This window comes from Eucalyptus grandis, chromosome 1 (assembly GCF_016545825.1).
Source record: "Eucalyptus grandis isolate ANBG69807.140 chromosome 1, ASM1654582v1, whole genome shotgun sequence".
In the NCBI taxonomy this organism is placed as follows: domain Eukaryota; kingdom Viridiplantae; phylum Streptophyta; class Magnoliopsida; order Myrtales; family Myrtaceae; genus Eucalyptus; species Eucalyptus grandis.
Window position 1 is genome coordinate 27717987 of NC_052612.1, and position 72089 is coordinate 27790075.

Below are 72089 nucleotides of genomic sequence, written 5' to 3' on the forward strand. Positions count from 1 at the left end.
GCCGGTGGTGCGGCTCAGCGGTGAGACGCTGACGATAGCGCAGGTGGCAGCAGTCGCAGCTGCCGGGGACGCAAGGGTGGTGCTGGATGAGTCTGCCCGGGCCGGCATGGAGGCAAGCTGCGACTGGCTGACGGAGGGCATGGGGAAAGGAATGGACACCTACGGTATCACGACCGGGTTCGGCGCGAACTCGCAATGGAGGACCAACGAGGGTGCGGCCCTCCAGAAGGAGCTCATTAGGTAATTTTCCTTCGACGTGATTTTTTTGTCGTTCTTCTATTCAGTTATGGTTCTTTCGGGGTGAACTCAAGCGAGTTGACGTGAATTGGATCGGTGCTCGTGCACGCATGGCAGTTTGGGACGTAATGATGATTCAGATGTGTTGTAGACAATAAATCACGTAAACTTATTATGTGTTCTTGAATCATGATCCAGTGAAATGAGCATGCATACGGCATATAATTGTTTAAATCATGAGAAAAGAACCCTCTCTTAATGAAATAGGAAGAATAAGAGCAGATGACATTCACGTGAAATTCATATAGTTTGACGATTCACATGTATTTGCCTAAAGGAAATGGGTAAAAGAAACTGTCCTGTATGTATAAATTCCAAACGTGCGTCTTCAAATCTTATCTGTTCAATTACCTAAATTGCCTTGAAACATCATAGCTTTTAATTAGTCAAATAAAAATAACCAGACAAGTTTGGTAATTTCATTTAATTGTTCACCCCCACAATGCTATTTTTCAAAAGTAGAACTATGTGAAAAAGGAAGAAAATATGGATAGCCATCATTTTTAGACGGAGTGGTCACTAAAATGAGTTCACACCCGTTTAGTAGACTAGCTTCATTACATGAGGAAGACATTTATTAGAAGTGTCGAGGGCAAACCTCATTGTTCAAGGCTAATATATGTCCGACAGTAATAGTTTTCTTATTGTTCAAGCTCATGATCTAAGAATTATTTTCCTCTCGTATAACATTCTGCCTTTTCCAACCAGATTTTTGAATGCCGGCATCTTCGGCAAGGGGGCTGAAACATGCCATATGCTGCCTCGCTCGACCACGAGGGCTGCCATGGTGGTGAGGATCAACACCCTTCTCCAGGGCTACTCTGGCATTCGGTTTGACATCCCCGAAGCAATCGCCAAGCTCCTCAATGCGAACGTCACTCCCTGCGTGCCACTGCGTGGGTCCATCACGGCCTCGGGAGATCTTGTCCCGCTCTCCTACATCGCAGGGATCCTGACCGGGAGACCCAATGCCAAGGCCGTGGGACCCGACAGAGAGCCACTCAATGCGAAGGAGGCCTTCTGCCTCGCCGGCATAACATCGGGCTTCTTTCAGCTGCGGCCAAAGGAGGGCCTCGCACTTGTCAACAGCACTGCAGTTGGGTCAGGGCTGGCTGCGATGGTTCTCTTCGAGACCAACATTCTTGCCGTTCTCTCAGAGATCTTATCGGCAATCTTTGCGGAGCTGATGCAAGGCAAGCCCGAATTCACCGACCATTTGACGCATAAATTGAGGCACCATCCTGGTCAGATTGAATCTGCGGCTATCATGGAACACATTCTGGATGGAAGCGCCTATGTCAAAGCAGCAAAGAAGCTGCCCGAGTTTGATCCCTTGCAAAAGCCGAAGCAAGACCGGTACGCTCTGAGGACCTCACCGCAGTGGCTTGGCCCACTGATCGAAGTGATTCGGTACTCAACCAAATCCATAGAAAGAGAGATCAACTCAGTCAATGACAACCCCCTGATCGATGTCTCGAGGAACAAGGTCTTGCACGGTGGCAACTTCCAGGGGACACCGATTACCGTCGCCATGGACAGCACCCGCTTGGCCATCGCGTCAATAGGGAAGCTCATGTTCGCACAGTTCTCTGAGCTTGTCAACCACTTCTACAACAATGGCTTGCCTTCCAATCTGACTGCTGCTAGGAACCCAAGCCTAGACTACGGCTTCAAGGGAGCCGAGATAGCCATGGCATCCTACTGCTCTGAGTTGCAATTCCTGGCAAATCCAGTCATCAACCATGTGCAGAGTGCGGAGCAACACAACCAGGACGTGAACTCCCTTGGCCTGATCTCCTCAAGGAAGACGGCCGAGGCAGTCGAGATCCTGCAGTTCATGTCGACTACCTTCTTGGTGGCGCTCTGCCAGGCGGTCGACCTGAGGCATCTCGAGGAAAATCTGAAGAGCGCAGTGAAGAGCGCGGTGAGCCAAGTGGCCAAGAGGACCCTTACCACCGCCTCCGATGGGGAGCTGCACCCATCGACGTTCTGCGAGAAGGATCTGCTCAAAGTGGTGGATCGGGAGCATGTCTTCACTTATGTGGATGACCCCTGCCGCGCGGCCTCCCCACTGATGGAGAGGCTCAGACAGGTCCTGGTGGAACATGCATTGTCGAACGGAGAGAGCCAGAAGAACTCGAGCACCTCGATCTTCCACAAGATTGGAGTGTTCGAGGCCGAGCTGAAGGCCGTGTTGCCGAAAGAGGTCGAGAGCAGCCGGCTCACGTTTGAGAGCGGTAACCCCACAATTCCTAACAAGATCAAGGATTGCGGGTCGTATCCTCTCTACAAGTTCGTGAGAGAGGATCTAAGGACAAGTTTGCTGACCGGAGAAAGGGTGGTCTCACCGGGGGAGGAGTTTGACAAGGTCTTCAAGGCAATGTATGAGCACAAGATCATCGATTCCATGTTTGAGTGCCTCAGCAGTTGGAATGGAGTTCCTACTCCGATTCGTTAATTAGCCATGTGTCCTTGTTTAATCTATTGCGTACTTCTTATTGCTCTTTGTCTTGTTTCTCCATTTCTTTTTCCTGATTCTAGTCCTTGTCCGGGTCCGGTGATGGGTTTGCAGATCAGGCGGATTATGTAGGTAAATTATGCAAAGTCTTGCCATCGGAGAAAATGGCGATGGTGATAACTATTGAGAAAACATTCACTAAGTAATTTTGATGATTGACAAAACTTAGAGACTTTGATTCTGATGTGAACATTTTTAGGTGAGTCTGATGGAACATGGTCAGATGATGTTAACCAGAATCAAAATCGTGGTTTATTTTCCTTCCTTACATATCCTGACAAACAACTAGGAATGAGTCAAAATACTTATGCAACGACTAATGGCGATTGGTTGAATTCCATACCATATTTTTAAGGAGTTCCAAAAGTAAAGTCTCACTAATATCTATCGAAGATTCAACTTTCCTGTAACAACTTATTTGAGGCGAAACATACTTTCCAACTTAAAGCACTTGACTTAGCAGTTGGGGTGGTAGAAATTTTGGAAAGCATCAACCTCAGCGATCATGAAGCAATCAGATCTCCTCAACGAGATTCAAGCCAATGGGTAGATTGGCTTAATAACCTTCCTGAAGATATGTCCAACGGTCAACCTGGACTAGGAGGAGTATAAGAGGAGGTTTATAGGCTAAAGGAACCGAATTCGCATTCACGAGAATTGAAACTTTTTATTCCAAAGTCTCAAAGTGTTTGTGATCTCATACTTTCGCCTTTATGAGCATTATTGTGTAACCATTTAGAGGTTGAAAAAGTGTGAGGAGTTATACACACGAGCTTGAGTATTCAAAGTTCAGATCTTGTAACCTCTAATTAGTTCTTATTAGTGGATTCTAGCCAATAAACCGTAGCGCAGGAGAGTGGATGTAGACTTGCAAAAGCCAGACCACTATAAACTTTTGTGTGCAATTCTCTATCATCTACTTCTTTTTATTTATTGAGGTAGAATTACAAATTGGTAAAATATGACTACTTCATCAGAAGTTGTCTCACTGCAATATTTATTTAATTATCTTTATTTCTACTCAATCACATATTCACCCCCTTTAGGTGATAGATCTAACCATAACAATTGGTATCAGAGCCCAGCTATTCTTAATTGAAGTGCTTTATTACTTCTGAGTTAACGATCTTTTAATGGCTGATAACATTGCACTAGGTCTGATGGAAGGTCAGAGTGATACAAGGCCTCCTTACTTTGACAGAAAAGATTACAACATCTAAACAAACAAGATGAAAGCATTCATCAGATCCAAAGATCCCTTGGAGTGGAATGTTATTCTAAGAGGCGTAAAACCTTAACCTCCCTCAACCAAAGAAGAAGGCAAAACCAAAAACTTCAGTCCTATCTAATGTGGACATTGTCAAGAGAGAAGCACTAGATGCTAAAGCTGTTTATTTGTTATATTACGCATTATCTCCATCTAAATATAATCAAATTTCCTCTTTTGAATTAGCAAAAGATATTTGGGATAGATTGTAGGTAACATACAAAGTAACTGAACGTATCAAGGAAATGAAGATAAACATTCTTCTCTAACAGTACGAAGCTTTCAAGATGAAACCTGAAGAATCCATAATAGACATGTTTAGTCAATTTATTGGCATTGTCAATGGATTGACATATCAAGGGCAATCTGTATCAGATCTAATGAAGGTGAACAAGATTCTTCCGGGACTATCAAAAGAGTGGAACAACATCAAGATGTCCATCCAAGAGACTCAAAGGATGAACTAGTAGGAACACTCCAATCCTATGAAGAAGAATGTCTGAATGAGGAAGATACCAGAGGTAAGAAAGCAATAGCTTTAAAGTCTAATTTTGATTATGATGATTTAGATTTAGTTGAAGATGACAAGGACGATGAGAAGATTACACTCATGGTAAAAAAGCTTTAAAGAATGGCTAGAAAAGAAAGGAAATTTAAAGAAAATGAATCCTTCAAAACATCTTAGCAAAAGAAAACTTTCAACGACAAAGAGGAAAGCAAGGATATGGTATGTTTCGAGTGCAAGAAGCAAGTAGGGGGCAGCAACCAAAGAGGTAGCGAGATTGACCGCAATTGCAAGAATAGCGTTTAGCTACTTTCTCCTTTTGTGCCGCTAGTGCTGCTACTCCTAGTGATAGAAAGAACATCCTCTTTTTTGCAAATTGTCCTCTCCTGATGAAAAGAAAGAATAAGTATGAGAAGACAAAGAAAGCACTGAAGGCTGAAACGTCGAGCGACACTAAGTGCGAAGAAAGCGATGAAGATTATGCTAATATTTCTCTTATGGAAAAATCTAATTTGGAAGAAGAATTCAAGGTAAGTAACTTTGATATACCATTTGAAGTATCTAATTATATAGAATAATTACTTATCAATTACAAGGCTATGCTTAGAAAATACTCATAATTGAAGAAAGAAAACTCAAGATTGAGACAACAGGATTCTTTTCAAAAAGAAATAATTGAGTATCTTGAAAAGGATCTTCTTTAAACAAAATAAAATCATGATTATGTTCTAAAAGAAAACGATTCTTTGAAAAAGGAAGTTTCAAATGTAACAAAAAGATTTTCAGTTGGCTCAAGAACTTTAGAAAATGATTTTCCAACTTACAAAGAAAGGAAGAAGTAACGGGCTCAAAGAGTTTTCTATGAAAATCATTTTAGAAAACAGTTTGTAAAACATGTTGGTCAAAGTCTTCTTAAATGCTCAATCCGTGGCTGTCGTGATCATTATGAAAATAACTATTCCAAAGGTTGGAAGCCAATTCAAAAGAACGTTCTAAGCATGGTCGATCCTTCTAGCCAAAGAGGACCCAAATAAATATGGGTAACAAAGAAGACTTGAACTTGCTTTAATCTTTGCAAGTACCAAAGAAAAAGAGAAACAAGTGGTAGCTTGATAGTGGTTGCTCAAGACATACAACCGGTGATGCAAGCAAGTTTGTTGAACTTACAAAGTTCAATGGCGGAAGTGTTTCCTTTGGAGGGAACAACAAAGGAAAGATCATTGGCAAAGGAACAGTTGAGATTGGTAACCTGACTTTAAGAAAAGTATCTCTTGTCAAATGTCTAAACTATAATCTCATTAGCATTAGCTAATTATGCGACGTAGGTACAAGTTCTACTTTCAAGAAAACAAATGCTCAGGCACAAGTAAAGATTTGAAGCGGTCATTTACCAAAAAAGACATGTAAATATCTATCTACTGGATATAACAACTGATGATGTTCAGTGTCTAATCTCTATCAAGGATGAATCAGACCTCTAGCACAAGAAGCTTGGACACATAAGCACCAGGCAAATTTCAAAGCTCTCCTCAAAGAAATTAGTATGAGGATTGCCAGATCTAAAGTTTGAAAGATTTGAATTATGATCAGTTTGTGCCCTAGGTAAATAGGTAAGGAGTTCTTTCAAACCCATCAATGTAAGTACTAATAGAGCTTTGCATCTTCTTCACATGGACATCTTTGGACCGACAAGAATGCAAAGTTTGAGAGGTAAAAGGTAGTACTTGGTAATAGTAGATGATTATACAAGGTACAATAGGTTTTCTTTCTTACTCACAAGCATGAAACATTTTCTCATTTTTCAAAATTTGCCAAAAAGATTCAAAATGAAAAAGGTTACACCATTTCCTTCGTTAAAACTGATCATGGGGGTGAGTTCAAAAATCAAAATTTTCAAAACTTTTATGAAGAAAGTGGTTTTGAGCATTAGTTTTCAACTCCCTATACACCTAAACAAAACGGTGTAGTAGAGAGGAAAAACAAGTCCTTGCAAGAAATGGCAAAAACTCTTCTTATAGAAAGTAAGATTGGATCACACTTTTGGGCTAAAATAGTTTCAACAGCATGTTACATCATAAATCGAATTTTCCTTAGACCGTCTTTAGAAAAGACCCCCTATGAGCTTTTCAAAGGTAGGAAACCAATCATCTCATATTTCCAAATTTTTTGCTGTAAATGCTTTATTTTAAGAAATGCTAATGACCAATCTGATAAGTTTAATGAAAGATCAGATGAAGGTATATTTCTAGGTTATTGATCTACCAACAAGGCCTTCAAAGTTTATAATAAGAGATCTCGCATAATGGAGGAGTCTATCAACGTGAAGTTCAATGAAAATTCTCAAATCCATGAAGACTCTGATCAACCGAAGCAATCTTCTAACCCAATTAAAGCACAAGAGGAAATCAAGGATTCAAAACCAGATGAACAGACTCAACAATAAGAAAAGATTGAGAAAGATGACAGCGAGAAACCCCACAACATCATATGACAGATTTAACAGAAATTGGAAACACAAGTCAAGCTATCCAAAGGATCTTATCATCGACGACATTGACGTCAAGATTAGAACAAGATCGTCTCTAAAAGATGCCATCAATAATTTGGCGCTATTTCAAAAATTGAACCACAAAGTACTAAGAAAGCCCTTTTAGATGAAAACTGGATCCAAGTAATGCAAGAGGAACTACAACAATTCTAGACAAATGAAGCATGGGATTTAGTTCTCAGACCCAAAGACCATCCCATGATAAGAACAAAATGAGTGTACAGGAACAAGCTCAATGATTAATGAAAAGTCACAGCAAGCAAAGCAAGATTAGTCACCAAGTAGGAAGAGGAATCGACTATGACAAAACTTATGCGCCAGTAACAAGGTTAGAGGCAATCAGACTTTTACTCGCTTACACGTGTTTTCATAGTTTCAAACTTTTTCGGATGGACGTGAAGAGTGTCTTTTTGAATGGATACATCAAAAAAGAAAAAGTGTTTGTAGAACAATCTCCGGGCTTTGAGGAACTATGTTAACACCTAAATTTTGGTAACTCAATCACATATTTATTGCATAAAAAATTAGGGATTAACTTTTTAACCCCTAAACAAAAATATTAGAATTAAATTACTTAACATATAGTTTTGGGAGCATTTTATTTTATTCGCATTTGCATTAGATCGACTGATGATAGATGAGCGTTAATTTTTTCAATATTCAATGATATGACGGGAGATTTTCATATATTTGACAATATATACTGAGGGATTTTTTTTTTTTGGCAGAAAGGAAGGTTTCGGATGGAATATTAAAAAAATATAAAAGAGAATATTGCGTGTGAGTGCATATATCTCGACCATATATTCAGGAAGTTATGTGTGAGCAAAAGTTGATTGAAAAAGGAAATAAAATATGCTACAAAAACCTAATTCCTCCCCTATAAAAAAGTTGTTCGCGTACCGAGGGAGGGGGGCTTTTTCTCTTCGGTTTTTGGGCAAAAATTAACACAACAAGGGGTTTTTCTATTTTGGTTTTTTTGGGGGTGAGGGGGTTCTTTGGTTTTTGGGTCAAAGTCAACACAAAGTGGGGTTTGGTTTCTGAAAAAAGGGTAAGAGACAAAGAGAAGAGACGTGTGAGGAGACGTGGGAGAGAGAAAGAAAAAAAAACAAAAAGAAAAAGAAAAATAGAAATAAATAAAAGAAACCACTGAGACGCCTACAGCCCGAAGCTCCACCCTGCCTCCACCCAGCTCTGCCGACACCAACAGCCGAGCTCCTCGCCGCGAGACCTGCAGCACCTGCTCGTCGCCACGCCACCCATCGCCTGTCGCCCATCGCCATGCCTCCACCCGCCCACTGTTGCGCTCCGCCCGCCCGCTCGTCGATGACTGCTCTGCCATGCCTCCACCCCTGCTTTGCCACCCCTTCGTCCATCACCGGCGAGTTCCAAACGCCGCCGCCACAGAAACCCGTGCCTCAACCCGCTCATCACCGCGCCTGTTGCCCGTCGCCGCGCCTTCGCTCGCCCCTTACTACTCCGCCGACGTCCTATAGCCAGCCCCAAACACAACGCCAGCAACCGTGAGCACCCGTGCCAATCACCACTGCTCTTACAGCTAACACCAAACCCATCGCCAGCAGCTAAGCCTCCGCCGCGTCTCCACCTGCCGTCCTCCACACCAACCGTTGTTGCTTCTACTCCACCCACCTTCCATCTGTGACCCAACGCCCGATGCCCACACCTCAGCTCGTCGTCAATGCTATAGAAACTTGCCATCGCGCCTAAGCGCCGCCTGCCTTCCGCCTGCTGTCTACGCCCCCTCTACCCGAGCACCACTCGCCTGTCTGCAACGCTTGTAGCGCCTCCGCCCATCGCTTGCAACGCCTCCAAGCGACACTCGCAGCAGCTCGCCTCCGCCTGCGACCCACGAGCACCACCGCATCTCACCCGTTGCCAACGCCTAAGTCTCGCGCCCCTGCTCGCTTGTCGCTGCAGCTGGTCTACCCTGCTACCCCTTTCCGGAGCTCCGAACACCGACGCCCCCGTCAGCCATCGCTGCCCTCCGCCCACAGTTGCCTATCTCCGTAGCTAACCAAGCACTACCACACACCGCTGTCACCCATTAAGCGATTTTGAGTTCAAATTTGGTAATATTATTCGCGGAATTAGGTAATTATCTTATCTAAATTTGATTTGGATATTTTATTGCCTAAAACATGGTTTTGAATATCTTACATGCATATTTGAATGATAAGTGTATTCTCAATTAGGATTTATGGCCTAATCCGCAACCGCACATCAATTTTTTATTCCATCTGTAAGGCTTTAGATGGAATAATTAATCACACGGGAAGAAAATTGATATCTTAATCTTTAAGACTTAAGATTAATTTATCAATTTTATTAGCAAAATAATCGAGCTTGATTTAGATATTATTTCCTAATTCAGTGGTGTATGATATCTTTGATGATTTTGAATGACTTGGTGCTCGTCTCGCTTTAATTGCTCTATTTATCCCAAAGAAAATATATTTGAGTTAGATTAGGTTCATGCTAGAACATTACCTAGTAAATTTATTTATTTCGAATTTTTGAAATAAAAATTCAAAAAAAAATTAATTTAGGATGTTAGTTTATCCTATCATTAGCATAAATTGCATGTGTAATTATTGGGTAATTTTAATTTCGAAATTTAATTAAAAATAAAATAAAACATAAAAATTATCATGTACATGTCATGTAGAATTAGGCCATTCATTGCACGTCATCTAAATATGTATATGTTAGAATAGCTACATTAAGCTTTTCCTATCATTAGATTAGGTCATTTAATAAACGTTGCGTGACATATAGTTTGCATGTTAGTTTGCATGTTGCCTGTCATTTTAGGTAAAAATTTGGTACGTCATTGCATTGCATTGCACGTAGTTTTCTAGACTTCATTTAAATAAGAGAAAATCTTGAAAAAAAAATTAAATAATTGCGTGTCAATTAGAAATCATATCTAAGATTGTTGATATAAATTATGATGTAACATTGCATATGCTTGCGTTGCTATGAGGTAAGTCTCATAATTTATTTATTTTCTTGGGTGTTAAATTGATGGTTTGCGCACTCGTGGTCACTTCATATGTTAGAGAAGTAAATTAAAATCAATTCAAAATGCTTACGAAACATTTTTTTCGAAATAAAAGAGAAAGATACGAAATGACGTTAGAAAAATCTAGCGTAACTAAGTCCCCGAACTCACAATCTCCAGTTCGTAGGAGTAAAGTAAATCTCCCGTTACTTTACTTGAGTTTCTAATTGACTCACCAAAAATAAATTAGTGGTGACTCCTAATTGAAAAAATCATTTGCATGTTAAGAACTTGAACTTAAGTCGTGAATTGGATGGGCTTGGGAGAGCCCGAGCTAAGTCTAAACTTAGTAATCAATTAGCCAAACCCTAGGTGGTCACCCGAGGTTAGGTTGTCACGCCACAATCCTCCGAGTGAGTGCCCATCCCTCGGTGGCCGATTAATTTTGCGACGTCTCAAGACATGTCGCTGACCCATTCATTTTAATGCACATAGGAAAGTGAATAATTAAATTCCTAGACAACACAAAGATAAGATAGAAAAGCAAGGCCATAATTTTGAAAACCATGACACACTTTATACACAACAGACAAAGTCATATACAATATTAGCCGATATATACAAAGTCTACAAAAGGGGGTAGAGGGCTACAGATCCTCTAAGCATTAGAGTCTTCAACTGAATACTCCGAGGACTTTGGATCCGAAAGATTCAGGTCTACCACCGAACCACCTGGAGGGTCAGTCATACCCTCGCCAAAAGTGATCTCTAGCACCGATCTAGAAATCTCAGACTCTGATAGGGGGCCTTCTCTAGGTCCATTTCGCCCGTAACGATACCACAATCTTAATTTATGGGGTACCTTAAAGGGTAAACCCGCATCAACCCAAATAATGGATCTCACGAGTTCGTAGACCCAAGCTCCTTGACTCCTAGGGAGTGGAATCGGAGAGTGTTGTTCGGTAACCTTCTTCGATTGGCCAAAACGTTCAAGAGGTACCCACAACGGGATAAGTCGATGTCTCAGCAAGTTCATCCCCTAAACTCCAACTAGGAAGGAAATATGACTAAAGGCTACCTATGCACACAAGAGATAGGTGACTTACATTTGCCTCAATTCTATCCTGCAAGTCAGTACGATTCATATATTCCACGAATCACTTCAATTCGAATCAAATCAAATTGAGTCATCGATCAATCAATCCAATCGATTCCATACCATCAACACCACCATCGGTCATCCCATTCAATACTATCTATAAAGTCCAATCACATCAAAGACTACTCACTCTAAGCTGAAGATAGATAGTATAGCTAATTAATATAGCTCACCAAAAGCTGTTAAAGTATACTGCTCACTCTAAGCTAACATATTAAGGCCCGCATGCTGATATAATATACTTATAATGCTCACCATAACTGTGTAGTACTTAATTTGCTCACCAAAACTGCTAAAGTATACTGCTCACCCTAAACTGATATATCAAGGCTCGCAAGCTGATATAGTATACTTATAATGCTCACCAAAGCTGTGCGATACTTAATTTGCTCACCAAAGCTACTAAAGTATACTGCTTACCCTAAGCTAATATATCAAGACCCACAGACCGATATAGTATATTGTTCCCAACAACTAACTTTTCACCATTTTCGTGATAAACAATAAAAATAATCATGTATGGGTACACGGTCGACTTTAGCCAAAATACCATATTTTTCTTTTTTTAAAATCCCACCATTTAAAATAGTCCACAAAGATATTTTTGGCATTATAAACTGATGCCCAGTGAGTCCCAATTAAATACTTAAATTACTCAATTTTGGGATAAATTCCCAAAATTACAAATATCACTCAATTATGACAAATTAGCATCCAATTGAATAAACCAACAACACCATTACAATCAGCATGAAATTTCAGTCACTGGCTATCCCAGTATAAATTTCGAAAAATAATAAATAATTAAATAAATACCAAAAACAATTAAAAAATTCAAACTTAGGCCGGAAAAGCCTAATTAAATATCGAAACGGGCTCGGAAAAATTCGGAGCCTATCTAGATAAATAATTTGACTTATCTACTTGCTAATTACACTACTCTAATCACCTAACATGCATTTACGGGTAATTAAATTGCTAATATGTTCTAACTAACCATCTAATCCCTAATTAATCTAAACTAATCAACCCTTAAGCATAATTAACTCCCTAAGCAGAGATTAGTGAGTAAACTCACCGGTTTTGAAATCTAATAAGTTCACAGCAACGGCAAGGTGGAGATGAGCGACAAACTCCAAAGCGGTGACATCAAGCAAAGCCGAGAAAGGCTTGGAAACGGGCCTCAAAGCCCATGGGACTTGTTGGGTTTGGATTATGGACGGTGGGCCGAGAGACAAAACTAAGCGGCTGGTTCGACAAGACAAGATCGGCGAAGCTGCTGTGGCCTAGGCGGGTGACTCTGATGGCTGAACGACAGTGGCACGGCTTCGACGGTGGCTTGAGGAGGCTCAGGATGGCAGGGGACGCAAACAGGAGGCTCAAACATAGGCGGGACAGTGGAAGGACGTGCGACGAGTAGGCGGGCTCGCGACTGGGCGCGACAGGCAGAAACGGCAGTCCGGCGACTTGGCGGATGGTTGCAACAACAAGGGGGTTTTGGTCGGTTCTCTGCAAATTTCAGAGCTCCAAGGTGACTAAAATGAAGAAAGTAAGAGCAAAGAAGAAGAAGATGGGCCGTTGGCTTTGGAGGGGGCCACTTTTGGTCTCACTTCTATCCTTTTATCCCCTTGATCATGCCTCACCGATTTGCTGGCTTCCTCAACACACTTGCAAACCACAAAGCTTCCTTGGGAAGTCTTGGAAGTGGTCCAAAGGTTGAGAGACCAAGGAGCTACGAATTTTGCACATTTACACATCAATTTCATTCAATTCTCCTTCAATTCACATCCAATTGAGCTCAATTTGTTGTCCAAAAGTCCAATCAAGGTGTCCATGATCAAATTAACATTTTTCCTCACCAATAGGACCAACTTGTATCTCAAAAATGTGTTAAAAAACAGTCCCTCGAATTTTCCATTTGAAAACAGCCCTATCTTGAAATTCCGCCAAAAATCTCGGTTTGTAGAAAAATCTTCAGAGAACGAGTCGACGTTCCTAAAATGACTCGTGACATGACAGAACTTTTAATTTCTAAAATCGGATTCAAATTCATGGTTAATTTCAATCTGGCGCGATTTTAGCGTGACCTAGCCCACCAGGTAGCTTTTAGAAATTTTTAGTACAATTGACCTGTGATCGATTTGTTTTGAGTCACATTGTACATCTTTGACACATTGGTGACCATCGGTTGTCGTGCAAATCTCGAGGTTTCAAATACGGACACAGGGTACCAAAACGATAGAAAAATCGGTCTAGTGCCGATCGACAAGAATTTTGCGATCTGGTGGCATCACCCACACTTTGATCACCTATCTCAGTCGAAACGACCTATCTCTGATTTCTAATCGATTTTTAACTGTGCCGTAATGATCTCTACAAATTAGCATAGTCGAGTAGTCGAGTAGTCGATTCCAGGTCGAATTCTTAAGTCTAGTGCTTTAAAATCCTTTAATGGCTTCCCCAGATAATCTAGTTATTTCATGAGTGATCAGCTCAAAGAATAACACTATAGGCGCGTCGATGAAAGGTCCGATTCATTTAATTGAAAACAAGACTGAAATTCTAGGATGTCACATAAGTCGCAACAAACCAAGAAAACTTGATCACGTCTACAAACTAAAAAAGGCCCTATAAGTCTGAAGCAAACTCCTCGTGCTTGATATGAAAGGTTAACAACTTTCCTCACTTAGAAGATTTTGAGAAAGTTACTATTGATACTACTTTATTTATAAGGAATGAAGGTAAGGAAATTTTAATATTACAAATTTAAGTTGATGATATTATATTTGGATCTCCTAATGAAAATCTTTGCAAGAATTTTGCTAAGTTAATTCAAGACAAGTTTGAGATGAGCATGATGGGAGAATTAAATTTTTTCCTCGGTTGCAAATCAAGCAAACAGAAAGTGGAACATTCATTTTTCAAGAAAAATATGCCAAACAGCTTGTGAAGAAATTTCACATGGAAAACTCGAAGAAAATGGAAACTCCCATGTCTTCCACTTCAAAGTTCGACAAAGATGAAAATAGCAAGAAAGTTGATCCGAAGCTGGATAGGAGTATGATTGGCTCCCTACTTTATCTCACCGCATTAAGACTTGATATCCTTTTTAATGTATGCATGTGCACAAGATTTCAATCACACCCTAGGAAGTTTCGTCTTTCTGTGGTTAAAAGGATTATTAAGTATATTAATACTTACCCTTTTTTAGGACTCTTGTATCCTAAGATATCAGAGTTTGTGTTATCTAGGCATTACGATGCCGATTTTGCAGGATGTAAATTGACAGGAAAAGCACATCTGGAACTTGTCAGTTGCTGGGCAATAGGCTTGTGTCTCGATTTTCCAATTAACTATTGAAGTTGAGTACATTGCCTTGCATAGTTGCTGCACCCAAATTCTTTGGATGAAGTAACAACTGAAGGATTACGGAGTAGAAGACTCGAATATCACAATTAAGTGCGACAACACCAGTGCTATCAACCTAACAAAGAATTCAATCTTAAATTCCTAAGCCAAGCACATAGAAATCAAGCACTATTTCATACTAGATCATGTCAATAACGCTGAAGTAAACATTCAGTTTATTGATTCTGTAAATCAATTAGCTGATATTTTTACAAAACCTCTTGACAAAAAGGCTTTTGATTTTATTCAAGAAAAACATGGTATTATTAATCAATTTGCTTCAAGTGTCTTAAGACAAGGTACACTAGATGATGCTAAGCAGATCTACTATTATGTTGTCAAATTTTGGCGGTAAGAATATTTCTGGAAGCATACCAGTTTTTCTCTATTTCTCTTAAAAATCGAATCTTCTTTGAAACCCCTCAGTCACGTCGATTCATATTCTTTAAAAAGAAAAACACTTCTCTTCTCTTCTTCCGCGTTCCTCTTTAAACATCTAAAGACCATCCCTGCGAAAAACCCTTCCCGCAGCCTCTCCTTTGCAAAAAGTTCAAATCTTTTCCTCTTTTTTGGAACCATGGCACCAAAAACTGCTCTGAAGTCGAAACCCAAACTTTCTGGTTCACAACGATCAAATCGCATTTTGGGATTACAGTCCAAAGTTAGAGGAAGCCCTGAATTATTCGATTTGTCTGATTCTTTTGACAGCACTAGAAATACATAGACTTCTTCGGACTTTTCTCAGTTAAGATCGATGATTGGCACTTTCAAGGCATTAGGAGACAGTGAGGATGTAATTTCTCGGCGGTTGGCTAAGTATGGTTTTGATAGTGAAGCAGCATTAGAGTTAATGTTCGTTAATCCCATCAGAAGCCTACCTCCCACTAGTGTTGGTGATTCTAGTGCTACTAGATCAAGGAAAAGGAAGGAGGAAGTGTTTGAAACATTTGTTAGTAAGAAAAGGATTGAGGATGATAGGCGAAGGGGCGATAATGATGAAAAATTGTATGCCAGTTTTAGAAGGAAAGTTACTAGATATGTGACTAATGCAAATCATGCAGAGAAATTATAAATTGAAGAGCATTAGCAACACTTCAATTCTCTTATGAATAGGGGAGCAATTAAAAAGAGGACTGTGGATTTCAATTTTTTCGAGTACACCGGTATTCATCTTAAGCAATTTTTTTATGATCGACTTTTGACTTATCTATGTGTTATTGAATATCCTACATTCACTGCTCTGACTGCATATTTCTATTCAACATTGTCATTTTACTTAGTTGATACTATTGAGTTTATAGTGTTTGATAAGCCATATCTGATTCAAGTATGGGATTTCGCAAAAATTCTAGGAGTTAGGTATTCAGAATTTGAAGTTATAGATGTTGATCATGATGTTGCCTACAGAAAACTCTTTGGAATTCCTAATTTTATCAAAGATGATAAGTCTCATGTGTCCTATCAATTGTTTCCTTTGAGACCAATTGTTCTTCACAAGATTATTATCAACTACTTGAGATCGAAAGGATCCTCCACAACTAATATTTCCCACTATGAAGCCAAAATGATGTAGGCAATCTTGAATGGTCACTCATTCTCTATTAATCATCTTGTTCTACTACATACGTATAGAACTGTTCTAAAGAACAAGGTGCAATTACCCTACAGATTTCTAATCAGGAAGATTTATCGTGAATTGAACATTGAGATTCCAAGGAAATTGAGTAAGATTCAAATGCCTCCACTGAAGATAGATGAACAAATGATGCGAAAAATGAGTTTCAAGCACACTGCTAAAGGTTGGAAAAACACAAAAGGTAAACTTCTAAAAGTGGATGCAAATGAAATGGTGTCAACCCAGTTGATTGACCCACCAAGAGAAGACAAATTGATGAACAGAGACAAAGCTCCTAAGCTTTCTTACAAAAGCTCGGTGAAGAAATGTTGGAGGAATCTAAAGAGGTACAGTTGATTTGAATGACATCATTGATGCCTGTCAGCCTGACACTGATGAAGATATTGATGACAAGAATGAAGCCGAAGAAGTGACAAGAACAGAGATAGTTGCTGATCAAACAAAGGAAGTCATTGTTGAGGAACAACAACAACAAAAGGATGTTGAAGATCAACTCAAAGCAATAGATGATCGGGCAAGTATGGTAGAAGTTGATCTAACTAATTATCAAGAGAGTGCTGATATCAATGCTAAGCATCAAGAGCATACTAGGGATCAAGACGTCACTAAGCATCAAGAACCTACTCAGGATCAAATCATTACTGGTGAGCAAAGTTCAGTCTCAAATGTAGGCGATGCTGAAGCTGAATCTTCTCAAGTTTAAGCACTTATTCATGAGGAGCCTGATCATACAAAAGATCCTATGGAACCATTGCCTGAAAAAAAATTCCCATGGAATCTGATCATGTTGAAGATCCTAATGATGCTGACAAAAAAACTAATGTCAATAGGGGAGCCACTGATGGTAATGGCACTATTCAAGAAGGTCAAGAAGTACCTGATATAATGGATGGAGCTCTTTCTAATACTAAGGCAACTCATGAAGACATTCCTATGGCCCGGAATCTATTTTTACAGATGTTCCTACTGCTAACTTTGCTTTTATTCCTATTGAAACTACTGGCATAAGAGGTGAGCCAATTGCTGATCCTACTCACTTTTATGACCCAGTTGTGCAGGATAAAGGGAAAAGAGTTGCACATGTTGAGGGGGAGTCTGAAGCTGATAAACAAAGGCATGAAGAAATCAGTATGGTGATGAAACTTAGGGTAGAAGTTGACCTTTCAAGAGTTCCCGTGATTAATAGTACTAAGGATAGATTATTTCTGTAGACTTTACTCAACATGAAAGAACACAAGGACAACATGAAAAAAGAGCTGAATAACTTAAATGTCTTCCTTGGAACTCAAGTTGAAGCACTGGACAGCCGAACGACAAACATGGACCGAACTCTAGAAAATATGTAATATTATGTCCTTGTCCAACTACCTCCAAAACACGAAGTTCCATCTCCCATCCTAGTTCTATCTCTAGATCCTACTCCATACCCCGACCAAAATCAACCATTCTCCTCCAAAGAATTTTCTTTATTTCTCAAAGTTTGGATTATTTTGACATTTGATTTGTAATGTTTGTGGATTGCTTTAGTTGTTGAACTTGTTGGACTAACCTTCGTACTTTGGTCTGCTTACAATATTATGCTTTATCTAGTGTCTTTTGGATTATTGACAAAAAAGGGGAGAAAGGTGGACTAGCAGAACTAAAGTTTGACTTTATTGTACTAACATTATTTTTGCAAGTTTTCTAAGACTCAGAGCATCGCAAAAGCCTAAAGGATTTTCCTTATCTTTTAATTTTAGAGCATTAAATATAAGAATCTTGCTAAATTTTCATTTAAATATTTTTATAGTATGATCGTGCCTCATTTTCAAATTTGGCTTTAATCAAGAGCTATTTGAATCTCAAATTATCTTATATCTTTAAGAAGTTTTGTTTGAAAAAATTTTGTCATCATAAAAAATGAGGAGATTGTTGAGAAAACATTCTCTAAGTAATTTTGATGACTGACAAAACTTAGAGACTTTAATTCTTATGTAAATATTTTCAGGTGAAAAGTCTAATGGAACATGGTCAGATGATGTTAATTAGAATCAAAATTGTGGTTTATTTTCCTTCCTTACATATCCTAACAAACGACTAGGAAGGAATCAAAATATTCGTGCAATGGCTAGTGGCGATTGATTGGATTCCATACCAATAAGGAGTTCCAAAAGAAAAATCTTCCTAATATCGGAGATTCAACTTTCCTTTAATATTTTATTTGAGGCGAAACATACTTTCCACTTGAAGCACTCAACTTATGGAAACCCAAACTGCTATATGGGCGGCAGAAATAATGGAAAGCATCAACCTCAACAATCTTGAAACAATCAAATCTTCTCGATGAGATTCAGGCCAACAAGTAGATTGGATGGATAATCCTCCTAGAGATATGTCCAACGGTCAACTTAGACTAGGAGGAGTATAAGAGAAGGTTTCGAAGCTGAAGGAATTGAATTCACATTCACAAGAATTAAAACTTTTGATTCCAAAGTCTGAAGAGTGTTTTGTGATCTTATACTTTCATCTCTATAAGCATCATTGTGTAACCATTTAGAGATTGAGAGTGTGTGAGAAGTTATAGACACGAGCTTGAGTGTTCAAAACTTAGATCTTGTAACCTCTAATCGGTTCTTATCAATGAATTCTAACCAATAGGTTATAACATGAGAGAGTGGACGTAGGCTTGCAAAAGCCAAAGCACTATAAACTTTTGTGTGCAATTCTCTATCCTTTACTTCTTTTTATTTATTGAGATAGAATTGCGTACCGGTAAGATCTAACTACTTCATCGGAAGTTGTCTCACTGCAATATTTGTTTAATTATTTGTATTTCCATACATTCACCTATATACCCCCCTTTAGATGATAGATCTAGCCATAACAATAACTCATTGCCAATGCAGTCCATGCAGAGAAGTGCCCTTTTTAAATTCATTAATATACCGACCTCTAATTAATTGCAATGACAAGATACTAAGTCCTCGCAAAGGAATTTCTCCAAGATAGAGAAATAAGAAATGAAATGATCCACATAGATAAATAGCCACCCTTAAATAATGAAGCCCCAAGCTAATGACATGAAGACTCATTGCATGAAAAACTGGCAGGATCAAGTCAACTAAATTATACACCACTGTTGTCAATTCATGGATCTAATGAAATGAACAGCCGTGATGGAGACAACCCAATGGACTTAGGTCCTTAGTTAATGATTTGGATAGTAAGTACACTCAAACTTCAAATCTAGCACACACGTGAAGGATGTAACTTTATTGTGATCTGACTTAGAGAACCAACCCGTATAAAATTGAACCAAAAACATATTTTGAATCAGATCTATTTTCTTCTTCTTCTTCTTCTTTTGTCTCACAGGGTAGTGGGTGGTAAATCAATCCCCATTTATCTATCCCAACACTTTTCCAACACAAATTTTGGAAAAGTTGCCAAGAAGCAAGAAATTTGAGTGTGATGATTGCTCTTGTTGATATGGCTCCTCTAACTAACTAATCTAACCAATTAAAGGAGTAAATAATCAATCCAAAAGAGTCAAGTAAAGGGTGCTAAGTACATTAATGGTCCGTTCAAAGAAGAATATGCCCAATTTTAGGATTATATTTAGGAATGTAGGCTTCAAAACTCACCAACTAGAGTATATATATAAAGGATGTAGAAAGGCATAGCTTGACCATAAGACTAAGTTTGATAAATTTTACGTTTGCTTTGATGCATGCAAATGGGATTTTAGGCTAGTCATAGAAGAGTTGTAGGATTGCATAGATGTTTTTTGAAGAGTTTATGTAATGGAGAGTCGTTGGTTGTCATTGGGTGAGATTTCAATAATCAAATATTTCCAATAGCCTAGACTATTGTCAAGATAGAGAGCAATGACACTTGGTCCTGATTTCTAAAAATGTAATGACTAACCTTAAGAGAACTAATGGAGGAGTTTAGGCATTTATGAACGACCAACAAAAGATAATTACATTGTCAATTGGTGGCTTTGTAATATTAATCACATATTTTTAATGACAAGTATTTGTTGATTTGAATTATTATAGGAATTTATTCCTACATTACCTAAGTTAATGCCATATACTGAACATCAAATGTATGCGAGGCACATATACGCAAACTGGGCAAATAACTATAAAGAGAGTAAGCTACATAAGCAATTTTGGCAAATAACAAGTAGCACGAACATGGTTGAAGAATTATCAAACAATGTTTGTTTTAGTTGACAAAAGCACCATTATAAACTGAATTTAAGCATTGGTGTAGGGCCTTCTTAAGCACAAAATTCAAGTGCGATGTCATTGACGATAACTTCACCAGAACTTTAAGTGGCAACATAATAAAGGTTAGGTGCAAACCAATCATTTGTACACTTGAAGATATACGAGTTGTGGTCACACGATGTTCATCATTAGGCTCAACAAACAAAACAATGAGGCTACAAAGTAGACTAAACAATATGGTCCTAGGATTGCAAAAAGATTGGATGGGATCATGGCTGTTTAGAGTATCTACCATCGAATTGGGAATGGGGATGATGGATAAGAGATCATGAACAATGCCAGTAAGTATGTCATCCACCTAGAGAGGAGAAAGTATTCACATCGAGCCTATCAACTAACTGGAATTGCACATGACATTTTTGTCATCCAGTTGAAGCAACAAAACTTTGAGAATTACCTAAACGATTGGTAAAAGAAAAGCACATATCTTAGTTTGTACCAATTCATGTTGCTACCTATCAAAAGTAGCAAGCTTTAAAAGCCAACAAATCATGAAACCCCTTTGCCACTAAAGAAATAAATAGAAAGGCCAAAAAAGAGATAAAGAATGTAGGAGGGGGGGATCTCAAGTTAGAAAATGAGCTACATTAATATAAAGATGGATGCTCCCATTATCGTAAGGAAGGGCACCATAAGAAAGGTTGTGAATTGAAGAAGCAACATCAACAATAACTACCAACTGCAGGGTCAACCACTGAGTCGACTGTTGAACAAACGACGAGAAAATATTCAGTAAGTTTAACAATTTGTGTTTATGTTATTTTATGGGTTGAAATTTAGCTTTATTATGTCTTTCTCATACTAGAAGAATACCAACTGAACAGGTTGCTAAAAGTGAGTTACCACAGCTAATAAGAGGGGCTCCTATGAAATAGATAAGGCAATATGGTTATAGTGTTTTTTATACATGAACATACTGATGACTAGTTTGAATATTCGTTTTGTAGGACTCATGCATTTAATTTATGATATTTAATTTTGATGACAATATGATTATGTTGTTGTAACATAGTAGAAGCTCAAATGTACTTATCTTTCAAGGTGACCCAACTCAAGAGTCAAAGATTGTGCTAGAGAAGAGTGCTTTAAAGAATAAGACATCAAGTGCAGCTTCAAAACAATCACCAACAATAAAATCAACACTAGTTCCATCTCAACCAACTGATCCTAGCACTAACAATGACCCTACGAAGAGCTCTCATCAAATGACATGTCCTAAAAAGAAAATAATTGCTACTAAGAAGAATATATAAGGGATAGGAATGCAAGCTGAAGCACATGCACATCTAGTTAGAAAGAATGCAAGGATTATAAATCAAGCCAAAAGCATATTAAAAAGAAAAGGTACTAGGGGGTTATGCATATGGATCGATGGGAGGGTGCTAGATATTCTTTTTCTTTTTCTTTTTTTTCTTTTTTTGTTAGGATGAGAAGCTTGACTGATGGAGGTTGCTACACATGTTTTTCTTATGTTGGTTTCGACATGTTTGGTGGGAGAGGAGCATTGACTAATGGATTTTTTTTAATACAAGTAATCAATTGAATGTCAACAACAACGATATTTTTGTTAGTGTAAACACACAGTTCAATGTCAAGGCATTGATGTTTCTGTCTATACTTTTGTCAGTTCCCATTTTTCGTCTTGCTTTCGATTAGTGCTACATATGGTTGTTATGTTGTATAAATTTCACTTGGTCTTGAGCTACTTGCTTGGTATGGTGCCGTTAGTGCAAGTTTGCTATGAGGCTGGTGTTGTGTTTTTCGTGCAAGTTTTGTTGTGGTTTTGTGCTACTAGTGCAAGCTACTTCCTTCGTCTCATGTTGTTGATGCAAGCAACTTGTTCTTGTGCTACTGGTATAAGACTACATTAGCTATACAACTGGTCCAAGAACGATCAACTTTGTGTAGTTTTGTGCTAGTATTCCCTTGCACAAAACTATACCAACGCTTATTTTTGTCAATTTGTGCTTGTACTAACAACTTGGCGCAATTTCATGCTTGCACCAGCACAATTTAAGTTATTGGTGCAAGCACAAGACTTTTTGTATGTGTTTGACATTGAAATGATCACTTTTTCGTTGAGATTAACACTAAAGTGATCTCTTTTTAACAACAACTAGCACTGAAGTGATTTTATTTTTTTTTTAACAATGACTAGTACTAAAATAATCACTTTTAACAATAATTGGCACTCAAATTATCTTCTTTTACAATTTTTGGCACTCAAATAATCACTCATTAACTTGTCACTACTCATGAACTTCACTAGCAATTGCAACAAATTAGTAAACCAAACCAACATACTAAAATTGCAACAAACTAGCATGATACTTAGAATATGCAATTAAAATAGAAAACTTGTTATTATCACATTCCACCAAAAGATTGGAAATTGAAATATTAAAGATCATGAAATCACATGGTAAACATGCCCATCCTTAACTAAATTTCAACCTCATTTCCACGGAAAGCATACGGGTTTGCAATAAGCCAACATTTCCATCAAAATTTACAGCAAACCGACAATAGAACTAGATGTACAAATTACACAAATGAAATTTCATACTCCACTAATCTTCAACTACGGTAGATTGAGAAAAAATTTCTCATTGTTTACTTTACATTTGAGCATAAATTAAAACAAACAAGGTAACAATAACATAATCAATAATGGATAAAACTTTCCTTTACTATTCATCCTTAAAAATTTCTTTTTTAAATGATTGGTCAGAGATGTTAAAGCCTTCAATTATGCTTGCATAGAGTCAACATCATCCAACTTGTCTATTGATGTAAGAGGAAGTTGATGCCGTCCTTCAAGTAGCTCTAAGATTGCCTTGTCAATCGACATAAAAAAATTTGGCATTAGCCGATTTGAAATATTTACACTTCAAGTCTTCCCTATACTTAGTGCATCCATGGAATCTTTTCCCGAAATTCAACTGAGTCCAAGATGTTCTTCTTAGACTTGATAACCCACAACAACAGTAATGTTTAGCTTTTTTTTCACTTTGTTAGAATGAATTTGAGCTGCTCGTAAAACCCCTGCTCTCCATTTGCAAGATTCAATTGTTAATTTTTGGGGCAGCTCAAATTAAGGTTTAGATTCTCAATAGAATGGTGGCAAACCTTCTACATGACGTTGTTTTAAGGGTTATATGCTAACTTGGCCACCAGTGAGCTAGTAGGATTGAGAAACTAATAAAATAGGGTCATGTCGAATTTTCAACAACCCGGATTAAAGTTGACACTTAAGTGATCATTTTCAAAAAAAAAAAATAGTACTAAGTAATCCAAAATAAACTTTTTACACTAAAGTAAGTTTCGTAAACAACTTTTGGTACTTCTACTGCCCTTCTCCCAAGAGACCGAATATGACCCTTGAAAACAAGGAAGAGATGAGTAAGAGCAAGAGGAAGAGAAAGAGTTCAATGGCTTGAACTTCTAATTCGACAAAGAAAAGTAAGACTACTCCACCTCTATAGAACAAAAAAGCAATTGAACTGAAAAGGGTTATAGAGAAACCTATTGGAGAAAGTGCTAAGCAGAGTGAGGTTGAGAAAGTAGTAAAAGAAGAAAGGAGAGAAGTTTGGAAAGAAACGGATGTTGATCTTGCTAGAAGGGAATTGGAATCAGCACACAGAGAAGAACAACATAGAGAAGTAACAGAAGTACTAGTGTCACGGAATAGACTAGACAATAGTCTGAAGTTGACAAAAATATCAATAAGATAAGAGAAGAGATGCAACCAAAAAAAGAGAAGGAAAAAGAACAAGTAGATGAAAGAAATCAGCCTGAGATGCCAGTGCATAAGGCTGAAGTTATTATGGAGGAAAGAGAAGGAGAATTGGCAAATCATTATGATTAGTTAAATTAGATGAGACTGAGGCTGAAGTTGGCGATGAATAGAACCAACTAAGGTTCTTAAGGATGGAGAAGATGAAGAAGAAAATGAATCCCACCTAAAGGAGCCATAGATATACTTGCAATTGTGCTACAAATACTCAAGGGGAGCCAAATATACAACAACCAAAGTCAACACTAGAATAAGCTAGTGAACCTCATAGTATTACTGAGCTAATCTGTTTGATAAATGAAGTATGAGATAATCTAATGGAATTGAAGGAGGAAGTTAAGATTACTAATAAAACCTCTAAATATATTTTGCAGTTGACAAAACTATCCATGGTTTATGCATTGAAGGGGACTACTCATGAAGAGAAGTCCATGTCAATCTTGATTATATTCAGTTTCTATCTTGTATTTTTTTTAATATTGCAGCTAAGCTTAAGATAGTTATTTCATGGATTTGTCAATATTATTGCAATGAATTTCATCATAGCAACAATGTGGATATTTGTAAAGCTTACACACGAATATTATCAAAGCACTTGATTTCTTCGTATTCTATCATAAAGTTGAATATCATCAAATTACGGAATCTAATTATGGCTATATATTCAGACACAAACCTGATTACTTATATCATCACAGCTAGTGATATGGCTTAGATTTTCAATATAGAAAGCATGGATTCAACTTTAGTTTTAAATATTGTTTGGCAACAAAATTCTTCACACAAGACATCTCAATTTGTTGGCAATCACTCCAAAGGCAAGCTACCTTCCTTAATTGAAGAGCTCCACTTATGGAAACTAAGATTTGCTTATATGGGTAAGCAAATCAATGAAGATTTGGATCATATTTCTCAATGGGCTACTCAATCTTCTTTATGCATTTTTGTCCAGTGGATTGTTTGGAGAGTGACCCTCTAAAAACTATCCAGCGGATAAATTAGAAGTGGAGGAGTATAAAAGAAGATCGAGGTGCTAAAGAGCAAAAACAAATCCCAAATAAAAATTCCAAAGTTCAAGAGAAGTTATATCTTATATACTTGTTTATCGTGAGTTACAAACTATAATCCTTGAGAGGCATAGAAAAAGTGATTGTGTGATATAGTGAGACTTATCACAAGCCTGAGTATCGTCACTCCCTTTTGTAACCTCTTAATTATTGATTAGTGAAACCTAGTCAATTTATTGTTATCATGGGAAAGTGGACATGGATTTACTCTAAGATGAACCATTATAAATTCTATGTGCAATTTCTTCTATCTATAAACTCATGTTCATTATTTCTAGGGGACAAATAGTATGAGTGCCATAACTTTCGTACGGCACTCACTTAAGTATTAATTAATCTGTTTTAGCTCACTTAAGTGCCACATAGGATTAAAATCAATCATTTGAATGTCAATTCCGACAAATCATCCTACGTGGGACTTTTTTATTTTTTAAATTTCTTTTGAATTTTTTTCTTTTGCTTTTCTTAAGGTCAGCAAGGGTCACTAACAACCCTCACTAGCCATGAAACCCTACACCCTTAGTCACAAAGGCCTTGGGCAAGGCCATCCCAACCACACCTACGACTAGTGAGGATGCAATGCCCTCCCCTAGGGCCTTCACGGCTGAGAGTAAGGCAGCCCTCACCTAGTGTCACCGCAAAGGCCCTAAATAAGGGCATCGTGACCTCTCTGGCTGCAGGCGAGGCCATGAAGGCCCTCGTTAGCTTTGGGCAACGCCCCCTCGCCAAAATCTAGTGAGGGCCTTCACAACCAAGGGTGAGGGTTTCATGGCTGGCAAGCCCTAAAAAATAAAGGGAAAAATAAAATTAAAAATAAAAAAGTAATTATGAATATTAAAAAAATTGTCCACGTCAGCCCAATAAAGCCACATAGAATGACTAACTATCATGTAAAATTTTCCGGTGAGGCAAACCACCGATAGCATTTAAGTGATCGATTTTTTTAATTTGTGACTCTCAAATGAAAGGAAAAAAAAAAGTTGTGACACTCAAATGAGTGCCGTACAAAAATTATAGCACTCTTGTTGTTCTTACCCCTATTATTTTTAATAGAATTTTACATACTAGTGAATATCATCATATCATATCACTGACAATATTCAGATTTTGAATTCACTCGAGTTTGATAATACTCAACTTGACTGTTTCACTTTCACATTAATTATCAAGTGTTATTAAAATCACCTATTCATCCCATCTAGGTGATATTGCTAATCACAACAAAGGCACTGAAGAATAGGATGACCACCCTACAAGGACTTGGGAACTATTTGGCTAGAATTGAGAATGAGATGAACGCTTTGACATGTGATGATCTAGTCAGAGCTCACTTGGACCACTCATTCTTTTCAAATACCCCTTCTTCCTCGAAATGATTTCAAATGTTTTTACAATTTTTAGTTGGCATGTTTCATTGTCAAATTAGTTTGTATGTTTGAAGTTTAAATACCCCTTCAGCATATATCCGCATCATATTTCTCGCCATTTTATCATTATCACAAAAGATTATTACAAATCAAACATTGATAATATCATAAACATTTAACAATCAAAGTATGATGCTGATGTAAATATATGTTGGAGAACATATAGTGATGTGATCTTGAATACAAGATATATTGCAAAGTACAAGGACATGATTATATGTGTAATGCAGATATGGTTCAAGGACATAGGACACTCAGCTTTTCATGTTGCAGGAAGCATCGGAGTATATTTAGAGCAAGTTAAAACTAATACTATTCGCTCTGACATATAATAGTCTTTATACATCCAATGGTTATAAGAAACTGCTTATTCTTATTGCAAATCATTTTAGGCTACGTTTGGTCATCCGAATTTCTAATCAGGATAGAACTGGATAGGATAGGATATGAAATCCTAGGATTTTTTTGTATCATGTCCATTATTTGGTGAATCACAGTATTAAAGTCGGATATGTTCACATCATATCATATACATTTTTTTGATATAAACGATATATCATTGTAAATGAACCTAAATGTTCATAAACAAATATGGTGAAACTCTCTCGTAACATTATTTCTTAATTTATTTTTATTTTATTTATCCTCTTTTTTATATTATTTTCTTTATTATTTCTTTTTTCCCCTTTCATCATTCTTTAATAAAAATTTATCAAATAGTAAACTATACTAACATACCTAAAATACAAAAATACCCAAAATATATAATAAATATAAATATTTAATTTATATATTGAATGTTTATTATAAGACACAATTAAAGTTGAATATATAAATTAAAATAAGATTAATTAAAAATATTTTTTATTTCTTATTTCTTATTTCTTAAATTAGAATTCAAATATTATTTATATTGAAATATAATTTCAATTTTGTTAATTTAATAAGTTTGTTATTCAAGAAAAATAACTTTCTTATTATGGACATTAGAAATTGTCACGCCCGATCCTCCGAACACGTGTTCATCCCTCTACGATCGATTAAATAGCGAGTCCTAGGACGCATCGCGGACCCTTTCTTTTTAAATGCACATGCGGAAGCGAATAAATAATCCTCGGACAACAACAAGATGGGATAGGAAAGTAGGGCCATAATTTTCAAATCAACACATTATTAAAAACCACAATCTGGTTTACAAACAGAGACCAACTCTAGGGTCTAAGTATAGGAAATCTATCTTCAAAGAGAACTTCTGAGCCATCCATGCTCCTGACCCTTCCGCCTCACACTCCGAGTTTTTCATCCTAAAAACCTGAAAATGTTATTTCACAACCGAGTGAGACGATGTCTCAACAAATTCAACCCCTTAAGCTGCCTAAGCACAAACACGAGTCGGAGGACTTACCTTAGCCTTAGTCTCTTCCTACAAGTCAATACAATTTGAATAATCATCCACTCATTTTACTCAAACAATTCAACCAATCAAATCAAATTATCGATCAATCGACTTAGTCGATTACATGTAATCACGATCTTCCCTTAATCGGCCAAATCAATACTATCTATGAAGTCCGATCATAAAAGGACTACTCCCTCTAAGTTGATAAATTGATAGTATAGCTCACACTATGCTACTCCCCTATTAAGAGATTAATATAATATACTAATAATGCTCACTCTAAACTGATAGTAATATTGCTCCCTCTAAGCTGATAAGATATATTGCTCTCTTACTAAGCTGACATATCAGAGCTCATAAGTTGATATAATATACCGGTATACAGCTCTCTATTTAAGCTGATATATCAGAGCCAATAGGTTAATATAGTATACCACATTGACCAACTATTCAATTTATCATTTTTATTATACCTGATAAAAATACTCGTGTGTGGGTACACGGTCGGTCTTAGCCAAAATACAACATTTTCACTTTTGAACATCCCACCATTTCCAGCAGTCCCAAAATAAATTTTTGGCGCTGTAGACTGACGTCCGGTAATTTTCCAATTAATTATCAAAATTATCAATTTTTGGGATAATTACCCACAATCACCAATCACACTCAATTTGCACAAAATAATAGTCAATTAAATAAACAAATCACACCACTGCAATCAGCACGGTCACCGGCTATGCTGGTTTAATTTTCCGGAAAATAATTAATTAATTACGAAAATTAATTAATAAATGCCAATAAATAGAACTTAGGCCCATAAAGTCTAATTAAAAGCCGAGACGAGTCTGAAAAATTTCCAAACCACTCTAGATAAATACTAGAGCTAGTCTAGGCTCTAACTACACTACTCTAACCACCTAACATGCAATAACGATTAAATAAATTGCTAATTTAATCTTTCCGTTACTGCTGGAGTTAACCGCGGGGGAGGATTTGCTGGTTTGTTGACCAAGTAGCATGGGGACGCGGACAAGTGGCGAGCTGCACCGTGAGTGGAGAAGATGGGTAGCTCTGAAGGGGTTAAAAATGAAAGGAAACAAAGCCAGCAAGATCAGGGGAAGCTGCACCGAAGGAAAATGAAAAGAAGGAAGGGATAAGGGAGAGGGGAAAGTTGTCGGCCAGGGGAAAAAGAAACGTGCGAAGAGGGAGGAGAGAGAGATGGATAAAGATTGACTAAAAGTCAATGAAAGAAAAGCAAAGAGGAGACCAGCTATAGGGGGTTGTCGGCTAGGGAAAAAGTGCAAGGGAGAGAGTGAGGTGTGCGAGAGACGTGAGAGAGACCAAAGAAGGGGGGAAATTAAATAAAAAAATCCTATAATTATCCATTCTTGGTCCAGCAACTTCAATTCAATCCAATTTGGTCCCCCAAAATTCCCATGCTAAATTACTTGATCTCCACTTGCTTCCTTGCATCATAATTCCCCCAAATAACAAGTCTTGGGTAACAAAAACGGCCATTTTCCCTCAATTTCGAATTCTATTTCATTTTTCTCGGAATCCAATTTCTGAACAAACCACTTCGATTGAGGTCCAATTTTGTCGAAGAAAAAGCCCACACAACTTCCTTTCACTAAGTAGTTCACACGGGAGGCTAAAAATCCCTTCAAATCGGCCAATTTGAATTTTCATTCGTTTTCTGAATCGTCCGAATCGATTTTCCGTAAAAATCTCGAACTCACCAGAAATTCCTCAAAATGTGAGTTGACATTCCTAATATGACTCGTGACACAAGAGAACTTTCAATTTCTAAAATCTGGTTCAAATTCGCGGTTAATTTCAATCGCACGTAATTTTAGCATGACCTAACCTACCGGTTAGCTTTTATGAATTTTTGATGCAATTGATCCATGGTCGATTTTCTTTGAGCCACACGTACCTTTTCGACACATTGGCAGCTCTCGATTGTCGTGAAAATCTCAAGGTTTCAAATATATAGGGCGCTAAAACGACAGAAAAATCAGTCTAGTATCAATCGACGAGAATTTTGCAAATTAGTGGAATCACCCACGTTTAGCCACACATCTCAGTCGAACCGACCTATCTCTGATCTCTGTCCAATTTTTAACTGTGTCGTAATGACCCTTGCAGACTAGCATGGTCGAGCAGTTGATTCATGATCGAATTCCCAAGTCTATTGCATTTATATTCCTTAACGGCTTCACCTGATAAGCTAGTTATCTCGTGAGTAGCCATCTTAGAAAAAAGCACTCTAGTCACGTCGATAAAAAGCCCAACTTATCCAATCGAAATCAAAACCTGAAAATCAGGATGTCACAGAAATCATATCCACATTTATCCCACCTCCTCCATGGGATAATTTTATCCTATCTATATCCCCTCTTATATCTGACTTTATCCCATCTTGAGCGAGCACCAAACATAGGATAGGATAAATCATACTCTATCCCAAATTTTATTCTGACTGCCAAACGCAGCCTTATAGTTCTCTTATGGAAATAGTCTTGCGCTAACCGATGGTATCCAGAGTTAAGAGTATAACTTACTTGCTTATATATTTAGGCTTTAATAGCTACAAGCAATTTTAATTAAGGAAAAATTCATGAAAATCCCTAAACTATGTTCATTATAACACATTTGCCTCAAACTTTTTTTGGTAACACTAAAATTCCTAAACCTGTACCCGTGTAACACTTTTACTTCAAGCTTTTTTTGTGACACCAAAATTCCCAAATTTATACCCATGTGACTCATTTATCCCAAATTATTATTTTGTTACATTAAAAACTCCAAACTTGTACTAATGTAACGCATTTACACCGAATTTTAAGGTCATATGGATACAAGTTTTTGGTGTCGCAATTAGAGAAAATATGTCACGTGTGTACAAGTATTGGGTTTAAAAAAAAAAAAAAATTAAATGTGTCACGGTAGGCATAATTTAAGATTTTTGGTGGTTTTTTTTCCTTTTAATTATTTACATACAAATCTTTTCAAATCAATTATTGTGGCACTTGCATTGAAGGTTTTGTCACCATCAAAAGGGGAAGATTATTGAAAAAAAAATCCTAATATATTTAGAAGTTGACAGCAATTCATAATTCTTTACAAGCTTAATATATGCAGCTATTGTTTATACATCAAGCAATATCCCCATAAAATGAACTTAGATGCACGAAGTGAAAAGATTCGAAATAACTGGAAGAACCTTCATGAGCAAATTTAAAGAAATGAGAAGCTTATAAAAAAAAATTAGGTACAAAGGTGAACAATCTAGAGGATTTACACCACTATCACACTTGCAGTACCTAATATGAAGTAGTTGGATATAATTGGGAAGTTTGATATAGCCAAGGGGTCTAACTTTTATCTTAACTACCAAACATAATTTGGCCTTTTCTGGAAGTATTAAAATATCTCATATCACTTGCTTACAGGATTTAGATTCTCTTTACATTCAAGTGGTCTACTTCCACTTATTAACTTAAAGTTTTGGGTAAGTATCAAAGTCGGGTTTTACATCAATTTATTTTTTGTGTGTAGCCCTAATCCAATTTGCCCATGAGATGAGTATCCAAATATACTATATAAATTAAATTTAAATCTCTTGCCTTAAAAAGGTTGGATAGGTACCTTGATGGCCCACGTGTCAATAAGGAAGCAAATCTCTATCTCAATCTGGAAATTACAGCAAGTAAAATACTTCAAAATAAAAGGTAAGTTTGACCTTCTTTGTTAAGTATATCCTCTTTGGTAAGTATATCCTCTACATATCATATCCTTCCCTAGAAGGGTGGATAGGGATATGTTAGGCCATTAAATGGAAAGGAGCTCTGGTGTTCAACTTTCGGAATCAATAAGGAAAAATATCAAATCTCAATATGTAAATGAAGTAATTAATATGCTTTGAATTGTAAAACAACACACTTGGTAAAGTAGAAAAGGTTTCGACCAAAAAAAAAATACAAATGGAAAACAAATATGGCTAATCTCAATTTGTTGTTATTGATTCAACTATAATATCTCCTTATTAGATCTCTTAAATGAAAGCTTTATCGGATTTAAACAAATTTTAAGTTATCACTTCAAATTACTATTGCATCTGCACTAAATTCTTTCAACACAATCTGGTCTTCGGTGGCCTCCCACTGCTTCCTTTTCTTTTGCCATTGTTTTGGCTATTTCTGCTTCTTTAGGCCTACTCCTGCAGTCTTTTTTTGCATTCGGCGTCCTTCCACTCACTCTGACTTGTTGTCTTGTTGAGTGCAAGTTTTGTAGCACCAGATCTTTTGTAATTGTTGGTTAAAGATCTATATATTCTTACCCTTTACCAAAAGAAAAAAAAAACAATTAATACGACCACCCACTCTCCCTCCCTTTCAAGTCTCTCATATATAATGTGTGAGAACTCATGCTTGCATGCATGCGTAATCACATTTTAATTTGTATGCGCGGCACTTTTAAAAATATAATATGATATTTGGTCAATGTGGACTAAATGCATCTAAATTCTGAATCAATTAGGCCTCCAAAGTGTATGACTATCAATAATTAAGATGGTGTCAATCTACATGATAAATGGACAATGCAACATCAACTCGTGCATATGCTTATAAGCCTATGTGAGCAAATGTAGTCTGACTGACAATGGACATTCTCATGGGTAAAAGAAAAAAGTTCAACGCCTGTAGCGATGGTGAGGTTCTGACGAGACCGTCGATGGTACAAAGTTAAATGTTACTTCACCATCACCTCATTTGATAAGTTCACTCTCGATCTCCCTTTCCTTTTCGTTAAGATCAAAACCTATAGTCTACCATTTGCAAACTTGTTAATGTCCCATTTAAGAGCTTCAAAAATCTCTAGAAAAATATGACACTATAAGTATCATAACTTTTGTGGGAAACTTACTAGAGTATCATAATTTCTTTTCAATCACTTGAGTACTATTATTTCCAAAAGAACATTCAGTTAAGTGTCATAATTTTTAATTGATGACTTGTGTGTCATAACTTTTCAAAAACATTTACTTAAGCGCCACAAATCAAACATGATCATTGTACGAAAGTTATTGCACTTGTAACATGCTTAATCTCAATTAACGACTAAGTACGAAAGTTATTGCACTTGTCATTACAATCCATTTACCACAATTTAGGCACATGAAAAATATGTCATTCATAAAATAAAAACTCAAACTAGCAGTTCCAAATTATACACTCATCATCGAACGACATAGAATATCGTAAGATCATGAGAAAACATAAACTAGGAAAAACCAAAAAACTTATTTTAGGTTCTACATTCCACATATCTAGAAACTGAAACATACCCATTGAAATAAATTTCTTATTTTTGAAATCTGAAACCCACCCTATATATCCTAAAACCTGGATTAGACAGATTCCATCTTATCCAGTTTTCAGTTCCAAGTTCTATCCTGAAACCTTGCTGACCCACAACCATCTTATCACGTTTTAGGAAACTTTTCATATAAATGTCTTCCAATTTCTGCATGCTATTCATATAAATGACTTTTCTCAGTCGATTGCTAGATTTTCCTTTGCTGCTCTCTACCATCTTATTTGGAAAACTAGGAATGGCATTTTGTTCTAGGGTGAATCTCTCTTTATGCCTACCATGAAGAGCCACCTCCTTAAAGTTGTGAGGGACAAGGCTATATCATTTAGCCAGGTGGCGGATACTCCAGTGAATAAAAGATCTCAACGCATGTGGGGTCTTGACCCGACTATGTTCGCTTCTTAGCCTTCTGGGTGCTTCGGCCTTTGCTGTTGTTTGGTGTCCTCCTTAGCATACAAGTTCTTCAAGCCTCTTCTTCTGAGGGTTGATGCTGAGAGGGTTGGAGGACCTCGTTGGCCCTTGTTCTTCATCTCCTCTCCTTTTGTTGTTTCTGCTACTTGGCTCGTTGTTGTTGCTATTGCTTGTTCCCTTTTGTTTGGTTGTTGGTGGGTGCTATTTGGCTTCCTTGTTGCTACCTGGGTAGCTTTCGTTCTTTTTTCCCCGGCATCCTTCCACTTGATTTGGCTTGTTGCCTTTTTTAGTGTAAGTTTTTTTTATGCTGATCTTTCGGGTTGTATAATTTGATTATAAGTCAATATACTGTTACCTTACCAAAAAAAAAAAAACTCTCGCCGAAATTTAGTGCTAGAAATAACGAAAGTTAGTCAAAAAATGGAAAGTTATAAGGAAATTAAACCATAAATTCTTGATCATAATAAGAAGTCATACAATTAATTATCAATCATAATGATTGGCGATCTAAATCAACTATACACATATTCCAACATAGATCCTTTTTTTTTTGGTCGAATTCCAACGTAAATCTTACATACCCTAATAATTGTGATAGTATCTAAGCCGTAGATTCGGTTCATGTAAGTATTTTTTCCTAATGTGACGGTAGTATCTAATTTGTAGATACGGTGACGTGGTGGGCGGCGAACCAAGCAGAGTGCCACGTGGGATCAGTGGAGCACGAAAATTTAGGCAGGTGGGGGCCCACAGGAAGCCACTAGAGTGTGGAGCCCACAGGGGCGCTGCGAATACGCTCTATCACTGTAGACCCGAGAAGACCAGAATCCACATGCTCCTTGAACTCAGTAAACTATTGAGACTGAAACAAGCTTTGGTCTCCCCTCTCTCTCTCTCCGACCACAGCGCATAATCAAATTCACCAAAACCCAGAAAGAAAAATCCAAAAGGCAAAGAAAAAAATTTAAAAAAAGAAAAAAAAAAAAAAAGCCATCTTCATCCTTGAGATCTCTGTGACCAGTCAGCAGTCAGTACCCTCCAAAACCCTAAACTTTCCTAACAATGGGCTCCATTGTCTCCCCTCAAGACTTCCCTTCCTCTGACCAGAATTCTCCCCCCAACCTCGCCGCCGCCGCTGTCGAGGCTCCGCCACCGAAGCCCCACCGGCAGGTGGCCCTCTCCCGGAAAAGCACAGCCGCTCCTGCCAGGGACCGGCACACCAAGGTGAACGGCCGGGGGCGCCGGATACGGATCCCGGCGCTCTGCGCGGCCCGGATCTTCCAGCTGACCCGGGAGCTCGGCCACCGCTCCGACGGCGAGACCATCGAGTGGCTCCTCCGCTGTGCCGAGCCCTCCATCATCGCGGCCACCGGCTACGGCAGCATCCCCGCGGACCCCATCACCACCACCGTGGGGGCGCTCCCTCCGTCCTCCACGCCCGCATCAGCCCCGTGCCCGGCCCAGCCGCTGGCGCTGGCTCCCCCGGCGGCCGGCCACGGGGCGTTCCCGATCTCGCCGCCGCCGGACTGCCGGCTGGACCTGAGCCAGCCGAACGGGTTCGACTTCTCGGCGGGGGCTGCGCGACCAACGGGTACCGCCATATGCCCTTCACGGCGCTGCTGCTGCAGCCGACGGCGACGGAGGAGGCGGAGGAGAGGCAGCAGAGGGAGATTCTTGGCTGAGAGAAAGATAAGGTCTTTGAGCTAGTGTCCTTTGGGGGGTTGGTTTTCTGGTAAAGAATATATGACGTGGTATATGTCTCCATCGCACTCAATGTGTATTTCTTCTTCTCTTTCTCATCTTCTTCTTTTGTTTTTTCCATAGTTTATGGAGACAGGGCGCTTAAATTAGAGCATGAAGAAGATGCACAATGTTAGGAGTTGAATCGTTAAATGTATTAATTGAAAAGGAAATTTGAGAAATGTGGGGACCTTCGTTTGATATGCAATTGCGTGACATGGTTTTTGGATTCACAGTGTGTATACGGGGTGTTGACCGCATAGGTCCACGAGAGAGAGTGATTGAGTCAAAAGACACGAAGGAAAAACACGACAGTGAGACTTGAACCGGACCCACGCCCACCGTGGGACCATGTCGTGTTGGGGGACATGAAGGGTTCGAGTGAAACAAATCCAGTGGAGATTCAGGGCGCGTAATTATTGCACGATTTTTTCAGATAAAGCTCGTTTCCTTGGCGAAATGTCGTACCGGAAGAACTTTTTTTTCGATCAAAATCAAATTACATCGGTCGTTCACGGCACCATGCGAGATTCACGAAAAAATTAAAGGATCCCGGGAGAAAAGTTTGATTGTCGCTTGCATTAATTGATGATGCACTTCTACACCCCCCCCAACAGAAAAAAAAAAAAAAAAAAAAACAAATGGACGGCGTGGCCTGAGCTCCTGTGAGAGAAGAGCCGTTTCGACTTTGACCTTGGATTGCAGTGCAGAAACTACTGCATCGGCATCGCTGTTTAGTGGCCGGTTCGGTATCAGATTCAGGACGGTTTCGCCCGGTTGTGCCTCGGTTTCACTTTTTCTCACATTACTATTCATTCGACTTCTTCGATTTCATTTGAGAATTGAGTGATATCCATGAGAGTAAAAGAACGCACCGTAAAGACGAGGACTGGGCACGGTCGATTGACTAGAACATGGTTCAGATATGCATGGAAGGTGATTCTATCTACTTCCATCAAGGCATCTGAGATTATATACTAGCATCGATGCAAACTCGCCCTTCATGGCCAACTCTCCCATTTCGAAACAGTTATTGTTGGGCTTCTCATCATCCCTCCTCATCAATTCTTGCTTTTCACGAGCTGTTCATATGTTTGCAATCGGAACAACAACACATTGCATAATATCAATAGGTAAAACTAGAAGACGGAAACTACGGATTCATTATCCTCACACCATACGGATCTCAGACGTGATGTTCTCTCATCTGCTCTCCCCTTGTGCACCTCTTCACGAACGTGCAAAATAAGAGAATCAGGTTACCCGCCATTAAAGCATGGGAGCATTGAGGATTCTCAACGCCCGTATAAAGAACATTAAGACCAATCAGGAAATCTGACAACGCTTCTTAAAGCTGATCGTGGAAGTACTCGGCATAAATGAAGCATATGGAGGATTCTGAAGCGGCAGATTACAGGACTCGCTACGGATAAGTTTATGCCATAGCCTCCATCTCAACGACTACAGCTCATCTACATGTTCAATACCAATTAGCAATGATTGTTCAACATGTCAAACACGTCATCACAGGCAAATCCGTTTTAGAATCTACGACCGCATATGTTGAGATACACCACCTCTATTTGAACAAAAAAACAGCTGAAAAAACCTCCCATTTCTGAATATCTTATTCTTCTAGAATGTCGGAACAATATACATGTTTGGTTGAATTTTTTCAACATTAGATATGAATGCCACCGGCATGCAAAATGAGAAAAATGCATGCCGATGAGTAAATGAAGGCAGCACAGACCACATTGGAGTTATGAATTTACAATAGAGGAAGATGAAAGTTAGTAAGCTTCATGCCAATTAAACGGAACTCTTGAGAAGCAATTTCAACTGTATTAATGGGGAATGTGCCTCATGCAGGCCAACTCTGGCTGATCCTTAATTCCAATAAGACCACCAACTCTTCTTCTTCCCACGATGTGAGGCAGGCATATCTGAATTTTAATTGGAAAAGGAACCATATCACTTAAATGGTGAAATGATAGAACACACAAAGAGAGTGGGCATAATTTGGAAACTTGGTAAAGTTCTTTGAGATGTTAAGCTATATCAAGATAATTTACAAGTTTATTAAAAAAATCTAGGACCATTAACTTATGAAAACTAAACTGAGCCTCATCTTAAGTTGTAGGCTACCTTGAGGGTAAATTGAGTTGTAATGCACCTCTGCCCAGAAGCTCAGGAATAGGACTGCAAGACAAGAGCAACTTATTAAAACTTGTCCATGATTGTTGGCATAAATCAACAAGTAGGTTATTAAAGTTCATCCTCCAGTGAGTGACATAAAACGCACAAAGGCACATGCACACACGCATATGGACAAAAATGTTTTGAGAAATGATTCTCAAGGATATCATTCTAAGCTTGTATCAATTAGAACAAGACCCACAATGCATCATACACTATTAGGAATATTAAACCATGAAAAGAATACAGACATTTGCGCTAAGATGGACACAGAAGTTGAAATAACTCAAATTTATACCAGGCTTGAAAGAGTAAGTCAACTCGAAGAATCTCTGTCTAAAAGCACGTATGAAAGAATGATTATAAAATTAATAAAGGTGAATTTCTTCCCAGATGAGAGATGCAAATTACCTCGCTTTGGTTTCTGACCATTAGGAAGAATCTCAATGTAACATGTATCCTTGAATGAAGTTATCACAAATATTTTTGCAGCATACTGCAATGAAATATAAAATCAGCATCAGTCATATTGGAAATGAACACATAAAAGTCAGTTATATTAGAATCTTCAGGTCTTAATAGCAAGAGAATTTTACATAATGCAGTACATTTAAGTTTTCAAATTCTTTCCCATTGAATGAAGAATGACTAAAAGAGTGTATTGCCAGCAAAAGCTTCATATCAATCTTGGGGTCCGTCTTCTAAGACAAAGTTGTTCAGACCACAAGTCACTCCAGTTGACCTAGCAGTTTATGTCAAATATAATGACCACAATCTAAATCAAGAAAAACAGACTATTGGAAAAGACCATGTACAAATGACGGAAGATACCGTCAGTTGCTGAAGTCACAGAAATAGATTTATATAAAAAACTCATGCTGATGGTAGTCACCATGTAATGTAAATTATAAAAAATGCATGCAGGCAGTTATCCACAGTTGTGACTGATGCAACTGCAGGATCATGTGCGGTCCCTGTAGGACCCATAGGGAGCACACATGCAAAACATTCCAGTTTCCCCAGTTATGTCAAACGTGCCCTTGAGAAGTATTCGCTCAAGGTGCATACTAGCATAGAATCCAGGCAACACTGCTGAATGCCGACATACTTCTTGAACCAATCAAAAAAAGAAAAAATATAACCAGAATTAAAACTCACAAGATAATGAAAACAACGTGAAAGAGACATACCAAATCTGCAGCAGCCTGCAAAGTGACATGATCACCCCACTCCCCATTGCTGAGTCATTCGTGCAAATAAGAGAATCAAAGACATGTAAATATTCTGATAGCTACCATTGAATGATATACAAGTGCTTAAATAATGAAAATATGAACATACTTGGACATCTTGCACAAGTATTCATCATAGTCCATAGGAACATATCCCTCATAAAGCTCTCGTAGGATCCTGAGCTGAAAAAATGGAAAATGGAAGAAATTCAAAATATAAGTTTCTGATTTGTTCAACATGATTAAAGAGGATTGTTCCAGTCTGAAAAACAAACCTGTCCTACAATTTCTTGCCTTACAGATTCATGTCGCTCAGATGTTTTATGTAATTGATCTGATAATGCACGGAACTGGGAAAAACAATAGATTCAGAAAACTAAGAAATGAGAAGTGCTCGTTCCCATTCTCATCATTGAATAGAAAAATAGGTATAAGTAAATGTACAATCACATAGAGAATATGAAAACAAGTGAAGGAAAACCCACCTGACAATTTCCATCCCCTTCTACCTTATGCTCCACGAAGTCATACAATTGCAATCTAAAATATTGAATATCAGCGCTTGCATAATCATATTCAGTATACAATAGAATTATATTAAAAGAAAACAACATGGTGAATATTTTTAAACTGCCATCACATCCCGGCTGTGTGCTCCCTAGACATCCTTTCCTGATTAAAGCTTTTGAGCTCAATAACTGCTTTTACCAGGCCAAAGTTTAGCAGTGCAAAATTGTGAAGGCGCCTAAATCTTTGGCAGAAAGAACATGAATTGTATGTATTGTCTAGCCCCCCTATGACAGAATTTTCATAACCGTCACCAACAATGGTGACAACTCAGGTAAGCAAAAGGTGAATTAAGTACACAACATCCCGCTTGCTGCTGACATGTCTATCTAATTTGAGATTTTAGTTGAGAGAGAGAGAGAGAGAGAGAGATTTTAGTCAATGGAGGTAGAGAAATGTCTATAGCATATATAACTTTCACAACCCAGACTACAAACAGAAGCATTTTTCATAATCTGACCTCTTATGTTATGAATAAGTACCTTTGGTGCAACCTCTCATAATCTGAAGTCGCTTCATCCATGGAAGGTATCTCCCCATTGATTCTTGGAACATGCTGTATGGTAGGAATTTCAGTTTGACATTTAAATATGCAAGGGGGTCTCCCTTCCATTAATATAAACAGAGGACATTCACATTAAATAAGCTTCTCACAATAAATCTGACTAGAGGCAGCTGGCATATCGTTCACCCCACCTCATGGAAAAGAGGAAAAAAAAAGCAAAAAATTTTACACAATTACACAGAGGGGGAGGAGAGAGAGAGAGAGATTTTAGTTGATAATTTGTCAACAACATGATGGAGAGACTTTAGTTGGTAGAGGAAGGCCTATAGCATCTATAACTTTCACAAGCCACACTGATGACAGAAGCATTTTTCATAATCGAAGATTAAAGAAAAACTAATCTGGGACATCAACCGTTCTAATGAAAAAAACTTACTGGAATAGGAACCATTTGATTCAATGGATCGTCCATCTCGCTGTACTCATAACTATCAACTGGCTGCTGAGAATAACAATACTCTTCTCCATCACCATAGTTAATAGATGAACCAGAAACCCACGCATTATCTGCTTCTCCGTGGTTACAAATATTCCCTGAGCATCCACAGACAGAAATTTCAGACAACCTACCAAGCTGAAATAAGCCATGAAATAGATACATCAATTATCAAGTACCTGACCAATACATTCTCGGTGATGCAGTCTGCCAATTCTGTTGGTCAATAGATGCTCTCGAGTACTCTTCCTCTGCATGTGAATATACAGGTACTTCTCTCATTGCTAATTGTGAAAACTCTTCTTGTAAGGTATGTGCAATGATCTCATCATTTTCCACAGTGCTACACTCTTCCTCATGGTCGCTCATCGGATGCTGTCCATAATAGGTGCCATTAGCATCGTGCTGACTTGTGTAGTATCCCGAATAAACAAGTGGATTATCAAAAAAATCACGACTCCACTTAATGACATCTGATTCTGGCTCGACCATAACTATCTCAATCACAAAACCCCGTAGACGTCCTTAGAGCCAGGAATGGCATTTACAATTTGGCCACGGAACTCTGAATTGCATAATAGAATTATTCCTGCAAAGAACATTAAAGCTCACATCTCAAGCTCTAAAAAATGATAAGGTAACCAAGACAACGAAGACCTTAGCCCAACACCTCATTTCTCTTTCTTCAAAGCAAAAAGGATCATTATGAGTATACTTACAAGACTACAGGAAAAAAGGGATGTCCAAGGACAACTAGCAGTCTTAGGAGCAATCTTTTGCCGGAATTCCCTAAACAGAAGGCTATCCAATTTGCCGCCTCTCAATGCAATTGGGTATGCACAGAAAGAAAGCTTTACAGATTATGCCACCGACAGGGCCAAATAGATTGGCTCATAAGCGTTACACAATCTCGTTCACGAAATGAGGTCTACCACTTGTGATTCAACACACCACTTTTGTCCGCAATCTGCTGCCTAGAGATGCTATCTTACAACACGGGCATGTAATTGCTGCACCCAAAAGCGACTCCCCCAGCGGAATCTTTTTGTCCATATTTAATCAAATGTTTGTTCAGTTAGAGATAGCGCGATGAAGTAACTACCAGAAACGGCGAAATCATACTTAATCAATGACAATAAATGGAGAAAATAACAACTTTCCTCTTCAGGCTCCTTATCTTTGATTTCTACCACATGAATAAACAGAGTCATATTCGCATGATATATTTAAAATAAAAAATTCCTTATTGCAAAGAACTCATCGGTAAAATCCCGCATCTCCATAACTGGAAGAGAGGACCGGATCACATTTGCGTTACCGAATCGCTTTACCAAACCAGAATCGTGCTGAAAAAATCCATTTACCTTCATTATTGCTAACTTAATCGAACTTAAACTATCCAACACCAATCCATTTTTCAGCAAGTAATCAACAAACCGGCAAATTCGCAACAAAAATTCCATATTGCAAAGAACTCATCAGCAAAAATTCCGCCTCCCCGTAACCAGAAGAGAGGACCGGAATCGCATTCACATTTTAACACGTCCCGATTCCTCTCTCCCACCGAATTGCTTTACCAAAGCAGAATCCACATACCTCCATAATTGCTAACTCAATCGCACTGAACTAATCCAACACTCAATCCCTCTTCGGCAACCAATCGCCAATCGATCCGCACAATAATCCCGCCTCTAAACCAATCAATCGCATAAAATAACCGCGACGGGCAATCAGATTAAGAACTCACCCGATCAGCGCCGACTCGATGCTCATACAAGCAAAAAGGAAGGCTCCAGCTCGTGCAAACAGATCGAACCGAACCGAACCGAAGGCTTCCTTCACAAGACACTGCACGCCGCGCCGCCGCGCGAAACCGATGAATCAGTGACCCGCCGATCGACTGAAGACGAGATCGAAGCAGAAATAGCGACTCGAAGAGACGACGACGACGACGGAGGAGGAGGAGACAATAACGACGACGACGACGACTGATAGTGCAGAGAGAGAGAGAGAGAAAAAAAATGGAGCGAGCGAGAGAGGGAGAGAGAGGGAGAGGGAGAGCGAGAGCGAGCGTTACTCCACGCGTTTTTTATACAGTTGGCGCGGGGGGTGGGGCGTTGAACGCCGAGCAAGTTTTCTCTCTCTCTCTCTCTCTCTCTCTCACTCTCTCTGTACTCTGCGGGGAAGGCAGAGGGGAATCTCGTACGGACGCGGGACGCCCGCTGGCCGTTGGATGGAGCCGCTCGCGGCAATTAAGCGTCGATTTAAGCGCCAAAGTCTCTTGAAGTTGAGTGCCGGCGTGCCGCTCTCCCACTTCCGTTTTTCCTCTTGTTTCTTACTTTAATTTATTTCGCTCTCCGTTTGAATTTACCGGGTTTTGGAGGATGATCAACGGTCCCCATTCGTTCTCGGCAGACGGACGGTCCTGATTTTGGGTTTCTTGATCGAGCAAGTTTCTTGAGATTGATTGCGATCGTTATCGCTATGAAATTTATTACATTAATTGTCGAGATTGATTCTTTTTCCTTCGACATGTTCTATCTTAACTCTCACCTTTTATCTTTATCTCATTTTAGACTGTAAGAGTTGAATCTCATACATGAAATTAAGAGTGCACTTGATAACTATTTTGTTCTCGATAATAATTTTTTATTATAAATGATTTTTTCCGATTCTATTCCCGAGAATAATTTCTAAACAAAAGAACACGATTGATAACTGTGCAAAATTTCTATTCTCAGGATAGAAATGCGTTTGATAGGATTCTTAAATTTTTTTGTTTCTTTTAATTATTAAATAATTTTATTATATTTTTCTCTTTTTCATTTTTCTTTTTCTCTTCTTCTTCCTCATTCTTTATAGCCGGTCACCAACCACAGACAAGCTAGGCGAGGTCTGGCGAAGGCTCACTTGGCCCAAGCAAGCCTCGACCTCACCCAGGCTGCACAAGGTAAAGAATTAAACTTCTCACCTCTCCCTTTTCATGTGCGACAACCAATGATTTTGAGATTTATTCAATTTATGATATATGCTGCTTTGCTTGAATGAGCTAAATATACATATATACATCTAAATGGTCATATCATGTGATATATACCGCACGCGTGCAATTATTTGTTTATTCATTTTGAATGGATGGAAGGCCGGCGACGGTTTCGCATTTGATTAATATTTGAATATTACGTTTTCTACTATGATGGCCACTGTTGGCGTACGGACTGTTGACTAACCCGCCGGTATTTTTGACTTATTGGACCATTTTCTTGTGAAGTCCAGCATAAAATTATTTGACTTCTATTAGTGATGCGAACGATGTATGAGTATGCCGGATTGAAAATACATGGTGGGATGGGGAATTTACAAATTTGGACAAGGAATCGCAATCATGCACTCTGGACGTCTCTATGACGTGAGACACAAATTATATCAGAAAATTCAACTCAAAAACTTTAGTTAATATATAAAAGGCATATAAAACCAATTGCCAAGCGATGTGGAGCATTTGGACACCCTCTTTCATGTGCAAGCCAAATTAGGAGCAGTGTGTATAAATTGATTAATGGAGATAGATACACAAGCGAAAAGAAGCGGCACCTAGCGCCAATACTATGTTAGAAAATCTTTCCAAAAAATTTAAAGGAACCACATATGTATAAAAGCATACTATATATATGTCAAGCGATACGAATAATTATTTTTATGAAAATATATTCCAAAAACCATTCATTTTTAATGAAATAGTCAACTTGCTTGAAGTAAAATTGATCACGGAAATTGCTTTCCAACTTTTCTATAGTTAAATGATGGAAAACTAATTGATATATAGAAAATGTCAGCAAGCAAAGATTGGGGGAAAATGACTTTCCATTTTGGCAAGAGGGAAATAAATTTCTCTAAAACCAACAAATAATTGAAATTTAACCCATTTTTTCTTAAAATAATTTTCATAGGATTTTTTTTTCTTTATGTTGAAGTTTTTAGTGAGACAACGACAAGAGAAATTTCAACAAACTAGCTAGGGGTGAGCATAAAATCTTGGATCGGTATTCAAGTTCTATAATATGTATGATAGGTTCTAGATTTTTGAAAATGGGGAACTTATTCTAATTGGTAGGTTTTAGTTGGAATCGGGAACTTGGAATCTAGAACAATTTTTTGTATTTTTCTTATTTTATGTTTTCGCATGATCTTACTAGATTCCATAACATCTAATAATGAGTATAATGTGAAAATACTAATCTAAGCTTTTATTTTTGGTAATATTTATGATTAAGACTTTTACTTTGTTAATATTTCATAATTTTTACATGTCTAAATATAAGTTGTGATAATTTGATTAAAATAAATTTTGGTCATTAGAGGTAACGATTCAGTACGGGTAGAATCTGAATAAACTCTAGACCCGTGATATGGTAGGTTTGAAGCTCTTGATGTACAAAAATTAAAAAACTCATTCCAAAAGATAGATTTCAAGTTTTAAGTAAAATCTAAAATTTGAATGAAACTTGAAATGGCTCACTCATAAAACTAATTATAAATCCTGCTTTTTTTACATATCCTCTAAAACGAAAATCTGGATGCGCCTTATTAAATGAAAAAAAAAAAACAAACTTGCAATAGTAAATTATACGCGTTGATTAAAATATAATAGACTATAGAGACAACGCGGGATGCACAAATTGGGTAGGATTTAACGTTTTCCCAAAATCGCGCATGCTTAGGCGCCGCCCATTTTGCGTGCATCGTCGGCCTTCCATCCGTTCAATGGTGGCGTGGAAAACTGCGTCAAATGAGTCAAAATATTAGGCAGCAGCACTCGTTTTTTTCCTATGTGCGCATTTAATGTGGGCCGTCGGATCTGACTTGACAAATAAGGTTTCCGCATGGATTCCACGGATGCGCGATGTGACTTGGACGCCAAAAGGGGGCAATCGCGTCATTTCGCGGGTAGGGAATTTAATTAGATATAAAAATAGGATTATTTTATTTTTCATTTTTTTTTAAATTTTCCGTCAACTTCGTGGATAAGTCACCCCCATAGTGCGACTGTGCGACTTGTCCCCACTCACCTTACTCAAGAAGTGGTATTTAATTAATACCATTGGACAAGGACTAGATCGCTCGATGGATATGAATTTTTATATAGGAGCGAGCTTATTGCATAAGGTGGTATGTACTATCTGGGACCGAGCTTATTGCATAAGGTGGTATGTACTATCTGGGAAAGGACCATCCCCCCTTGGGCACAACCTAAATATTTAAAAATAATTATTGACTAATCTAATAAAAGTTTTTGAAGATTTGATTCTCTATAATTTGTTCACATGCATTGTCGCAAAAATAGAGATTCATCACATTTTAGTGTCTTAAATAATGATGATAGAGTGCCGTTTCGATTGGAGTTATTTTAAGCACTTGAATGTACTCTCCTCACCAATTTCAAAAATGGGAAACCATGTTAAATTAATGAAATCATTTTTTTGGGATGAGATTAACTTTTTTTTTCCTTAATTGGGGATTTTTTTTTTAATCAATCCTACTCTATGCCTACTCTACCCTCACCCTCAGACTTACTTACTCGTCCCCACCCCATCCCCCTGAGAAGGTAGGGATTTGAACTCCTCACATTTCCCTTCCATGTTTGAAGGGTGGCCACTGGGGCGAATCCTAATCGTTAATTGGGGATTGAAAGAGGAAGTTTTTGTCGGTTCGTTAGTGCTCACCCAATACCACTTAGACATGCCTATTTTTTTTTTTTTAAGAATTATACTTTTCGTCTGTGTACTTCCACGCACTTTCAAATGAAGTCATTGTATTTATAATTTGCTTATAAAACCTTTCAACTTTCACTAATTTTCTAATCAAATTCCTTCAACATCAAATTTGTTCGAATTTAGCTAATGTGACTGTTGGGCAATGCTAGTGTATGACGCGAATAAAATATGCATTACCCATGTATACATAGGTAGAAAAATTTAGCCGATGTATATAATATGGAGACATGAATGTGGATGTCTATGTTACACAAATTTTATCCACTTCTCATTGCAATGTCGTATTATGGTCTATTATTCATCTTCGCATTAGTTATCCTTATACACCTCCACCAAAATTTAAAATATTACTTCAAATTTAAAAAATATTTAAAATATCACTTTGAAATTTGTACGTCATGAAAATCTCAATTGTTAAGCTTTAACCCTTAGCAATTATAAAAGATTCTACATGTTTAAAATTGAATATTTTGAAAAGTTTCGAATGTTTCTATGGAATATAAAGTTAAACCAAAAGTGCCTTTATATGTACAATACCAAATAGCAATTAAAAGTACAAGTCACCCCAAATCATGTCAAAGGAAAAAAGGTTTTACTTTAGAGAACTCTTGATGCATAAGAAAGGATCCTTTTCCAGTCCAATCATCACGCAATGCGATTTGCTTGGCAACCGAGAAAGATGGTTTAGTACGGATCAAACTAGTTTTCTCCTTTTCCTTGATGGACGGCTGGCCCAGCATTTTATTCTTGTCTCCACTTTTTCCAATCTAAGAAAAGAGGACAAGAAGGGTTGACGTCACTTTTGCCTTATCTCTACCGCTTGGATTCAGGTACAAAAACAACGATCCAATAATTGATTTTCTTGTAAAGAGAGAGTTTATGATAAATTTATCTCAAGTATATCTAATTAAGATTTTTAGTAACCTAAAAATTAGTTTGAGATAAATTTGTTATAAGTGTATCAATCTAAGATTTCTTGTGGTATTAACCTAAGATAAAATGAATATATCACCTCTATAAATGCATTCAAATGTTCATAGACCAATGTTTGATTTTTTTATCTCAATTGTACCTACACTATTAATAAAGGCTCTTTTCATTTCATGGAATGGGAATGATTTGAAAATATATTTCTAAAAATAATTGCTTATATTGTTTGAAATTATTTATCAATAAAAGATGTTTGTTATTGACAACAAGTTTTCATGAATTAGTGTTGTGGACTTTTACATGTTGTTGAAAATGATCAGTCAATAGAATATCATTTACAGGTAAAGAAAATACGCATGCATAAAGTTAGGAAAATGGATTTTCCCAACCTGAAAATAAGAAAGCATTTTTTAAAAAAAAATTATTAGAAAGGTTGTTCCTTATTACGAAGTTTTCTCTAAATCAAACACACGTTGAGTTATTGTCACATCCAAAGAGATAAATAAGGTGTACAATCATGGTAGCCCTAACCATTAGGGGTAAAAAAACAGAGCACAGAAAAGATGAGACTTTATTGGTCACTGACCAGTGACCATCACCCTACAATCGAGATTCCCCATTGACAAACCAGTACTCGACAAGGATGAGTGTGCCATAAGTTCAACCGTTGCTGCCATAAGAGCAAACTCTATTATTCATCGTGATTATCAGACATTTAACCCGTATTACTCGAGATACTAAGATCGCTATACTAAACATATTAACAAAGTGATGTAGCAGATTTTGATTATACGAACAACCGAGCCAAATAATTTAAATAGCTTTTAAATTAATTGAATATAATAATTTCAATATCTCTAATATTTCTAATTAAGCTTTTGTGTGTGTGGAAGTGTTTTGAGTGACAAAAGGAAATTATGATAGATTACCGTAACTATTAAGGCATAAAAGACACATCACCAACCGATGATAAATATGAAGATAAACAAATTTACTACCAAGACTTAAAGGATAAGCCACTTGCCAAAGATAGTGGATTTTGGGATAAGAGAAGTTCGCTATCAAGGCTTATCAATCGAAGATAAAAGGACTTTTTAGATCACCATTAAGGAAGAATCCACCAACCAAGGATAAATAATTGGGAATAGAATTTCGCTCACTTGAGCAGATTCAAGTCTACTATCTTACAAATGATATTACACCTCTATTTATAAAAGTGATTACTAATTAAATAAAAGACTCTTGGAATTACCAAAAATCAGAAAAGAAGAATTAGAAGAAGAAGAATATAAGAGATCTTGATTCACCACCACCGAGAAATAATCCACCAACTCATGATTAAAAATCCAGGATAGAATTTTCTCACTTGAGGAAAATCTCATATCTATCATATTCAAGCATACTTCTTACAAATGAGATTATACATCTATTTATATAGAGTGATTACTAAAAAAAAAAAACACTCTTAGAACTATAAGAAATCGAATTGACTCATGAAGATTTATCTAATTAAGACTCTTGAAAGTAAGACCATGATAAAGATTCATAAAACCTAGGATTAAGACTTTTAATACCCATGAAACGATGCATTTGACTAAGACTAGGTTCATCGTAGAAAAGATAAGGCTCTTTAAATTCACCCACTAATCTTGGAAGCCGAATAGTTATATTAGAAGATCAACCAACAACGATGGAATCTAATCGAAACAGCCTCTTGTTGTTAGGTAGTCAATTAGTAGCTTCAGAGTCATTAGCAAGCTTGTAAATTAATAACCACCGTTTGCCCTAGTGGTCACCCTTCCAACATAGCTTTTAGGAGGTCAAAGTTTATTTTAGCAAACTTGTAAAAAGTTTGAATAATTAGGTAGTCGATAAATTAATAACTAGGTAGTCAATTGACAATCATAAAATCGACAACTTCCATGTAAAATCGATTCTTCAAAGTAGGACCCATTGAACCAAGTTGTGATTGAAATTTTCCTTTGCCTGCATGAATAACGATTTGGCTAGATCAGTCGATGAAATCTGAGATGGACTGGAAAATCATTCCATCTATCTTGATGCTCCCACATCCGTAACCGATGCCAACTCTTTCCCTCTTCCTCTCCCTCTTCCTTCATAAAGACAAAAAGACATTGAAACTTGCATCGCAAACATCCATATTAGGTTCTTCCATTTACTAAACAAGGTCATTTATACATGTAAATGTAATATCTTCTGGATAGTTTGGCGAGTATGCGTAACTGACATTTTGTGCCCTACATGCAATTACATTCTTCTTTAGATTAAAAGTTGGGGAAAAAATCTATGCACAACATAACGCATGGGAGAGGCCCAATAAAGATTAAGGATCCATTTGTTGTTTCACTAAAAAATTCATGATATATGAAAATATTTTCCATAATGATGATTTTATAGAAAGATGATCAATTCTCATTTGTTTGGTTGGTTTTATAGAAGGTGTTTCTTCTTGCTAAAATGGGAAGTCATTTTCTCACAATCTAAATTTGTTGTTTTCAATTCATAGAAAGCGCCTTCCATATATCAATTAGTTTTTTGTCATCCAAACACTGGATAGTTGAAATACAATTTCCTGAAAAAAAAAAAATTCCTTCAAACAAATGGACTGTAAGTTATATTTGTTTCACTAAAAATGAAAGATTTAGAAACTATTTGATAAATGAAGAACGGATAATTTTTTCATCATCCACGAAAGTGTTTAGACATAATTTTATTCTCAATACTGAATTATTTTTTACTAGCTAATTATTTCAAGCGATCATTTTTAAGAAAATATTTATCGAATCATTAATCTTTTATAGAGAGAATAAAATTAATGGCATAAAAAAATGGAGAAAGATAGCTACCTAATATATACTACGTAGGACTTCCACCCTCTTTCCCACTCACGTATCCGTCTGTTTCGTAATAGTGCACGTCATCTCTCTCTCTCTCTGTGATTATGCTATCCACGCAAGACCAATGAATGATGATGAAAACTGGATCGTCGTCATATCTCATTCATCGTGGTTTATCTACGTGTGGGCATACATGAATAGTATAGATCGTCGCCATAGCTCATCCATCGTGGCTAAACTAGATGTGACCATGAGTAAATGGTAGTGATTATCGATATAATGGTAGAGAGAGAGAGAGATGTAATTGGCGGAGGTGGTGTTGCATTGTTGGCAACATTATTTTGAATGTAATGTCCTCAATAATGACGATGGCAACAGCAATAGCGATGATCCACGCAATAGAGGAAGCAAAAATCGGCAATAGCGATGATCCACGCAAAGAGGAAGCAAAGGTTGTTGCGAGGGTTCTTCAATCACAAATGAGATAGAGAGGAGGAGGAGGAGGAGGAGGGGGGGGTCTTGGTATCCTTATTTAAAAAAAAGGAAAATTAATTTTTATTGTACATATGCCGACTCAATTTTAAACTTTTCAATTAGACCGATTTAGTTTTAAATCTTTTGATAATTTATCAATAAAGAAAATGAGTGAAGTATCAATCTAGAGATAGATGGTCAAAGAATTGCGCAACTTTTGGCCTAAAAGCTCGTTCAAATACCATAACATCCTATAGTTGAATTGTTTACATAGGTTGAGTTTTATAGCTAAAGTAAACCGAGAAGGATTGGTAACTATTTTTCTGCAAAGCCATTCTCAATGCTTGTTAAACCAATTTCAATCGGGATGAAATCCAATCATTCGATTGACCTATCATATGTTATATTGACTGGATATTTATGTTAACAAATTCACCCAATTTTCAACATCACTCTTCTGCTCGCGGCAGAATAGGAAAATGCCGGTACAATGCTGAGGCGTGCGAGCCCTACACATTTGGATTGGTTTCCCGGAAATCATAAAAACCAATGAGTTATATGTACTGTGCTTGCATGTGCATGCACCTGATGCATATAAGAGCCAGAAGAAGGCTACTTTTTTGAAATAGTGGGAGACTAGATGTCAAGATCAGCATCCAATATCCATGGTGCAAGCAATTGTCATTTCCTTCATGTCTGTTCCATAAGTGTCCTTCACGACTCTTTCATCACATGATTCTCGACGTCGCGTGGGAAAATTACAATTGACGATTTGATCTCTAATCAACCGAATTGTTAGTATAAGAGGCCAGAACGATCTGCAATTCAAACCTAACTCCTGATCTTAGGCCCTAATTTCTTCATTTGAGAGGGAATTTATAAGTTTTTTATTCCTTAACTACCAACAGGACTAAAGAATTTATTTATGCTATATAAGCTTTAAGACCCACGAAAGGGTACGGAAGCTGTGTTTTATAGGCCACTCTTGAGCATTTTAAATGGCCAAGCCTGCCCAAGCTATGCGTCATCCACACAAGCAACGCTCGTTTTCTGATTTGGACCGAAAGCGATATGGCGAAAAAATTGAAGGCGCGCGCGGGTGACGAGCTGGAAACCACGCATGGTTTCATTAAAAAAATGACACTATAAAGCCCATTGCCGAATGCCATTTTTTTTTTGTAATGAGAACCCAGAGGCACGAGTTCAGAGATTCCGGCTACTTGAAACTTATAAATGGATTCGACTCACTATGTTGGCCCGCGAAATTTAGTATGACCCATTCAAATAATTTTTAACTATTAAAAATCCATTTTAACAGGTCTACCTGAAAAGCCATAGAACATTTTTCAAGTTTCATGAATTCTTTTTTCTTTTTTTTTGGTGAAAGGTAATCATATTAAGCTATAACCAATATTTACAACAAAAATGGTACCAAAACATACACTCATAATAAACAGAGGCATAATGAGTGGAAGCGTGCCGAAAGAAGAAGAAAAGGAAAGCCAACAAAGCACAAAACGTGGATAAGCCGCACAACTATGGCCACATCCAAAAGATGGACCAAACAAAAGAAGGTGACCAGCTGACCAAACAATGGCAACTCAAGCCAAAACCAAACAAAACGTCATCGCCCAAACGGAAAGAATGAGACAACCGGCAGGAATAAGGCCAGCACCGAAACATCAGGTACGCAAAGCACAACAACGGACCCTTCTACACCACCACTCCAATCTGGAAATATTACGGATGCGCCGGAGTAGAAGAGAAGTTCATGAATTCTTTAAGTCCGAACATTTGGCTTTTGTAGTGAACCTGACTTAAAGTAGTTTGCATGTAATTGTTAAAATTTAAATTGGTGATCTTCTACTTTCCGAGCTAGAAATTCCTCTGATGCCCCAACCAAATATGCCAACCGTGGTAAGTTAATCCCGTTTAGAATAATTAGAGACTATTATACAATAGGAGAATCCCTAGCATAATATAAGGTTAATTTATAGGAAAACTCCAAACACGTGTCCTAAATACATCGAGCTCAAACGCTTTGAAAAAGATATGTTAACGAATAACTATCTATTTGTAGCAAGATTACCAAGTGGTGGTTGCGTTTCAATTTTTTGTTGCATTACTTTAGTCGACTAGAAAAATATAGGCTCAGTATATTAGAAGCACAAGAATTGGATTGTGTTGTAATTATAGATTATTATTGATTCAATGGTAGTTCACACATCTCTCAGCTCTAGTGCAACAATTTTATGACGTGGTGATGGACAAATTAATATATGCATTAATGGGTGCATCTCTTTAGCTCTCGTGTAGTAGTTTTATGGAAGCATTAACGGACAAACTTATGGACACGTTAATAGACGCATCTCTTTAGCTCTCGTACAATAGCTTTATGGTCACATTAATGGACGAATTAATTGACACATTAAGGACGCATCTCTATAGCTTTGTGCTAACATTTTAAAGATGTATCTTCGGTTTATGATAATAAACTTCTAAGTCTTCTTTTGATTGTGTGAGATAGAGTCATTTCGGATTTAAAGAATTCTTTTTTGAAAATTCACTCCTCCAAGTGTGTCGGTTTTTAGAAGTGTTCAACAAGATTTGATTTGTATAGTGCTAGATTCAAGGTGTTGTATCTTGAGAGACATAATTTGTGAAGTTGTTTAGTATCATTGGCATGACTACATTGCCTTAAAGAGATTCGATTAACTTATATCACATTTTGTTCAATTTCTTGTTAATTTTATTTCAAACAAGTTTGTATTTGGGTTGCAATTCAATATCTTTATATGTAAAGATCATATAAACATTGGCTTGGTTGTTATTATATTTGTTATCGCTTTCTTAGAGTTTTTTTTAATCATTGTTTATATTTCCTAGTTATAATAAATAGTATCATGTTTATCTATTTTTCCAACAATCTCAAGATGATTAGCTTCTTACTGTGTGTTTGGTTTATAAAAAAAATCAAGGTGGCTGATAACAATCAAGTATCCAATGATGTCTAGAATATTTTTGGAGATGTTACTATGGTTGTCTCGACCAGTGAAGTTCATACCTCATGGCCTAATGTTGTGGCAACAAATGTTGTGAGCCTTTGGGTTGAACTATCTATGGTGGTACGGGTGCAAATCACTAGACTAATATACCCAAGATTGTTCTTCAAGAAAGGATAGGCCAACTAGCATATGGTTTATTTTATAGAGGGATGGTTTGCCAAACTTTGCCTAATTTGATGGTACCGCCTTCAATAACACCGAATGAGAAATCGGAGAAATTCACCAATTTAGACTTTAAGCAGTAGCAGTAGAAGATATTCTTCTATCTAACCATGCTAAATTTGGTTGAGTACTTATCAAAGATGTGCTTGGTAATTAGCCTAGATGAACAAGATGTCACAACCCTTGGGGCATTGAAGGTTTGAAAGCATGGGGACCTCCTATACCAAGACTGCACTTAATTGTTTTATAAATTCCCCTTATAATGTTTATTGTAATAGTGGAATTGCTAAACAATTATGGGAGTCCATAGAAAAGAAATACAAAAACTTAGGACGTGGGCACCAAGAAATTTGTGTTTGCCAACTTCTTGGACTTTAAGATGGTGACCTCCTAAATCTGTCATGCATTAGGTTAGGGAATTATTGAAAGTGCTAATATTATCACTTAGTGGGGGTGAATAGGTGTAAAAACAAATTAAGCTAATAAAAGCAGTAAAAGTTATTTTCTTCAAACAAAGTCTGATTGACACCGGACTTCTGATTTAGACTCAAATAAGATGTTTTCGAAATTAGCAAAATTCAAAAAAATATTGCAACAAACAAATTAAAAGAGTTAAGGAAAGAAGAAATTGGACACAAAATTTATAGTGGTTTGGCTTAGATTAAGCCTACGTCCACTCTCCCATGTTGACAACCTTATGGCTGAATTTCACTATGGAATCAAAAGAGAGTTACAACGATTTGAGTACGATAGTGAAGAGTTTCTTTTTCTCTCACTAAATCACTCATTTAATGTTTTTCTCTTTTGAGTACAATTGTAAGCACTATTGATGAAGAGCAAGCGATTGGAAATGTTTCAAACTTTGGAATTTTAATTCTCACGCACACGCTCAAATGAGCCGAATGACCTTCTTAAATACTCCATGTCTTTTTAACCGTTGGTACTTTCCAGAGGAATTTTTTCCAATCAACCCGTTAGCCGTTTGAAAATTGAGGTGAAAATTCATGATCCTGGCCGCTCATACAATCAGAATCTAGGTTTCTATAAGTAGATGCTTCCTAAAAAGGAACTTGTCTTCGAAATTGATTTTATCAATCCGTGATTAATTTCATCAATATATTTTGAAAAAGTAAGTGAGATTCTCCGCTAGAAAGCCAAACATATTTTACATGTACTAAATCCTTGTTGATTGATTAGTAATCATGAGTCTAATTATATCTTCGTTTTTTACTTGAGTTCAGTTGTATTTTCGTCGGAGTGGAAAGACTTCTGATGTAAAATAGACTTTGACAGCATCCCACGATATAACACAAAAGTCTAATATTCCTCAGAGTAAAAGTAAGAATAAGAGAAGGAAAGTTTTGTCAACTTCAAAACCTGATAGGAGTTTTCTCAACAATTACAAGTAATTTTGAATGAAATCTTTGTTGAGGAAGTGTTACTTAGCGAATCATTTAAAGTGGCAGTTATTATTGAGAAGTTACCTTCAAGATGTTCGGACTTCAAAAATTATTTGAATCATAAACCGAGGTAGATGAGCCTTGAAGATCTCAGTATGTGCCTTATAATTGAGGAGGGCAACAGGAGGAATGCATACCTATTGGACTAAAGGTCAATATTGTTGAGCCATCCAAGCAAAGTAAGAAGAAGAAAAACTTCTTTTTAATTAAATGGCAAGTAGAAGGAACATTCTAACAAATTCCAAGAGATATGTTTTGTTTGCAATAAGTCCACCCATTAGGTTAAGGATTATAAAAGTTGCTTGAACAAAGGTAAGGGCAGTGGTGCAGCTGAATAGTTGAGCTTAATAAAGCATAAAGACGATGAGAGATTGACTGATGTGGTAGTGTCTGAGGTATCTTTGGTGTCAAATGGTATCAATTGGTGATTGGACACATATGCCATATATTACATTTGTGTGGATAAACACATGTTTCACTTTACGAGAAGGTTGAGGAAAAAGAGAAGCTCTAAATGGCTAACTCTATCTAAGCAAAGATTGTTGGGACTAAAAATGTGATTTCAAAGTTCACATTTGGCAAAGAGATTATCCTCCTAAATATGTTGTGTGTACTAGAGATTTGGAAAGATCTCATTTCTAGTCCCATACATGTCAAGAAGGGTTTCAAAATTACTTTTGAATATGATAAATTTGTACTTTTGGAAGAGGGGATGTATATGGGGAAATGGTACTTGTATAATGACCTTTCAAAGCTAATGTGGCCGTTATTGATGTAAACTCGAAATTCTTATACCCAAAGACTATTAACAAAAAGAAGTCTTTAGTTTATATTGTTGTGTCTTCTTATCTATGACATGGTAGATTATGACATGTAAACTACAGTACAATGAAATCATAGCAAACTTGGGACTAATTACAAAGTTTGAATTGGATGCCGGTCATAAGTGTGTGATTTATGTTGATGCTAAATTTGCGAAGAAATCTTTCAAATCCATTGAAAGAATGAATGGACCTCTGCAACTAATCCATAGTGATTTATGTGATATAAAGTTTATAGAAAGTAATAGAGGAAAAAATACTTTATCACCTTTGTGGATGATTATATTTAATTTTGCTATGTTTATCTATTAACTAGCAAAAATGACATTATGAGCATGTTTATCAAGTAGAAAAATGAGATCGAAAACCAACTTGATGGATGAGTCAAAGTATTTAAGTCTAACAAAGGAAGATAATACAATTCTACCAATTTAAAGGAATTGTGTACTAGTTTAGGGATAATTATCCAAACAAATGTATCTTATACTACACAGCAAAATGGAATTGTTGAATGGAAAAACAAATAACGTTCTCAAGTTTAAGTTTACCTTGGAACTTGAGGAATTACTAACTACGACTTGTATTCTTAATGAGGTACCCCACAAGAAGATGGGTAATACTCCAAATGAGTTATGGAATGGAAGGTTGCCATTCTACAAATTTTTGAAAGTGTAGGGGTACTTAGCTAAGGTGGCAACTCCTCTTCATCACAAACTTGATTTGGACCTAAAACAGTAGATTGTGTATTTATTAGTTATACTCAAAATATCAACAGATATAGATTTTTAGTTCACAAATCTAAAAATGTGGAAATCCATGTCAATACTATCCTAGAATCAAAGGGATACTGAATTCTCTAAGGATATTTGTCTTGTGGAAAGGAATCAAAGTACACATTTTCAGGAGAGATTTAGAAAATCAAAATCTAAAAATGATGAATTTTAGGCTAAAGAAGCCAAACTTGAAGGAGAAAGAGGTCATGGATTGAAAAATGTTTTGGATTTGACTTTCTTACATACATATTAGATGATGAGCCTCAAACATTTTAAGAGGTGATGTTATCTCTAAATGCTCCTTTTAGAAAGAAGTTGTTGATAATGAGATTGATTCAATCCTAAGTAATTATACTTGGGAGTTGGTTAATCTTCCATTCGAAAGTAAATCAATTGAATGTAAATGGATATTTAAGAAAATGCGTAAAACCGATGGTTTGATTAATAAGTATAAAACGTATTTTGTTGCTAAAAGGTTTAGACAAAGAAATGGCCTAAACTACTTTGATACTTATTAACTTGTAACAAGAATAACGTCAATTAGTATATTGATTGCAATAGCTTTCCTATACAGCTTCTAGGGACATTAGATGGATGTGAAAACTGTATATTTGAATGGTGATCTCGACAAAAAAATTTCTATGATACCACCTAAAAGATTCTAGATCAAATGACAAGAACTTAAAAGTGTGTAAATTTGTTAAATCATTGTATGACTTAAAACAAACTCCTAAACAATGTCATGATAAGTTTGACAATGTGATGATCCAAACTGGATATAGAATTAATGAGTGTGACAAGTGTGAATATACTAAATCCACCGCCTACGGTGGTCTAGCTAGATAAGAGCTCCCATGAAGTCTACCTAAGACGAAGATGTTCAAATCCCGTGCGAATCCCGCGGGACGCACGGGATCTTAAGCGTGACGTCGGGGTGGTGGGTCCTCTGCTAGGATCACCCCAAGGTTTACCCGTCGACTGCCGGTTGTACGGGGTTCCTTGGGTATTAAAAAAAAAAAAAAAACTAAATCCATCTCAGTTGAATGCGTACTCATTTATCTATATGTCAACAACTTATTGATTCTTGGAGATAATGCCGATGTTACCAAAATCACTGAGAATGTTCTCAAGAAGAACTTGAAGAACTTAGGTATTGCAGATGTTATACTTGGCATAAAATTTGTAAGGAATTATGATTGTTTAGGTTTAACACAATCTCATTACATTAATTGAGAGGTTCAAAGGGTTTAACGTTAGATATGTGAATGATTTTTTTCTTTAACATCTAAGTTTGAAAAATAATATTAGAGACAATATCAGATAGTTAAAAACTACACTAGATTGGATATTGCATACTTAGTAGAAAAATTGAGTAGATATACAAGTAATCCTAGTCACGAGTATTAGAATGCTTTGTTGAGATTGTTAGGTTATTAAAGAGAATTAAAGACTATATTTTGTAATATGACAAATATCTTGCTATTGGAAGATTATTGTGATATCAATTGGATTTTGACCAATAAATTGAAATTGACCAATGGATATGTGTTCATGCTAGAAGTGTCACAATATTATTGAAATTCTCAAAGTAAACTCTAATATTATGTTCTACGATGGAATTAGAGTTTGTTGTTTTGGGTAAAGCTATTGAAGAAGCAAAGTAGGTTTAACAATTTTTAAAGGATGTTCCATTGTGGCCAAAATATGTGCTTGCGGTATGCATTCATTGTAACAATGAAGCGGGGGATTGAAAGAGCATAGAATGTGATTTATAATGGTAAGTCTAGACACAATTCTCATAGACATAACGCTGTAGGGCACTTGCTCTTGAGTGGAATAATTTCTTTAGACTTTGTAAAGTCAAAGAAAATTGTGAATCCACTAATAAAAAGGTTTGTTGAGAGATTATGCAAACTATGCATTGAAAGGAATAGAGATAAAAACCTTAACTCAATAAAGAAATTTCAAGATGGAAACCCAACATAGCGATTTGGAGATCCCATGAACTAGGTTCAATAAGATAACACAAATTTTGGAAATTCTAGTATACTAATTGTCTCCCACTTCTATGATGCAACAATACTTCTTAAAGCATTTTAATAGTACGATATGCATTCAATGATTCTTATAGTCAGGAATACAATATCCTAGTAAGGTATGTTAGAATCTTTTAATAGGAATGCACATATATGCATGGAGCTTGCCAACTCTATGGAAATCTTTAAGGCTAGATTTTCTAAAGTATGCATGAATCCTGAGAGGTTTAGGGCTTAAAGAATGGATACAGTTGAGAACCAATCTTGAATCGGTGATACTTTGTGTGAGGTCTATTGTCTAGGCTTACTTACATTAACGATTGGCAATTCAAGGTTTAGTTTATCAACTAGTTAAGTAATTTCAATAGGCTTTCACTAAAAAAAGGTTCAATGTGAAAGCTGCTTATCTTGGTGCAGTTTATCTCCACAAGCACACCTGGAATTCTTTGGGTGACAAAATTTGGGTTGAGCCATTAATGTGAAGGATTGTTGTAATTATAGGTTATTATTGGCTTAACATTAGTTCACGTGTCTCTTCAAATCTAGTGCAGCAATTTTATCCATGTTAATGGACAAACTAATGGATGTAATAATGGTCACATCTCTTCATTTCTCATACAACAGTTTTTTGGATGCATTAATGGATGCATCTCTTCAACTCACGTGCAATAGTTTTAAGATGTATTTTAATTTATCATAATAAACTTTTGATTTTTCTTTAGATTATGTAAGATAGAGTCATTATGGATTTTAAGAATTCTTTTTTGGAAAATCGCTCCTCCAAGTGTGCCGGTTTTTGGAAGTGCTTGACAAGTTCTATTCGTAGAATGCTAAAACAAATAGATTTGAGGTGTTGTATCTTGAGAGATATAGCTCATGAAGCTATTTAGCATCTTTAGCGGTAACTAATCGCCTTAAGGAAATTTTATCAGATATACCTCACATTTTGTTTAATTTCCCGTTAATTTTATTATAATCAAACAAGTTTGTGTTTGGGTAGCGATTCGACATCTTTATACATAGATTATATAAACATTATCTTGGTTGTTATTATACTTGTTATCGCTTTCTCAGAGTTGTTTTCTCCCTGTTATATTTTCTAGTTACTATAAATAATATTGTGTTTATCTTCTTTTCCAACATAATGAACTAGAGAGAACATGAGAATATTGGGTACCCTAACAAGATTAGATTTTTGGATGGTGAGAAGAAAGTCAAATCGATAGCGATGACTAGTAAGATGGATATATCAACAATGTTAGGGCATGGGATGTCAAAATAATATCTATCAACTTGTTCTAACCTAAGATAATATCTTGATTCTATTTTGAATTGAGATGCCAAGAGGAAATTGAAATGCCCGACAAGACCATTTAAGTCAAAGTTGATTCGATTTGGTTTTTGTTACATTGGGATGCTAGCAATCTCTAGTTTCATTATTTGCAATCAAAATCAAGGAGTTGAAGGTTTCTTGATATTGCAAAAATAGGCAACTGACTTAGAGGCACAAAAAATTGCTACTAGATTCAAATGATAATATGGGTGTCAAAAAACTTATTTTGATGAGTAGAAACTAATTTTGAGATTTAAAATGTAGTTTGCATTTTGTATCTTGTTGGTCAACCTTTGGTCAACTCTCGTTCAGCCCCGTATCAAACTTTGTTATTATTATTTTTTATATATGGGGGTTGGGGTTTGGGGGGGATTTAGGTGTAAATAGTAATAAATTGTGTTATAGAGCTTGACAAAAAATGTAGTACTGCAAGAACACGATATAGAGGTTGTCACCCATCCTCGCATGCACAATGAACCCCTAGATGTAGCTTTTGCATGCTAGTTGACCTCAAGATAATTAGTTGACTTCCCTCTAACAATGATTTTAGGTTCTCAAACAACCTAGAAAAGATTGATGGCAACTCCTAAAATGGTAAATAAGAATTAAATTAGAGTAGTGCACTCAAACCTATGGAAGGGCAAATTTTAGGCGATAGACCACAGGACATATTTTTTGAAATTATAAATTCAACTTATTTGATTTCGAAAGCAAAACTTGAAAAAACAAGAATGACCCCTTAGCACGATGAGGTGAGTGGAGGCGGAGGCATGTGATCAACTTGTAATTATTAATAGACACAAACCTTTTGGATCTCGAACTGAACCAAATCATGAGATAACCAGATTGTTCCGATTAATTATGACCCTTACAAGTTATAACACATCAGATCAAAATGGCAAGGAAATATTGGATGGACCATTTTATTATTCGAGGAGTCCAAGGGCAAACATTATATATGTAATTTGAATTTTTCGGTTCAAGCTTTCCAATACACACTTAATGTTTTTGCAAAGCCCATCTATTTGGACATTGGCCCCAACGGGTCTCCTGATGACTGATGAGGGGTCTAGCAGATCATCGGGCCCATAATCATGTTTATTTCGAAGTTAAGCTTTTCTTCTTCTTCTTTTTTTCACCCAATTTTGATATAATACAACAACTTTAAAAAAATGCTTTACCGAATGAATTATTCATGACACACCACAAGATATTAACTATTGACTCTTTTTTTTTTTTCCAATTTTAAAATATACATGAATAATAATTATTTTGAGAATTATACTTCTAAATGAATAAATCCCAAATTACAACAAGCAGTTGTTAATGCCTAATTCTCTAAAAAAAATCTCAACTTTTGGGTCATGTAAATTTTGCTTCAATCTTGTATTAAAAAAAATCTCCAACTCTCACTTTAATCCTCAAATCTATTTATGCATCCAAACATCGTCATTAGTTTTGTTTTTTCTTCCAAAATTATCAATATAAACGGCAATCAGAGTTTCATTATATAATTTGTGTCTTCATCAACACTTTTGCCTTCGTATGGAATAATAGCAGCATCACGATGTTGGAGAAATTAGTGGCTATTTTTTTTGTTGGTAGAGAATTGAAATTAGACCTAAAATTGAATTTTAGGGAATTATCTATATATACGTTTAACGAAAATAAAATTGCTCCTGGGGTTTAGCTACAGTTCGTACCCGTCTGTAGTCCCGCCATTTCGTATTAACCCCAGATAAGAAATAGAAAAAAAAAAAAAAAAGAGCAAAAACTATGAAATCCGCATTTCGCACCGGATGCTTGACGATTTCTCGTTCCTTAAACCCTAATCCTCCGTCGCTCTCCGCCCTGCACGGCCTCCGCTCCGCCGCCGTCGCTCCTTCGCCGCGCTCTCTCCGGGCGCCGCCGTTCCGCGCCCCCTCGCCGGCGACGCGCTGCTGCTGCTCCTCCTCCTCCTCCTCCGCGATGTCCGGCGGCGAGGCTCCCGCTCTCCCTCTGGAGAAGCAGTTCGAGGACTTCCGCGCCCAGCTGGAGGACTCCGTGGTCTTGCGCGAGCGCATTAGGGCGGTGGTCTTGGAGATCGAGTCCACCGCCAGGCTCATGTACTCGAGCTTGCTCCTGGTTTACCTGTCTCGGCCGCTTCCTGGTGATTCTTTTACGTTTCCGCCTTCAATGTTGGAAAACGTCGTGGTTGTTTGGATCGGTTTCGGGTTGGGTTCTGTCGTGTTTCTCCTGAACGGTTTGAATCGTGAGGAGGGTCGACGCTTGAGAAATTGTTTTTCACGTGGTTGGAATTTGATTTGGTGGGAAGTAGAGGGAGTGGGATTCTTGTAGATGGAGAGGATCGTGAATCGGTGTTTTTTGTGTCTTCTATATGTTTATTTTTCTCTTTGTGAAGGTGTCTGCCAAGAATATGGAATGCTAAGGAAGTCTCAACTGTAGTATTTTTTCTGTGATATCTCATAGTTGAATTTTCCGTGTAGGGTTAATTTTGTCAGTTACATAGTGACAACATTATTTGGTAATTTGATATCCCCTCGAGCTGACTATGTCTTTGTGGATGTTTGATATGTTACTTCTCTAGTTTCTTGAAGGAAGGTAGTGTTTGGGAGTTATTCAACGTTTTCATTGATCTTTCTTTTTTTATTTTTCTTATATTGTACGGCAGAGGTTCTGGACAAATCTAAGGCTCACATTGGCACCCTGAAGGATAACTACAGTCGGCTAGCTGATATTTTAAGTGAATGCCCTGATCAGTATTATAGGTCATACTACAACGGCATTTTGGAGCATTTGGTTCGTTTACTTTGCCATTAGCTGTACTCATGAGATTGATTGTAATTCTTGTTTCTTGAGTCAGGTATCATGGTGATTGGAGAAGTGAAACACAGACTGCAGTTTCCCTTCTCGCTTTCACGCACTATTTGGAGACTGGAAATCTGCTGCTTCACAATGAGGCTGGGGAAAGACTTGGATGTATACCAACTTTCTTTTTCTTCTTCTACTAGACATGTTCTGTGTGAACTCTTGTTTCAATTATTGCAATATGATATACCCTGTTGTTATACCAAGAGATGGTTAATGCTACCAGGTTGTCCTTGGCCTTCAAGGATATTAATTCTGCTTTTGGCTGTAAGGTGAAGATCACTAATTAAATCTTATGTTGGATGGATGAGGGCATACTCGTATCATAATGTGCCTTCCTAGAATAGTTTTGCTCTTTTCAAAAGCATAAATTACTTCCTCCTTTTGTCAATTGTGGTCATTATTTGTCTTCATTTTCCAATGCTCCTTTATTCTCCTTCCAAATTTCTTGTTTTCCTGGTCGTAGTCTTCATTATTTTAAATTACAGTGTCTAGCGACTGACTATAGTCAGCCAGGAAAAAGTGATTTTGTCTTTATTAATCATTGCATTTTGTCATTTGTCTTAAACAGTAAACTTACCTGAGGAGAACCCATTAAGTCCTCTGTTCACATAGCCAGGGAAAATTACGATTGCTTAAACACTTGTCCTTATTCTTTTCCGTTTGATTAGTAAACGTGAATTAAATCTTCAGGAAGATCAACTATAAACTTAACTCCAAAAAAAAATATGTTGGTAGATAGATAATGGGGACGTGATTCAGTTGTGTGATATGGAGTCCATGAATTAGTCATCCTGGAAGTTTTTTGGGTGGGTGGTGATGGCTGGAAGTCCTGGCCATGTACTACATTATTCCATTTTGGGTGAACGGTTTAGCATTCTTCTATGCTATTCATGCCGGTAAGTAATCTTGTAGCAGTCTGATTCTAATGTCATGGGCTGATGGTATTCATGTTGTAGTCAAGAGTTTCCCACTTTCCCCAAGCTGTCTAGTTGCTGCTTTTAATTCATCAAATGAAATTGCTTGGACTTTCTTTCAAGTCACTCTTCCTGTTTCTGTTGGGTTTTCATTATAATGGAAGCTTCTCTTCCCTTAAGCTTTCTGTTATATCATTTATGAGAAGGTCATAGCCCTGTGGTATCCTTATACAAATTTGGCCTCCATTCTGTAAACCTCTCAAACTGTGAGTGAGTACATGATCTTGCTGAAAGATGATGGACCTGCTGCAAACTGAAGTTCATGTTATAGGCTGTTGTACAGCTATTGTGTCAATTATTAAGTCAATGGTGTTTGCTTTATCTCCCGTGATCATGCAAAATAGTTTATGTTTACAGTATATCTTCTTTGTGGGATGTATTGCCTAATGGACGATATTGATTAAGCATCATTTCTTTTGGGCTTAGTTTCTTAGGTATTCATAGCTAGGCCTATTGTATTTTATTTGAGGTGTACTGTACTTTATAGTAATCTCATGTCCTTAATACAATATTTAGGGGAGGCAAGCAGACTGTTGATGGTATTCTTGATATTCTTGTAGTCAATTGGTATTCTTGATATTCTGAGTAGTTTTTATTGACCATGCAGTGAACAATTCCCAGTTTGGCCTTGACCTTGAAGACTATCTTGTTGGTGAGTTTGGAGTTCAACATATTAATATGTCTAGAAGTTTGCATTGAAATGAGTACCAAGTCCTGTGTGTATGTTGAAGATTCTTCTTCAAGTTAATTGAATGATCTTCACACCATGCTAAAATTTCTTGAAAGTCCTGTACTTTTGTCTAATTATTTCCCATGATGTTGAATGTGTGCTCAACTCAAACTACTTATTTACTGAACTCAAACAAAGAGCGGGCTTGTTGGATATGATGGTCATTTTTTGGGTTGGCTATTAGTATCAAACGTTCCTTATATTACTTTATTCCTGAATAAAACTGCCTCTCCCTCATGTCTTTAATTATTATCAACAAATTTATTTTATTTGATATTTCAAGTAGTTTTTGGGTATGATACATCTGTAACTTGGGATTCTTAGTTCCATTTTTTTACGTGGACAGTCTAGTTGGAAATTTTCAACTAAAGGATGTCCTGTTTAGTTAAGCGATGACCTTTTCTTCCTTATAAAAATTATTATGATCTTCCACTGCAGACATGCATGTACTATCAAATTTGTTTATTGGAATTTGTTTGTTGTGCCTTGCTGTACAAAACTCCATGTTGGACTCCTATTTGCAGAAAAGTGAAGGATTTTCAAAAGATATTTGCAAAGGCAGTTCCTAAGTGTGGTTGCTTGACTGATACTTGATGGTCCTAGATGAGTTGTATTTGTTTTAGTGAGTTGTCTGATATTTTGCATTATTAGATTGGTTTCATATATGCATTGTCAAGAAGAATTTTCCTATTTAGACCCAAAAAAAAAAAAAAAAATTCCTATGTTTATAGTGGCAGAATAAGTTTTGTGCCATGCCGATCATGTCTCAATGGATTCACTAACTTGAAAATTTTTACTTTTGATGCAGGAGTTTTATTCATGTCTAATGAGTTGGTGAGTACCATCCTTTGAAATTGAGTTAAATATTTTGGGCCTATATCTAGTCTAGCCTGTCTTTTGGGTTGATTTTCAAATTTAGCATCACCTTTAGATTTTATCAGTCATCTTTTAGTTTCACTCTGCTTCCAGCCAGCTGTTAACTTGAGATCAGTCATTAACTTGCCGACGTGATGTCTACATCGGGTCGAGGTGGAAAATTGTCCTCAGTTAATCAGATTAATCGATAACAAACTCGTTTGAGTTGTAGAAATGACAAAATTACTACTACTTTAATATAGATGATTTTTTGTTAGAAAAAAAGTTCCGTTTCCATCTCACCACTATTCAAACTGGAAATGCTAGTCTTTCTCCACCATTGACAATCACCAGCCATCTCCGGCCACTGAGCCGTCAGCCACCCTGCTATTTATGGCCACTTATGGCATTGTAATTGCTGCAGCTACCCTCTCCGTCTCGTGTGGTGGACAACCTCCATCTAAGGCTGCACTCCATTTTATTTTATTTTATTTTTTTGGGGGCAGGGAAAGGAGGGGGGAGCGAGAGAGAAAGTTGTGTGCAGCCCAACATCGCTCATGCAACCTTTATCGCAAAGCAGATTGCTATCAGGCAACCCTGCATGATCTTGGTTGCTTGGTCACAACCTTCATTGTGACTGAGGTTCCGAGTCCCACCTGAGCGACCTCTCATAATTGAGTGCACTTTGGCACCAAGTCAACGGACAGAGTTGTGGTAGCAATGAATGCCTGCCACCACCCTGTCCTCTCTCTTTTCCCTTAAAATTCTGTTCCCTCTTTTTGTTAAATTTATTTAAAATTAAATTCCTTTGATTTAAAAATAATCGTTTTGGTTTTTTATTTTTTCATGATAAATTTTGTCACGTAGGCGCCATGTGAGCAAGTTAACAGCCTATTTAAAGGGCAAGTTAACTTTTGGGTAGAATTGAAGCAAACTTGGAGGGTTGAGGTCTCTTTGAGATAGAATTTAAAAGTGAGGCTGGATTTGGAAATCAAACCATACGCCAGGCATTTTTCTTTTCATATTAGGCCAAAATTATGTAATGTTTATACCCATTTGTGTGAGCTAGTTAGTTTTCTGAAACAGGCTTGGGGTGACATGCATTCTGAATTTTGCAGCCAAGGTATGTGGTGAACCAAGTGACAGCTGGGGACTATGACTGCCCAAGAAAGGTCTTGAAGTTCTTAACGGAACTTAATGCAGCTTTTCGTATGCTTAATTTGAGGAATGATTTCTTGCGCAAGAAATTTGACGGTTCTCTCTCCCTCTCTCCTTCTCTCTCTCTCTCTCTACACACAGCACGTGCACATGTAGAGGCACACATCACACGCACACAAACACTGCACAGATAACCACCACAGTCTCATGTGGAAGTCTTCTAATTAGCTTATCAAACTTATATCATAGTCCCTTCACTAAACTTGTTCCCAAAATGACAGGGTTGAAGTATGATCTCCGAAGAGTTGAAGAAGTTTATTATGATGTGAAAATCCGAGGATTGGCATCTGATGAGGACTCAACAGGTGACCAGAGGTCCAAGGAGAATAATGACTCAGAAGTTGTACATTGACCTCCATTCCAATTGTTAACGTGTATCAGTAGGTTCTTCTATGAGATGATGTAGGCCCTCGAGTTGACACTTAATGTAGGCAAGGGGCAGGCGGGGACTTGCTGTTTTTACCTTTTTCCATCTTCCATTGTAGATTTCAGCAGAAGAGGAGCATTGGCTTAGCATCTTGTCTGAATTCCCCTTGCACTGTTTAAGGAGTCTTTTCCCTGTTCGGGGATGGAAAACTTTGTTTGGATCTGTATCCCTGGGAGTTTTTACTAATATATGCCTGAGCTCTTCCACAAGCGTTGCATGACTCACACTGTTCGTAGTCAATATGTTGACTTTGATGTTAGCCGGAGTGGGGTTATCATTTGGTCAGCTAAAACTTAGTTTTGCCGCTGCATTTCGCTTCGTCTATCGTTTCATAGGCACAGCTACAGGTACAGGTTTGATTCTGCTCTGTTTCATGGAAATTTTCATGTCCCCTTGCATTAGGACGTGTCGGTTTCGTATCCAGAAATTTCTGAAGCCTCCGGGGTCATGTTACTCAGAGTAACTGAAGACTTTTAGCTTTCAGCTGAATCAGCAAGATAATAATCATTTGGCAAGTTAAAATGCGCTCTTTGGTTTTGACAGAGTGATGTTTGGTAGCAACGATTGTCGTGGAAACTGGTTTTCTAGAAGCTGAAGATTGAAAATTACAAAATGATGTTTCCAAGTTTTTCCGACTCAATTGAGAACAAACTGGTCTGGTTAGCGTTTCCCAATCGTAAACCATCCAAGATCAAGACGGGAAACACAAAACTTATTGCAAGATGTTTCCGAAGATCTTACATGCTTACCATTTTTTATAGAGAATTTCCATATTCATGTACCTAAAAAATTTGAAACAAAACAAAGGTAAATTATGCTTATGTTCATTTTTATTGAAATTTGCAAACATTTTTACGTTCTAACCATCAGAGACATATTTGATGAGATGTGTGAATTAATAGTTTCATTAGAGTAGATTGATGCATTTATTATGGTTATTTGCGGGCCAGAGATTTAAGAATTTGCCACAATTCATTGAATGAGAAAAGGGAAGTCATTTACTATTGTATGAGCAAAACATGATACTGAGAGTTTCCTAAATCCTACACTTTTCTTGTTTTCATGGAATATTAAGGTACCTCATCGTAGATTGTAAATAATGACCCTAGTAGAAGACATTTGATGAGATGTGTATATTGATAGTTTATTCATAGACCAACGATTTTAGATTTACGATACTTGATAAGAAAAGAAAAGTCATTCACTATTGTATGAGCAAAACATAATACTGAGAGTTTCCTAAATTCTACTCTTTTCTTGTACTTATTTTTATGGAACATTAAGGCACCTCATCGTGGATTGTAAATAATGATTCTAGTGAAAGACATTTGATGAAATTTGTATATTATGGATCAAAGATTTTAGATTTATGATATTCAATAAGAAAAAGGAAAGTCATTTTTCAATTGGCATTTTTGCGGTCAAGCTTTTCCTGGGGTTTATTTTAGGTTGAAAAAGAAGGGGAAGAAACAAAGAGTGAAAAAGGGAAGCAAAAAGAGAAAGAAAAAAACCACAGGGCCCAACCGGGTTCGAACCGGTGACCTCTTGATCTGCAGTCAAATGCTCTACCACTGAGCTATGGACCCATTTGATGGTCATAGGGGAACAATAAATTTAACATATATTAAAAAATGTAAAATGCATATCACACCTAAGAGAATATGCTTATTAAATATTGGCGCAAGAGTGTGTGTATATCTATTTCTTATCTAGTTCTAGTGAATCAAAGGAAGAATTGTTTGGAGTGACGTTTTTTGAGTTCTTTTGGCCCGTATTTGAATAAAATATTCATTCTTTTCATGTAGTTGTAGGACAAGCACATGCTCTACTTACATTATACGTACAATTTCTGAGTTAAATATGCAACATGCATTATCTGTATGTACATGGTGCATATTCATCATCACTTTGTAAGGCATGTCTTGCTTGAACCTAACGTATCGGTATATATAAGAGGGCTCATAAAACAACCTTTGACCAAAATAACTCTGTGTGACTTCACATAGCTTTAGGCATTTGGGTCTGTCATCTTAGGAAGCGAGAGGTTCCGATTTTTTATACCCATCATTGAATTTAATGGGGCAATTGAAAGGAGTTTATGGATGCGAGTGACTTTGTAATTATCTGAGTGAAGAAAGGAAAACTAAACATAGTAACCATAGGGCCCAATTAGGGTCACATCAGTAATCTCTTTGATCTGCAGTCAAATGATCTATCACTGAGCTATGAACCCATTTGATGTTCAAATTTGAATTGAAAATTAAATATATATTAAACAATACAATGCCCATCACATACCTAAAAGCTATATTTGTTCGTCTGAATTTTTGTCTAGGATACGATATGAAATATAATGATTTTGCTATATCCTAATTACTGATTGGTAAATCTCTTTAATAAAACCATATATTATCACATCCTATCATGTTAATTGTTTGGTATAAATGATATGTTAATTTTAATGAACCTAAAAGTTACATAAATTGAGATGGTAAGAGTCTTTCATGATACTCTGGCCTTTTTCATTTTTATTTCCTTTCTTTTTTTCCCACTCTTTTTTAAATTCTTTTATTTTTTATTTTCTTTTTTACCTTTCATCATTCTCTAATGAAACTTAGCTAAATAATAAACCATGCTAATATAACTAAAATACTAAATTACACAAAATATGTAATAAACATATATACCAAATAATATATATATATATATATATTATTGTTTATATTATAAATAGAAAGAAAGTTGACTATATAAATAAAACCCGGAATTAAGAAAATGAAAAATTTTCTATTTTTTTCATTATTTTTTTTTTTTAATTAGAATTGAACTATTGTTTTAATTTTATTAATGTAAGAAGAATTTTGTTCAAAAATATAACTTTTATATTATAGATATTAGAAATCATATCTACCTTTATCCCATATCTCATGAAATAATTTTATCCGGACTATATTCCACTTATATTAGACTTTGTCATATTTTGAATAAACACCAAATATGAGATATGATAAATTTTATCATCTCCCACTTCTATTAGACTTTATCATGTCTTGAGCAAACATCAAACACAGGTAGGATAATTTTATTATATCTTGAATTTTATCATGACAACTAAATGTAACCAAAGAGAACGTAATTATTACATATTTGCACAAGAGTATTTGTGTGTCAATTTTTATCTAGTGCTAGTGAATTAGAGAAAGACTTTTTAGATTAACATGCTTTTTCGAGCTCTTTGGCTTGTACCAAAAGGCGCTATTCATTTTTTTTCTTGTCCTTGAAGCACAAGTACATGCGATACTTACATTATATGTTGTACAATTTCTGAGTTAGATATGCACTATTGGAACATTGCTTTGGATGGGGTACAATGAAATCAGACTTTGAGGCATAATAGCATTCTTTTTAAGGAATTAATTGCCTCATATTATTACTAATAGTTACCAACAAAAATCCTTTAGGATACAACAAAATCTCAATTGAGAATACCAAATAACAATTTTAGTATTTCTCTATAATCTCTCAATGGAAATATTTGAAATTAGGGATGAGCATGCTTCCAGAATAAAACCTAGAATTGAAGAACCTAATTGGTGGGAACCTCTTCGGTTTTAGGTTTTAGGTTCCATTTGAAGAACCTATTTCAAAGGGTAGGTTCCAAGTTCTTGGTAGTTGGAACCTGGAATCTGAAATAAGTATTTGTACTTTTCTTAGTCTATATCTTATTGTGATCCTGCGTTATTCTATAACATTTGATAATGAGTGTGTAATTTGGAATCACTAGTTTGAACTTCCATATCACTAGACTTTTACTTTATTAATATTTCATATTCTTTTCGTGTCTAAATATAAAATGTGGTCAATGGATTATAGCAGTAAGTGGTGGTCATTAAAGTGATGATACACTATAATCATTAAATTGATAACACAAGTGGAACCTGAAATTTGTGATAGGGTAGGTTTCAAGTTCCAGAGCATGTAGGGTAAGTTTTAGGTTCCAAAAAATAAGAAATCCATTCCGGCATATAGGTTCTAGGTTACAAGTGAGACTTGTATGGAATCCAAATTGCTTACCCATAATTAAGATGATGGCTTTAATTTTTTGGAAAGAAAATTTGACAAGACTTGATAATGATTGATGCCAAAAACTGATGTACTTATCTTAATCAATTTTAATAGAGGCAATTCTTTGAAAAAGATTGCAAAGTGAATAGTTATATTCTCAAATGTTACATTGAAAAGACATGAAAAATTTGACATAAAATGATAAAAATAAAATAAAATATTTTTTAAATTATGAATTTCATAACTTTTGAAATTACTGATTGAACAAATACGACCTTTCAAAGGTTGTGACACAGCTAATAAAAATTAGCAAAATAACCGCATGAAACAAAAATAATAATAAACAAACGATCAATGCTAATTATTTGCTCTCCTGCACACGGGTATTGTTGAGTCTAGCCCACAACT

General features: G+C 36.8%; 4 protein-coding genes and 1 non-coding gene across 6 annotated transcripts in view; 3 read left to right on the forward strand and 2 right to left on the reverse strand.

Moving 5' to 3' along the window:
* Positions 1-2876, forward strand: part of LOC104454954 (phenylalanine ammonia-lyase) — a 3013-nt gene extending 137 nt beyond the window's left edge. The window contains exons 1-2 of the mRNA XM_010069828.3: positions 1-240; positions 1006-2876. The exon at positions 1-240 is cut by the window's left edge and continues 137 nt beyond it. Of these exons, the coding sequence (XP_010068130.1) occupies positions 1-240; positions 1006-2755 (1990 nt within the window). The 3' untranslated portion in view covers positions 2756-2876. The remainder of the gene's footprint in view (positions 241-1005) is intronic.
* A 31765-nt stretch (positions 2877-34641) lies between these two features.
* Positions 34642-36059, forward strand: LOC104435593 (transcription factor TCP11). The gene is given in 2 exon segments (XM_010048318.3): positions 34642-35682; positions 35685-36059. Coding segments are annotated over 2 exon segments (618 nt in total). The 5' UTR covers positions 34642-35178; the 3' UTR covers positions 35799-36059.
* A 1379-nt stretch (positions 36060-37438) lies between these two features.
* LOC104435556 (OVARIAN TUMOR DOMAIN-containing deubiquitinating enzyme 12) lies at positions 37439-42946 on the reverse strand. Of its 2 annotated transcripts, none has more exons than XM_010048310.3 (11): positions 42603-42946; positions 41035-41230; positions 40796-40953; positions 40337-40410; positions 39773-39827; positions 39563-39637; positions 39397-39470; positions 39246-39294; positions 38467-38551; positions 38005-38058; positions 37439-37802 (listed from the first exon to the last, which is right to left on the reverse strand). In XM_010048310.3, exons 2-11 carry the CDS (start codon positions 41222-41224, stop codon positions 37747-37749), a joined length of 870 nt encoding a protein of 289 aa, XP_010046612.1. In that variant the 5' UTR covers positions 41225-41230; positions 42603-42946; the 3' UTR covers positions 37439-37746. The 2 variants fall into 2 exon arrangements, with proteins under 2 accessions (XP_010046612.1, XP_010046586.1); XM_010048284.3 differs by having other exon boundaries at positions 41035-41444.
* A 19344-nt stretch (positions 42947-62290) lies between these two features.
* On the forward strand, positions 62291-67826 carry LOC104435545 (translin). The gene is made up of 7 exons (XM_010048276.3): positions 62291-62690; positions 63213-63309; positions 63405-63520; positions 64994-65038; positions 65925-65950; positions 67090-67225; positions 67411-67826. Exons 1-7 carry the CDS (start codon positions 62318-62320, stop codon positions 67539-67541), a joined length of 924 nt encoding a protein of 307 aa, XP_010046578.2. The 5' UTR covers positions 62291-62317; the 3' UTR covers positions 67542-67826.
* A 1304-nt stretch (positions 67827-69130) lies between these two features.
* Positions 69131-69202, reverse strand: TRNAC-GCA. Its single transcript has one exon. It is a non-coding gene; the product is annotated as a tRNA-Cys (tRNA).
* Positions 69203-72089: the final 2887 nt, after the last annotated feature.

What these genes read in the sequence shown, in the direction of transcription:
- LOC104435545 (XM_010048276.3), top strand. Translation starts at nt 62,318, where the DNA reads ATGAAATCCGCATTTCGCACCGGATGCTTGACGATTTCTCGTTCCTTA. An exon ending in TGCCCTGATCAGTATTATAG is followed by an intron (nt 63,310 to 63,404) that starts GTCATACTACAA and finishes TTCTTGAGTCAG; the next exon opens with GTATCATGGTGATTGGAGAA. An exon ending in CCTTGAAGACTATCTTGTTG is followed by an intron (nt 65,039 to 65,924) that starts GTGAGTTTGGAG and finishes CTTTTGATGCAG; the next exon opens with GAGTTTTATTCATGTCTAAT.
- LOC104435556 (XM_010048284.3), bottom strand. Translation starts at nt 41,347, where the DNA reads ATGGTCGAGCCAGAATCAGATGTCATTAAGTGGAGTCGTGATTTTTTT. An exon ending in ACCGAGAATGTATTGGTCAG is followed by an intron (nt 40,954 to 41,034) that starts GTACTTGATAAT and finishes GTGGATGCTCAG; the next exon opens with GGAATATTTGTAACCACGGA. An exon ending in ATCAAATGGTTCCTATTCCA is followed by an intron (nt 40,411 to 40,795) that starts GTAAGTTTTTTT and finishes CCTACCATACAG; the next exon opens with CATGTTCCAAGAATCAATGG.